General features: G+C 38.5%; 1 protein-coding gene and 2 non-coding genes across 3 annotated transcripts; 1 reads left to right on the top strand and 2 right to left on the bottom strand.

Moving 5' to 3' along the window:
* Nucleotides 1-6306: 6306 nt before the first annotated feature.
* On the bottom strand, nt 6307-7031 carry LOC140177653 (uncharacterized). Its single transcript, XM_072210799.1, has 2 exons — nt 6471-7031; nt 6307-6375 (listed from the first exon to the last, which is right to left on the bottom strand). The coding sequence occupies exons 1-2, from the start codon at nt 7029-7031 to the stop codon at nt 6307-6309; spliced, it is 630 nt and encodes a 209-aa protein (XP_072066900.1).
* Nucleotides 7032-39188: 32157 nt separating this feature from the next.
* Nucleotides 39189-39296, bottom strand: LOC112738848 (small nucleolar RNA R71). The gene has a single exon (XR_003169803.1). It is a non-coding gene; the product is annotated as a small nucleolar RNA R71 (small nucleolar RNA).
* Nucleotides 39297-48587: 9291 nt separating this feature from the next.
* On the top strand, nt 48588-48691 carry LOC112740022 (small nucleolar RNA R71). Its single transcript, XR_003170958.1, has one exon. It is a non-coding gene; the product is annotated as a small nucleolar RNA R71 (small nucleolar RNA).
* Nucleotides 48692-72089: the final 23398 nt, after the last annotated feature.

The raw sequence follows: 72089 nt of genomic DNA, 5'->3' as shown, positions 1-72089 counted from the left end.
AGAAATCAAAAGTTCCAAGGTTCTAAGAACCAATGTTTAGGGACAGTTATGTGCCTGTGATATTTCTGTTTTAAGGATAAACTTGGATAGTAAATCTGAGGGGTACTTTATCACCCAATAACTTGGGACAACTGGACCGAGATTGTCGATTGAAAGTCTGCTTAAGAAGTTGCCTTAAGACAAAACATTAAGAAGTCCAAACAGACTTTGGACATCGATGTTTGGATCAAAACCTTAATTATGTGCTTGTGGTCTGACTATGTCAAGGAGAGGCTTACATAATTAGATCTGAGGAGTGCCTTATCACCCAATACCTTGGGCCAATTAGTTTAGAATTATCGATTGAAAGTTTGTTAAGAGCTGCCTTGTGACAAAAACACTAAGAGTCAAATGCCCGTGAAGATCTTTCCCCTAACCCAAATAAGTAAACTGCCTTCAAGTCATACAAATTCAAAGAATTCTCATAATACAATTCGAATTTTAGTTTTTGAAAATTCCTAAATCCTAAGTATGCAAGATTCATGAAGGATAAGAGAAGTCGAATATAATCACAAGGATTATCATAAATTCTACTTTATGTTTCCAATCTTAAAAGATTTCAAATTCTTTTTCATTAAGATAAACTTTCATTATCTTTCTTTTTGCTTGAAAACAAACAAAGTTTTAAGTTTGGTGTTGTGATGACATGTCATCTTAAGCGATCTTTAAGCTCTTTTATATTTTATTTTCTTAGGTTTTAATCAAATTTATTATGTTTTCTAAAGAAATTTAATAAATAATCAAATATTTGGAGTTGAAATAGTATTTTTATGTTTTCAGGAGTTTTTGGCTAAAAAAATAGCAAGAATGAAAGCTTTTTCACAAAGAAACACAAAGGCAGCAAAAGCGTGGCCCAAGGAACAAAAGCATGCCCTAAGGAAAAGTGGAGCCAAGACACCCTTGCACACCTGGCGTACAAGCCACACGCCAGGCAGCCTCTTCCCATGGCCGACGGACGTCCCTGCATGCCTTCAGCATGCCCGGCGACTCCCACTCCACGCTCGGTGGATTGATGTCCCTGGAAGGTGAATTTTGGACTTTTTACCAAAATTTCTCAAGTACAAGCCCGGATTAAACATAATTATAACTCTCAGGAAGTGACAATTAAGGTCCAAGCTTAATTATCCATATCATTAGAAGTCTTAATCACATCCAAAATATTGAAGACTCTAGAAGATTAGTTATTAATTCTTTCTAGAAACATAAGAAATTTGGTTGTTAGGATTTAATTTGAATTATTGTTTTTGAAATTGAAATTGAAGTCCGTAAGTAGTTATCTTATCTTTAACTCCGAGAGATAAGATTAGGATAGTTTGAATTTGAATTCTAGAATTTAGGATATAAATAAGTGAACTTAGTTCATAGAGAGGACATTCCGTTCCTCAGCATATCTTCTCGTTTTTCTTTCACTTTTCCATGGGTAACTAATCCTCTGCCAAAGGATTAGGAGCTCTATTTATATTTTCTATGGGTTGGGAGCTTTATTTATTTTATTTTAAAGTCTTCCATTAATCTATTTCATAATTAATTTATTTGTTCTTCATTCAGATTTGTGGTATCGGAAAGTATGCTAATCCCTTTTGAATTCTTTTATTATAATTAAAAAATTTGATATTTGAATTATAGCTTGAAAACTCTTTCACATGACTCTTCGAATTCGACTAGGAATAGTGGTTTAATTAGTGTGCGACACATACATGATTTTCAATCACTCTAATTTTGATTAAGTGACATATAATTTGGATTAGAACAACTTTTGAAAATTGTGTTTTTCTTCTAAAGATTTAATCAGAGAGGACTAACTTGAATATGTGACATATAATTCGACCTAAGGACTACTTTTAAATCTTATTAGAAAACTAAATCAGTTTTGTGCTTAATCTCTTGATTAATTAATTGACAACTAATTAATTCTTGAGAAACTGAGGAACCAGAGAATTGAAAATCAGTTACTAAAGATTTGTCGTGAAAGATCTTTGCAAACATTAAGATAAGTAAACAATGTTTGATTTGTCTAAAAGCATAAACATCTCCGAAACCCTTGACTCTCACCATCATTGTCTTCTCTCAATCAACATTCAAGTTTTTCTGTCCGTAAGCATTGAATTGGGTATTTAATTTGATATTTACTTGCTCAATCCTTTAATTCTCGTGGAATGATATCCACTCACTGTAATTTTACTTAAAAAATTCGATGTACTTGCTAGTATTCGTAAGCTTTAATTTTTATTCATCAATATAAACTACAGATAAAAAGTTAAATTTTTTAATTTTATCCTCTTAAGTCTTAACTAATGTATCTATGACTCATTTTAACTAAAACTTTTAAGTTTAGAATTTATATATCAGGAAATATTAATTTATTAAAATTTATGGGTTTTTTTTAATTTTATAACTGTAGTCAGTCTGGAAACATAATGTTAGGGCTTTAATTTTTATTTTATATCTGAAATAGCCTAATCAATTCCAATTTTTTGGAATAAAAGTGTTGTCTTTAACATTTTCTTTTAGAAAAAGAAAATCTTAAGGGAATAACAAATTCTAAGGGTGGAAATAAAAATAATTAGTTGACCGCAGAAATAGAAATAATTTTAAGATTGTGTCTATATTCGTTCTGGATGTGTGGGTGTGTTTTTTACTGGGCTGTTACAGTACGTTGATTGAATATATGGTTTTTTTTTTTAAAATAAATAAACAAAAAACATTTATTTTTCAAAACAAATAAGATGAAGATTATTTTTTAAAATAGTATTTTTTTGGGTTGGAACCAAAATCGGGTAGACCAAATCCGATTTTGGTGAGAATCGGGTGAGGGTTTACGGATCTGTAATAAGAATTGAGGGAGTATGGCCCAATTTTGTGCCACAGCAAAAAAAACTTGATGGGGATCCACCTGATTTTGGTGTGGTCCTCCCACTATAACAAAACGATTCAACTCTAACTTTGCCACATACATCTTTACTCACTCTTTTACTTTCACTCCGTCACCTCCAGTCACTCTCTCCCTTAATAAAATTTACAAAACTATTAATGGTTCCTACTTCCTACTCTAAAGACATGAAGAATATACACAATAATACTTTTTGTAGTAAAATGTGTCATCGGTTTCATCAGATATGTTTAATATTTTTTTCCACTTGTTTTATATGTTGCTGACCAGCAACTTGCAAAATATATTTTTTTAAAGAGTAAATACTCTTTTCGGCCCATGTCCTTTTTGGAAATTGACTACACGTCTCCTAACCTTTTTAAATTACCAAATCGGCTCCTATTCATATACTCCGTGATACCAATTAGCCTTTCCGTTAGTTTCTTCGTTTAAAGTCGTCGAAAAACGCTGAGGTGTAACGTGCAGCCCGTGACATGGCGTTGGATCATCATACGTAGAATACTCTGTGGGCATTGGGACAATTAAGCCCCTGCACACTCAGCAAAGCGACGTCGTTTTGAAAAGAAGCCCTTTGGCTCGTTTATGGTGAAATCTCAGTCTCCCTATTTCTGAACCCTAACACTAGTGCCTCAAGCATGAGCGATCCAGAGCAATCTTCAACCTCTAACACACGCCGTGTCTGGAGGAAGACTATGGTGGGTTCGAGTAGCAATGCATGTGAGGGTATGAAGGCCAAGTTCTAGCACCCTAAATGCAAGTGTGGCACATATGCAGTCATGCAAGAGTCTGGGACAGCCAAGAACCCGGACAGAATCATCCTGGGTTGTTTCTACTATCGCGTAAGTGTGCATCCATCTTCAGTTTATGTAATCAACTTCTTGTGTTGTTTAACAAGTTGTATTTACTATAATGGCGATTGCAGATGGAGCAACATCACTGCAACTATTTTGTTTGGCTGGACAAACTGATTGCTAAACATTTTGGACATGAAGATGACAATGATGTTCAAGGAAGAATGGCTATGCTGGAGAATAGATTGGAGCAACTGGAATTCAAGATTGAGGATGAATATGAAGGAAAATAAAAAAATGTAGTAATACCCATGGTGTATTTGTTATGCTGGCAATGTTAATTCTGTTAACAGCAATTGTGTTTGTAGTGTTTTAGGGTATATTGTGTTGCTGTAAGTGATGCATGGACAAGGTTAAGAGTTAGGTTAATTTGCTCTGTAATTGTATATTCTATATGAATTGAATGTGAATTTTTTTTTGTAAGATTGTAAAGCCTGAACCCATGATAAGTCTGCACAATGTTGTATAAGCTAAAATCATAATGTTTATATTCATACTGCTAAGCACAAAGGCTATTACAAAATCAGCCAAAAAACATGTTCCAGTAGTGTTAACTGTATTACTTCTTACAACTTGACAACCAAAAAACTTGACACTAAAATATTCATAACTATAACTATGATTATGTCATTTCTAAAGTCTTGGTGGCCTAAAACCATATGTTGGCTTGAATCTGTAGGGTGCATTTAGGCCTGGTGTGGGGATAAACGTGAAAGGAGTTGTGGCAGTCCCTGAGCCAGTTGCTCCTTCTTTTGGAAGTTGCTGCTAAGTTGGTGGTTGTGTGGTTTGGGTTGTTGCTTGCTGTAGAGGGGGCTGAATTGTTGGGGTTTTGTCCTGCTGCATAGGTGGCTGAACTGTTGGGGCTGTAGCCTGCTGTTGAGGGTGGTGAACTGTAGGTGCTGGAGGTCTAGTTATTACTTGCTTTGGTCTGAAATTTGGCCCCTGGTTGAGTGTAGTTGGGGTAGTAGGGGTTGAGGGCTCAGTGTTGAAGCTCACACCCTAAACCACATGAAAACAACTCAGCTTAGTGCATTTACTCTTGGGCCAAAAAATTTTATAGTTGCTGGACATGAATCTATAAAATAACATTACCTCTAATGGTGGTGGGCAGACTGTGAAGATTGGATCTCAACTCTTGTCTCTTGTTGGACTGAATTTGGGTTGGAGGTCTTTGGGACTTTTTTCTTTTGCCTTTTTGCTTTAGCCTGTGAAAGACACAAGAGAAGCAAAGTAAACATAGCCATGACAGAAAAAAAAACTCAACTAAGTTTAGGATCTAAGACAGTGGTCTACCACTGGATCAATAGATGTGGCAGTAACATTTTGGGGGACATTTGTTCGAACTCCTTCCCCTGCCTGTGCAAATCAAAAATAACATCTCAACTACTATACTGCTCAATTGAATGGAGGAAATAACAACTACTACAATGAAAAAAAAACATGTAGAACTCCTTTAACCTGTGCTTCCTGCTGATCTAGAGGTGGCTGTGATGATTGGTTTCCATTTTGTTGTTGCCTTGGCTTCTTTCGCTTTGGTTGCCAATTTGGATTTGTAGGAGGGCCTTTGCAAGTCATGTGGTAGTGTCCCTTTTGCCCATATTTACTGCATGTTACTTGGAATGACTTCCTCACCTTGTGACCTTGCTGCTGCATTTGAGACTCAGCCACCACATCAACAGCCCTTTTTTTGGTTGGTATCCTAGGGGGTCTCTTAATGATTGGTGCCTCTGGACGCAGCCTGTTGGTTTCTTCCCAAAACTCCTCAGAGTTCATTGGTTTAATGGAGTCCCCATAAGTAGCCCGAATAGCTTCCATTGTAAGCTATTTGTGGGCAAAATCCTCTGGCCTCAGTTGTTGTTTCCTTAACCTTGATATAGCAGCTACTGCATGCTTGCATGGAAACCATGGTAGGATAGATACATAAATGCAACAGTTACTGAATCAATATTTACTTAAATCACATAACTATTAGCAGCCAAACAATAAGTAGATGATTAAACCTGTTAGTTGCCAAACATTGCAAGCACATGTTTGCCTTTGCAAATTGACAGCCACTCTTGTCTGGTATCTTTGGACTTCAAACAATACCCTTGCTTCATCCCCAACCCACTCTGCTGTCTACTTGTTGCTCTCAGGAATGATGTACTCATCCAGCCTTAGTTGTTGAACTGGAGCCAACTTACCCATGCATTTGCTTAACTTGTGCTTGTGCCCTGCCATTTTTCGCATAATGTAACTTCGAAGCTCCTTGCACATAGTTAAAATTGGCATCTCTCTGTACTCCACGATTTTGGCATTCCAAACTTCTCACATGTTATTGGTGATATTGTCACACTTCGGGCCATGGCTAAAGTAAGCCTTCGTCCATGCACCGGGATCAAACTTCCGTAGATACTCCTAAGCATCCTTGTTCACCTTCTTCACAAGCTCCATGTTGTCTTTGAATTCTCTCATTGTTGTGCTCTTAGCAGCCTTCCAAACTAGCCCTTTTGTGTGCTTGTCCTTAAAGTGCTTGATGAAGTTTTTTCATATATGTAAGACACAATTTCTATGATGGGCTTGTGGCATAACCTCATGCAATGCCTTAGCCAACTCCTGCAATAACAAGTCAGCCAAGAGTTGAATTAACAAGTAAGCACAACACACAAACCATATAACAAAAAGAAACATAAAGAAGGAATTCATGTTACCTTCTGCTGGTCGGACATGAAGTTCCACCCATTGGCAGCCACCGGACCAAGATCATCGTGCAGGATTGAAAGAAACCATTTCCAGGGATCAGTGTTCTCAGCTTCAACTACAGCAAATGCTATTACAAAGAAACTATTATTGGCATCTTGCCCCACAGCTGACAAAAGATGACCACCGAAGTACCCTTTTAAGAAGCATCCATCCAATCCGATCAGAGGGCGACAGCCCGCCTTGAAGCCTTTCTTGCAAGCATCCAGTGAAATGTACAACCTATTGAACAGTGGACGACGCTCCAGTTGAGAAATTACATCAATCATCCCAGTGGAACCTGGATTGCTTCTGTGAATTTCATTTAAGTAGTCATGTAGCTTTCCATATTGTTCTCGCTCCTTTCCAATTGTTTGCACTTTAGCAGCTTTCAAAGCTCTGTATATCATCCTGTAATGTACATTGACATTGTAGTCTTGTTTCATGTGCTCTAGTGCCTCTTTCGGAGTCATTAGAGGTTGAGTTACCAACCTTTTTACCAATTTACTTGTCACCCAAGCTCTATCAGCCATGTTACTGCTCAAATTCTTGCCACAGTTGTGCTCTCCAATGAATGTCTTGATTTGAAAACTTAGACTTTAACTATTATGAGAGAAAAACACCAGCCATGGACAACCCTCCTTAGCACACCTTGCTCTAATCCTCTTGGGTTCATTCTTCAAATACATAAGCTCTTTACCCTCATATACAAAGTAGTCCTTAAGTGCTTGCTTGAACATTGCCATGGTCTCAAAGTGTTGTCCAACCTGAAACTGAACCTCACCATACTCTGCATCCTCATTGAAGTAAGGATATCTTGCCTTATGCTCCTCATCTGAACTAGATATTGGGGAGTTAAATGCCTCAGACTCATATTGATATGGCTTATCTAGGTCTGAGTCCAATTCCTCAGCCACTGGATCTGAATTGGGCTTATCTCTTGCCTCATCATTTGGTTCAACCTCAGCTGGCCCATTACCTTGATCTCCACTAGGCCCAGTATTTGGCACATTGTTTGCTTCTTGTTGGGATAGAACATGTTTTCTTTTTCTTCCAACACACCTTTTTGCCTTCTTCTTCTTAGTCCTAGGAGACATGTCCTTATCATCTATTCTACCAGGTGGCACATTCTTCTTCTTTTTAGGTGTCTGTTGTCTAACACAACTCTTCTTCTTAGTACACTTTTGTCCAGCATCCATTGCCTCTTTCATCCTCACACTAGACTGCTTCTTCCTCACACTCTTCCTCTGTACATTAACTTCCTCATCACTACTACTTCTATCAGATTCGAATCCAGGTGGAGGGGGTCTGTAGGGTTCGTCTTCAGTTGTCTCATATCCGTCATCTGAAGAAGACGAATTTACCTCAACAACATCTGGCCCATATACTGGTTGACTAACATCATGCTCAAAATAAATAACCAGCAAATCTGACTCCACATTCTCCATCTTTTTATCACACATTTCATTGATTTCCTTATCTCCTTTAAGAACATGCAACCCAGACTCTAAATCGGGGGCACTACCATCATACCAATACATCTGTTTGTAGCTTGTATACCCTAAACCCTTGAACATCTCCTCCAAATCCTTGAAATTAAAATAATCTATGTCTAATGGAAGAAATGTCTCAACACTTCCATCGTGGTAGTACAATGCACCATCTTCATCCCATTCAAACCAACCCCCATGATGAAAAACAGGGACTATTTCATATGATATTTATTAGAACAACAATGTGCAATAATTAGAACTTAACTAACTACTTCCATCAGACCTCATTTTAACATTTTAGAACATGTATGGGATGATCACTAATCCAAATCATCATTAACAAAAACCAAGTTCAGGAAAAATATTTTTGAGCAACACAAGCTAACGAAGCTTCAAGATCAGATAGCGACACTAACCTTAGTAGCGCCGTCAGTTCCTCCGTCTGCAGCACCGTCAACGCCTCCGTGTTGGAAGTATCTGTCAGCTTGCTTGGGGGGAAACGTTTCGTTCTCTTAGGGTTTCTTCGTAATTTTGAGTAGAGAACGAGGGTGATGTATGGTAACTGAAGTGTGCACAAGGGGGAGAATGGGATTTCACCCCCAAATGAGCAAAAGAATGCCAAGCAAAACGACGTCGCTTTGCTGAGTGTGCAAGGGCTTAATTGTCCCAATGCCCACAGAGCATTCCACGTATGATGATCCAACACAACGTCATGGGCTGCACGTTACACCTCAGCGTTTTCCGATGACTTTGAACGGAGAAACCAATGGAAAGGCTAATTGGTATCACGGAGTATATGGATAGGGGCCGATTTGGTAATTTATAAAGGTTAGGGGGCGTGTAGTCAATTTTTAAAAAGGACAGGGGCCGAAAAGGGTATTTACTCTTTTTTAAAACTTATTAAACACCGCACATCATATGGATTGTGAACAAATATATAGATTGAACTAATTTAAATGAGATCGGTCCATTTTGATCTCTTAAAATTTTTTCCACTCAACGCTTGCATGTGTGTCCTTTTGGCCTCTGCTCCCCTTTCAACACTTCACCAACATTTCGAATCAGCTTAATCTTTCGAAAATAATTATTTCGACTAACAAATTTCCTCCTAGGATTAATGTGTTTACTTTCGAAGTCATTTCTTGGAAGACGAAACACTTAATCCTAATCCAGTCTTCAATCACTTTAACTGATCATAATTGCCGTTTATCTTCTTCATTAATTCTGACCCGTTTGACACGTCTCTCACGATTCACAATTTCTCTCTCCACCACTTCACCTTCTTCGCAAAGTTACCTCCTTTCTCTTTGAATTCTTTCTGTAACAATGGTCAAACCCCCCTTTAAATTTAAACCTTCCATCTTTGCTTAATTTTCTTGAATTCTCATTTTCTCCACATCTCTTACATTCTTCTTTCTTGTGTTGCTTCTATTTTCTTTCCTTCGTTTTCCTCTGCTCATCAATAGCTGCTACTTCATCTCACGTTGCTGCTCAGGACAAGGGCAAACGTTCTACATTGCAACCATAGGCTCCTCCGGCCTTACACGTGCTAAACCAGGTCATTGATGACCCACAGCTTCAACTTGATGACTGCAGAATCCTTATTCCCTTTACTGTGGGTAAAGATACCCATTGTTTTGTTGGTCCCATTGAGAATTTGGAAAGGGCGAACAGAAAATTCCCTTTCTTCCCCAATGCTCAAGGGGAGAACTTATTGATTAATCAGGACCTTGACATCCTCTTCTTTAACAATCAAAAACCCTTCAGGAATAACCCTAAAATCACCCCTTGTGGAACTGATTTCACAGCCTGGCATGAGCATCTTGCACCGTCGAAGAACGCTGCTTGGGGGGCTCTTGGGATTCAAGACCTTCTGAGACTTTCTCATTTTTCTCCTTCGACACTTCCTTGGATGATTGGAGCCGTAACTTTTTTCTGGAACAGGACTACCAATAATTTTCACCTTCCTTGTGGAATGATTGGTATCTCACTTCTCGATGTAGCTGCCATTACAGGACTCCCGATTAGACCTGTAGATTTTACTTCTGATATGCAGCCTAAGCATCAGTACAACATTGCTCCTATGACTTCCTACAGTGACTTCATTGCTCATCATATGGGCGCAGAGGGTGACCCTATTACAGATGATGAACATGTGGTCTTTTTGTTCTATTGGTTAAACGCAATTATTTTCTGCTCCCAAAGCATTCAAATGCAGAAGCTTTTCCTTCCTCTTGCTGCTTTCCTTCATGAAGGAAATAACCTCAACTTAGCCAAGCTACTTCTAGGGCATATTTTCGAAGAACTTGGCCAGTTTGTCAATTGTCTTCGAAACAATTACTTGATAAGTACGGGAGGCCTTCTTTGGCTTTTCCAACTCTGGCTTAATGCCATTTTCAAAAAAATATATGATAAAGCCTGGAGGTGGTGTTTTAGACAAACAGCATATCGAAGGCTTTCACTTGGCTAATTTCAAACCAAATTTTTTAGAAGCTCAATCGAATGAAGATCGATTTTGGGCTGTTTTTTTCTTTTTTCCACTCCTGTAAAGATTTTCATAATGAGGACCTCAATTTCACCCCTTTTCTGCATCGAAATTGTGGTCCTGCCCGGCTCGAACATCTCTTCGTCCCCAATGAAACCGAAGAGAAGGAACTTCCCAACATAAGTTGGGCAAATCTACTAGCTGTGCAAGTGATTCCAACAGGACTACCTCAACACAAAAAGGAATGCTTCAAAGCCACTCTGTATGCTCCTCACTATACAGCCAGGCAACTAGGCTTCTCACAAGCTATCCCCACTCCACTCCCCAGGAACAGCAAACCCTTTTGCCATGTCACTTTGGCTTCGAAGAAAGAGCTTGATGTTTGCCTCTCAGAGGGTTATAATCATCTTGTTTATGATCGAAGCTCATTCATTACAAAATCTTGCTTCGATTGGTGGACCACTTACTATTCTAAGTACAGTCGTACTTTAGAAGAGATCAAGCGTTTTGTTGTCCGAGTGGTCTCTGCTGCTGAAGGCTCTCCCAAGATACCTCCAAAAAGGAAAGCCGAAGCTACAGCTTTTTCACGACAACCGCCAAAGAAAAGTCGACGAACTCCTTCAAGAGCTTCTAGAAGGGTAATTACTCTTTATTTGTATATATATATTTAAACCGAAATTCTTCGAAAACCACATCCGCTTGCAATCCTCTTGATTTCACCCTTTTTTCAGTTACAGTTGCAACAATCGAGCGAAAGCTCTTCTGATGATAATGAGCCATCCATCCAAAATCTCTTTGCTGCATCCTCGAAGTTGGATGATACAATTGATTCGGATTCAGGCTCTCCTTTGATTTGAAGAAAAAGACCTGTTCCGGTAATATTATATTGTTTTCAAATATATTGATTCAATTAGACTACTTCGACTGATGTTTGTTATATTTTAGCCTGTTACTGCTGCTCAATCAATCACTTCAACTCTTGCACCTGACCAACCACCTCAAAAACATCAACAAGATTTAAGACAGAAAGCATCTCATTCATCAATTCAAACTATTGAATCTGCTGAACCTCGCCAGGTAGCTCCTCCAAATTTAATTGAGACCCAAGTAGTTGATTTAACAGAAGAATGTGTTCACCATTCTCCAACACAGGTTTTAAGTATTGAACATTCTTCTCCACTAAACCAAGTTGTAACCTCTACTGGATTCCAAACGGCTCCTAATTCTGACTCTCCTTCTCGAGTCCCTGAAACTATTGCCACCGATTCAGATTCACCATCCCGAGTTTTGGAAACCATCCCTTCTCCACAAAGAATTTCTAGTCCATTCAAGAATGCTAAACTTCTAACTCCTCCCGGTTTAGGATCTAGAGATCTGGGCATAGTCTCTGAATCCACGGATGCTGACCTGATTACACTAGTTACCATCCTGAATCAGGTTGTTCAGGAGGATAAGGTGCCCATTTCTACCACCGCACTTACAGGTCCTTCTACATCCAAATTCCCACCTAAGCCGAGTGTTAGTTCTCGAGAACAACTTTTGGCCCTTCTCAAGCTTCTGGATTATCCACCTGTTGAATGGACAAATAATGCAACCTTGAACCCAATTCTGTCTGATGTCCTAGGTTCATCTCTTGAACTTCAGGTTCTATCCCAACACTCTGCTATAAATAGAAAATTCATAAAAGTTGCTGACATGTGTATATCTGCTCAAGATAAGCTGCAAGAAGTCAAAGATAAAGTGGCTAAAATTTAGTTTGAATCAAATAGCTATATTGCAGATCTCCAGCCTATAAAAGCTTCCCGTGAAAAATTTTACTTAAGAATCTCCCAAGCCTTTTCCGCTCAAGCTTATTATGACAAGGAAGAAAGAGAACTCGAAACAGAATTTGCTCAAATCAATGAGAAACTTGCCGAAATTTGAAAGAGGAAAGCTGATATAGCAACACCTCTAGCCACTATCCAACACAAGAACCAGAAGCTTGTACAATAAATTCGTTCCATTGAGGCCAAACAAGAAGAATATGAGAAGCAGCTTGGCAAGGATCAATACGAAGAATATGAGCAAATTGAAGCACTTTCGGATCTGGTCAGTGAAAGGATTAAGCTACATTCAGACTTAGCAAAGCTTTTGGCGCCTTACCTTTCTCCTCCTTAAGGTTCAATGCTTGTAATGATTTCCTTTGTTTTTTATCCACAGACTGATGAACGAAATTCTTATGCCGGTATAGAAATTAGCAATGAATCCAATCGTGAGTATAGTCTAACCGACATGCAAATATCACATCAAACAATTCTAAAATCTATGACCGAGAGTATTAGTCCCGGGTCGTCCTCCCTAGGAATTGCCTTAGAATGCACATTATTGATTAGCAAGTATTTTATGGTTTTGAGAGTTGGTGCAAGAATTCAAGCTAACAAAGGTAAACAACAATTGATTAAGATAAAGGTCTTGGCTAAGGGTGAGTATTGGAAGTTCCATCATTGTAGTTTCCTTCAATTGTGATAACAATTGACTATTGCTCCACTTAGTTAACCCCCTAATAATGGAAGAAATTTAAGAGGAAGTAACTAACTTGAGTCACAAGTCCTAGTCTAACCCTAGGGAAGTCTAGCTTTAGTGCACTCCAAGTCAATTAGCAATTCTCAATTCCCAATCAACAATTGACATCCACTACTCAAGTGTCCAATAACTCAATCCCTAAGCCAAGTAAGAGAAATCTACTCCATAGCTAGGGTTGTCATTTTCACAAATAATTGGTGGGTAATCATACGAGACATGATGAAATTGAGATAAAGGAATTGAATTAAACCTATCTAATTCAAGAAATCATCAACAATCAAGTAATTGAATAAAATTCCTCAATTCATTAATCAAAATTCAAAGTAACAAGGTCACAAACCTAAAGTCCAAGTGAATGAATCAAAAGAGCACTAATTGAGAGTAGAAGAAGAGTAGATTTACAACTTGTATCAAAGCAAAAGTGAATTAACAATGGATCTCACCAAGAAATCAAAGGAGAATTGCAATGGAGAGAGTAAAATCCTAGAGAGAAGTTGGAGTTTTGATAAACCCCAATTTTATGGTTTATCTTGTGCTTATTTTGAGGGATTTTATCACCTTTTCTCACATTTATTCAATGAAATAGCATAGTTTTGCAATTCTCCCTTGATTTGTGCTTAAATGTGAAAACATGCTTTTTAGGCCCTAAAATAGCTAAATTTAATTCACTTTAATTCCATTCGATGCCTTGATATGTTTGTTGAGTAATTTCAGGTTCATAAGGCAAGTATTGGATGGAAGAAGTGAGAAGAAAAGCATGCAAGTGGGAGAACTCATGAAGAAATGAGGGAACCGTAAAGCTGTCAAGCCTGACCTCCTGGCACTCAAACGACCATAACTTGAGCTACAGAGATCCAAATAAGATGGTTCTAGTTGCGTTGGGAAGCTAACATCCGGGGCTTCGAAATGATATAAATTTTGCCATATGTTGCTTCGCGTTCAGGGGCGCGCACGCGCACTTTGCGCGCGCGCACCGATGCTGTCCGTGGCCCACTTTAATGAAATCGCCCCCAGCGATTTTGCAGTTCATTTTGGTCCCAATCCAACCCATTTCTGATGCTATTGAACCCAAGGATTGAAGGAGGAATGAACCAAGCAGTCATAGTTTAGTTTTCATCATGTTTTAGAGTAGAATTCTAGAGAGAGAAGCTCTCTCTTCTCTCTAGAATTTAGGGTAGTTTAGGTTTAATTTTCTTAAATCCAACTTTTAATTCTTGTTTTGATTTGGTTTCTCCTTTTAATTTCTTGTTGTTACATCTCTACTCTTCTAGTTTTTACTTGTCCATTTCTTTTATTTTGTTTCTTTTATGTTCATGAACCTTGTTGGATCTTAATTTTCCTTTAATGCAATTTTATGTTTGATGTTATTTTTATTGTTGATTTGAGTTATTGATTTTACTTTTCTTGCTATTGGTAGTTGGTAGATTTTATTATTCTTGCACATTTACTATGCTTTCCATGTATGCCTTCCAAGTGTTTGATAAAATGCTTGGAAGGATGTTAGAGTAGATTTGAGCATTCTTGGCTTGGAAAGAGTAATTGGGCAATCTTGAGTCATGAAAACCCAACTCATGTTGGTGATCTAGAGTTGTTAGCTAATATTGTTTCCATTGACGCTAATCTTTTGCTAATTAAATTAGTGAGTTGATTAGGACTTATGGAATATTATTTCCATTGACGCTAATCTTTTGCTATTTTAATTAGTAAGTCGATTAGGACTTTTGGATTGAGATTAGCTAGTCTCATTAGACTTTCTTCCAATGTTGGAGATGACGTAATGAGATAAATTCTTGTTATTATTGTGGTGTGATTAATTAGTCTTGTTTGACATTCTCCCTATTTGTTGGAGTTAACTAAATAAGATGAATTAATCATTGCATGACTAGGATAGAAAGCCTATGATCTCAACACTTGCCATGAATGTCTCTCTTTATTAATTGCTTTCTTTAATTGCTCTCTTTACTTTTCTTGTCATTTATATTTTATTGCCCTCTCACCAATGAAAACCCCCTTACCCCTTTCATAGCCAATAATTGAGCACTTCATTGCAACTCCTTGTGAGACGACCCGGAGTCTAAATACTCCGGTTAATTCTTATTTGGGGTTTGTACTTGTGACAACTCAAATTTTTGATTGAGAGGATTGTTTGTTGGTGTAGAACTATACTTGCAACGAGATTTCAATTGTGAAATTCTATACCGACATGACAATTCTCTTTAAATCAAAATGGCGCCGTTGCCGGGGAGTTGCAATGGTGTTACATTATTGGCTATTGTGAATATGTGAATATGTTTGCCTTTTGTTTGTTTGTTAGTTTTTGTTAGATTTAGGACTTTGTTGCTTATTTTTGTTAGTTTTTGTTTTTGTTTGCTACTATGAATTCTCATCACTTTGGCTATGAGTTTGTCTCAAATTATGTTGTAGGGAATGGGAACTACAATGAGGATATGCATCAAGGATGGAATAATCAAAGATGGGAGGAGCCTCAAGGGATTGATCAACCTTCTTGGCAACAACAACCTCCGAATTCTTATGGGTATAACTCTCATCCTAATGCATATCAATCTAATGGATGTGGTGACCCTTATTGTGATTGTCAACAACTACCACCACATTCCTATGAACCATCCCCTCAACATGACTTTGAACCACCTTACTCACACGCCCCTTTTCACCAAACACCTCCATATGACCCTAATCCTTATCCATCATACCAACCACCTTATGAACCATATGAACCATACATGGAACCACCACCATTCTAACACAATTACTCTCAAGAACCACTTCAATATACACCATCTCCATACCCTTACCAAGGTGAACCAACTTCCAATCATGAAACCTTCCTCCCAAACAATGAACCTTCTCTTCCACCATCACCTCCCGATGAAGCCCCCACACATGAATTGAGAGATCTTGAATCTCATATCTTAAGGTGACAAGAGGAGGATGAAAAGAAGTTTAAAGAGCTAGGAGCCAAGGTGGCTATCCTAGTGGAAGCCGTTAGCAATATGGCCTCCTCCCAACTAAGTAATCAAGGAACTCCCATTGACGAATGTGGAGAGGCAATTAAGGAGCATAGTGAGGGAGTGAGTTTAGAGCTTTAAGATGAAGAAGAGGAGTTGAAGAAAGAATTGCCACAAGGGGAAGAAGTTGAGATAATTGAGCCGGAAGAAGTGGTTGAAAACCTAGGAGATGTTGGAAGTCCATGGGAATGTAGCATTAGAGAGCCCTCTTTCAAGAAGCTTGATATTGATGTTGAGGAGGGTGTACAACCTCCAAGACATATCATGGTGGAAAACTTTGAAGAGGTTGATCAAGAGATGGATTCAATCATTGAGGAGTTCCTATCTACAATTGGATCCTCTCCCATTGGGTTTGACATGGAGATCAAAGAGGAAGATGCACAACCTCTCATGCCCTTGGTGAGTAATGAAGAAGAGATTGAATTGAAAGCAAGCCACCAAGAGGAAGAGGTTGAAGTTAAGGAAAGTTGTAAAGAGGTGGAGGTAATCAAGGAAGAGTACAAGGGAGTGGAACTTGCAAGATCATTGGAGACATCCCTTCCTAAGTCACCATCCAATACAACATTCAAGTGGGTAAAATTCTTATCCCTAAGCTTCACTTTCTCACTTGAATATGGGTTGATTGAAAATGATGGTCAACTTAGAGCTCTTTGTGGAGTTAAGAGTAAGAGAGAGTTGTGTAGTGGTTGGAAACATTACTCTACGTTCATAATGGTTGCATGCTCAAAGTTGAATGGCAATGGTTGATGTAGAACCAAATTTCATGGGTCTAGGAAGTTGTTTGGAGGCTTCTTTGAGAATTCCAAGGCTAAACCACCCAATTGGAGCTATGATGATCAACTTGAAGATGGGTGCAAAAACAAGATTTGGGATCCGAGAGTATATGAGGATCAATTTGGGAGCTCATATCTTGGAAAGAATCTCACCCAAGCTTGGTGGAAATGGTTGGAAATTCTGACAACCAATTGAGGAGCAAGCATTCTTGGAGGATCAAGGATGAATACAAGCATAAGCCACCATGACAAGGAGCCTCCCAAATGTCCAACTTAAGGACTTAAACTAAAAGTGCTAGGTGGGAGACACCCTACCATGGTAAACCCTTTCCACTCTCTTTTAGATTTGGTTAATAAGTGATTTGAGTTGCCATTATAGGTAGTTTTTGTTATTTTCTATACTCTTATACATTTTTCTTTGATTGATTGGTTGTTTCTTAGTTTGTTTTGATTAGTTTAGATTGTTGTTAAAGTAGGTTGCTTGAGGTACAAGTTTTGTTTGTTTTGTCTTTGAAAATTTTTCAAAAAGTTAAAGATTTTTGTTGAATTTGAATTTTGGTTGCTTTAGAATGTTTATAGGTTAGGAGAGTGTTGAATTCTGTTTTTATGTTTCAAAAAAAAAAAAAAACGAGCATCGGCGCCCAAGCGCGCTGTGCGCTCGCGCGCCGTTGTGGTTTCACAACTCCTAGTACTATAATCCGAGAGTTGTGCCCACTTTATGCCTACTTTGTGCCAGGCGATCCGCGCGTAAGCACGCATGGCGTGCGCGCGCCAATTGTCCCTACCGCATCCGCGCCCAAGCACGCATGGCGCGCGCGCGCGAATTGTCCGTGCTGCATCCGCGCCTGAGCACGCATGGCGCATATGTGCGGATTTGCACTCTGTTTTTCTCCTTTCTCCTTTCTCCTTCTTTCTTCTTTTCTTCTTCTTTCTTTCTATTTTTTTTTCTTTCTTTCTTTTTTCTTCTTCCTCTCTTGGAAAATTTTTTTCTTTCTTTTAAAAATAAAAAAACAAAAAAAATTTTTAAAAAAAATAAAAAAAAATTAAAAAAATATAAATAAAAAAATTTCTCTCTTTTCTTTCATCTTCTTTTATTGCATTTCCTTGTTTTCATTCATTGCATTTTAATTTTATTTTTGTAACTTGTTTTCCATTTTCTTTTCTAAGTTTCTTATTTTAATAAGGGTGTTGGATTCTCTTACTCAATTGTTGAGAATTTCTTGGTTAATCTTGGTGCTTCTTGACTTGTTTGATATTGTTGGGTGATGAAACTTTTAAATCAATGCTTAATCTTGTATGACTCTTATATTCTTTGTGCATTGATATGAACTTGTATGTCTTTCATGACCCACTCTTTCTAGTTGAACTTGATACTTTTGAATGCTCTTCATGCGTTAACTTGTTCTTGCATCAAGTATTAGTTAATATGCCTTTGCTTGAATTGCTTTCTCACTCACATGTTGTAGCTACCATGTATTTGAGAATCATACTTTTATTTGGCATTAGCCCTCGCCTATGTTCTATTTGCTTTGATATCTTTGTTATAGGCGTAATTTTCTTTCTTTTTCTTTCCTTTTAGGTTGGCCACCAAGAAGGAAAGGAATGAGAAAGCTTCTAAATGGGGCAACAAACAAGTCCACCTGCACAACCTTTTGAAGGAACTCATCAATTGTAGAAATCCGTCCACCTTGCTCTTCTTTGCATGCACCGAGGACGGAGCAAATTTTTAAGTGTGGGGAGGTCGTTCGACCGATCTCCATGGGTAACAATTTTCTTTCAACACCAATTCTTGATTTCCTTTGCTAGTTAGTTGTTACATTGCATGATAGGTTGCATGTTAGTTAGAACTTGTACATATTTTTACCACTTCCTTTTTATGTTAGGACTACTTGGTTAGGGTGATGATTTCTTTTCCAAGAAAATAAATTGTTTTTAGGGCACCCTACCAATTTGAAAAAATTTTTCTTGTTGAACTTGCTCAAAGAATTTATTCTGGAACATGATTTTTGAGCTAAGAACACAAGCATGTGAGTTTTGAGCCCTATGGTGTGGTTACATCTTATAACCACTTATTTTCCATTCTTGTGTGCATTATTCTTTTTCTATTATTGTAATCTTTGATTTGTTTGATTCTTTATGTCCATTATTCCATGCATACATGCATTTATATGATTGAGGCCATCACTTCATTTAGCTCACTTATCCAAATAGCCTACCTTTCATCAACTATTGTTAGCCAATTTTGAACCTATTTAATCCCTTTTGTTCTTAATGTTAGCACATCACTACCCTTAACTGAAAAATAATAAATGTCCTTAATTTGGATCTTTGATTAGCTTAGGCTAGTGAGAGTGTGTATCATTTGGGTATGGGAAACTTGGGACATTGGTTGAGGTAAAAGTGTATTTTGTATTTTTGATTGAAAATTTTGGGAATTGGGTACATACTCGTGTATTAATTATGTTTAAACCATATGCATTGATGCTCTTGTATATACTTTATTGAAAAAAGAAAAAAAAATCTACAAAATAAAGAAAAAAATATAGAAAAAAAAAGAGAAGAGAAAAAGAAATAAAAAGGGGACAAAATGCCCCAAATTAAAGTTCAATAAAAATCAATGCATATGGAATGTGAATTAAAAAGAATGCATGGGCATGTGGAAAAGTGGGAATCATGGGTAGCTAGGTACTATATTAGAATTGTATAGGTTGTTATATGTGTTTAGTGAGAGCTTAGGCTAGTCAAAGATTCAAATTCCAAGCTCACTTGACCATATGCATCCCTACCTTGACCCTAGCCCCATTACAACCTATGAATAAGTCCTCATGATGAATGTATGCATGCATTGAATAATTGTTGATTGTTAGATGAAAAACAAATCATAGAAAGCATGATTAGAAGAGAATTGAGTGATCAACCCTATACACTAGAGCGACTAGAGCGGATACACATCCGGTGAGGGTTCGATGCTCAATTCCTTGTTCCCGGCTTTTATGAGCTTTTCTTCTTGCAAGTCTATTTGAACTTCATTTTAATATTTGAATTGGTAGGATTCATGAATCATCATACTACTTAGCTCTATATGTGCATATATGTTCTTGGAGATTGATTTACTTTTAACCAAGTAGGTAGAATCATTTTGCATTTAGTTGCATGCATGTAGATAGGTGCATATAGCTTCTTTGCATTGAATAAATGTTCATACCCTTTTCTTGTCATTCTTTATTCTTAGCATGAGGACATGCTTGGTTTAAGTGTGGGGAGATTGGATAAACCCCAATTTTGTGGTTTATCTTGTGCTTATTTTGAGGGATTTTATCACCTTTTCTCACATTTATTCAATGAAATAGCATGGTTTTGTAATTCTCCCTTGATTTGTGCTTAAATGTGAAAACATGCTTTTTAGGCCCTAAAATAGCTAAATTTAATTCACTTTAATTCCATTCGATGCTTTGATATGTTTGTTGAGTAATTTCAGGTTCATAAGGCAAGTATTGGATGGAAGAAGTGAGAAGAAAAGCATGCAAGTGGGAGAACTCATGAAGAAATGAGGGAACCGTAAAGCTGTCAAGCCTGACATTCTGGCACTCAAACGACCATAACTTGAGTTACAAAGATCCAAATGAGGCGGTTCCAGTTGCGTTGGAAAGATAATTTTGCTATATGATGCTTCGTGTTCAGGGGCGCGCACGCGTACTTTGTGCGCGTGCGCCGATGCTGTCCGTGGCCCACTTTAATGAAATCGTCCCCAGCGATTTTGCAACTCATTTTGGGCCCAATCCAACCCATTTCTGATGCTATTGAACCCAAGGATTGAAGGCGGAATGAACCAAGCAGTCATAGTTTAGTTTTCATCATGTTTTAGGGTAGAATTCTAGAGAGAGAAGCTCTCTCTTCTCTCTAGAATTTAGGGTAGTTTAGGTTTAATTTTCTTAAATCCAACTTTTAATTCTTGTTTTGATTTGGTTTCTCCTTTTAATTTCTTGTTGTTACATCTCTACTCTTCTAGTTTTTACTTGTCCATTTCTTTTATTTTGTTTCTTTTATGTTCATGAACCTTGTTGGATCTTAATTTTCCTTTAATGCAATTTTATGTTTGATGTTATTTTATTGTTGATTTGAGTTATTGATTTTACTTTTCTTGCTATTGGTAGTTAGTAGATTTTATTATTCTTGCACATACTATGCTTTCCATGTATGCCTTCCAAGTGTTTGATAAAATGCTTGGAAGGATGTTAGAGTAGATTTGAGCATTCTTGGCTTGGAAAGAGTAATTGGGCAATCTTGAGTCATGAAAACCCAACTCATGTTGGTGATCTAGAGTTGTTAGCTAATATTGTTTCCATTGACGCTAATCTTTTGCTAATTAAATTAGTGAGTTGATTAGGACTTATAGAATATTGTTTCCATTGACGCTAATCTTTTGCTATGTTAATTAGTAAGTCGATTAGGACTTTTGGATTGAGATTAGCTAGTCTCATTAGACTTTCTTCCAATGTTGGAGATGACGTACTGAGATAAATTCTTGTTATTATTGTGGTGTGATTAATTAGTCTTGTTTGACATTCTCCCTATTTGTTGGAGTTAACTAAATAAGATGAATTAATCATTGCATGACTAGGATAGAAAGCCTATGATCTCAACACTTGCCATGAATGTCTCTCTTTATTAATTGCTTTCTTTAATTGCTCTCTTTACTTTTCTTGTCATTTATATTTTATTGCCCTCTCACCAATGAAAACCCCCTTACCCCTTTCATAGCCAATAATTGAGCACTTCATTGCAACTCCTTGTGAGACGACCCGGAGTCTAAATACTCCGGTTAATTCTTATTTGGGGTTTGTACTTGTGACAACTCAAATTTTTGATTGAGAGGATTGTTTGTTGGTGTAGAGCTATACTTGCAACGAGATTTCAATTGTGAAATTCTATACTGACACGACAATTCTCTTTAAATCAAGTTTCTCTCTCTAAAAGAAAATGTAACTAACTCCTCAAAATATCTAAAAATGTCTAATTATCTCAATCCCCCTATTCCTTGGTCTTCTTATGCTCTTCCCGCCAGAACTCTGCCCCAAAACAGGGTCTGCAACTGCCTGAAATTGCTGGTCACGTTTTCTCCTTAAAAAATCATGTGCGGCTATCGGCGCGTACGCGCACAGCACGGGTACACGTCCCTGGGGCTTTTTGTAATCCATGCGCAGGCGCGCAGTGCGCGCGCGCGTCCAAGGATTTCTGGCCCGGCCATATCAATGCGCCAGCTTCTCGCTTTGGCTCCATCGCGCCGGCTCTGAGGATGTGCATCCACGTGTACGCGTACGGTACGTGTGCGCGTCCATGCCCAAGTTCCAAAACTCTAATTTCTCCATGCTCCTTCCCTTTTATGCATGCTTCCTGGTGTGGAATTTCTAACCATAAACTAACCGGCAAGTGCACCGGGTCGTACTAAGTAATACCTCAGGTGAGTGAGGGTCGATCCCACGAGGATTGATGGATCAAGAAACAATAACTGAGTGATAGGCTTAGTCAAGCAAATAGAAAGTAATGTTTGGGAATTCAAAAGACATTAAACAATATAAAGAATATTGAAGAAAGGCAAGTAAGTAAATTGGGAATAAACTATGGAGAAAACAATTAAGGTTTCAGAGTTATCTAATTGTCCAGATTAACTTTTCTTACTAACTATTTTAATCATGTAGGATTTAATTTATGGCAAACTATATGTGACTAGACCCTAATTCCTTAGACCTTTCTAGTCTCCTCTAAAATTCATCAACAGCCAATTCCTTGGTCAATTAATTCCAATTAGAGGGTGATGATCAAATTCCAGTTTATATGCCACATAAACTCTAATTACCAAAAAATAAAAGGATTATATGTCACGTATCCCGTTAAATCCAGATAATTCAAATTTAGGAGAATATGTTTTCAAGCTGTTGTTCAAGTAAAGAGCTTTTTCAAGTTATACAAGAACTCAAATAGAAAGAGGGTCATACTTCCGTTCCACCCAAATTCATAATATAAAGAGCAAAAAAAATTCTTAAATTATAAATCCATACATGAATTAAAATAGAAAAAGTAATAAAATTAATCCATACAAATAGACAGAGCTCCTAACCTTAACAATGGAGGTTTAGTTGCTCATGGTTCAGAGAAGAAAATAAGGATTCTGATAAAATGTATTTTGGTAGTCTAGAATGGGGATCCCTAAAAGAGAAGTTTCTTTTCCCTTTTATATCAAATCCTCATTAATTTAAAATCTAGTATCTAAAACTAAAATAATATCTTTTCCTAAAAATAATATTTGAATTTAAATTAGAATTAATTAACAAGTCTTCAATTAATGGTGGAGACCACTCGTTTTGTCCATTTTGCAGCTTCTAATATATGTTTTTTGGCCTGAAATTTGAGTCAAAACAGCCCAGAAATCGTTCCCAGCGTTTTTCTATGTTTTCTGCACGTGTCGATGGTCTTCTTCGCGTGTCACGCGCACGCGTCAGTCACGCGTATGCGTCGCTGAGCAAATCTTCAAATCACGCGTACGTGTCAGTCACGCGCACGTGTTGCCATGGAAAGCTCTAAATCACGCGCATGCGTCAATCACGCGTATGCATCGCTCCTCGCTGCCATCTCCTTTGGTTCTTATGCTGCAGAAACTCCATTAAATCCAGTCGAATGCTACCTAAAATAAACAAAATTGCAAAAGACTCAAAGTAGCATCCATATTGGCTAAAAGATAATTAATTCTTTATTAAACTCAACAAATTAGATGCAAATTCACTAGGAAAAGATAGGAAAGATGCTTACGTATCACTTCCATCCTCTCCTCCAAGCCATCTCAGCCCTATAAGCTCTGAATTACTTAACGCACGGATCAGGGCATCGAATGGTAACAGAGGAGGATTAAAATATATCTAGTTCAATGCGAAAGAAGCATGTTTTCATCCATGAGGCAAAATTGCAAGAGGAACACAAAATCATGCATTTTTATATGAATAAGTGTGAGAGATCATTGATAAAACCCTCAAAATCTATACCGGATAAACCCTAAAACGGGGTTTATCAACCTTCCCACACTTAAACTATAGCATGTCCTCATGCTAAAGGAAAGCAAAAGATCAAAGGATTATAAGAGAATGAGATTCATGGGATGCAATCTACTTACGTGAATGCAACTAGGATGTATGCCACTATCTACTTGGTCAAAAGCAATTCAATCTTCCTGGAACATATATACATAGGCACATAGGGCAAGATGATAAGCAATGCATGAACTCTACCAATTCTAATAATCAAAGTGAAGTGTGCACAACTTGCATGAAGAACACTCGCGAGAGTCGGGAACAAGGGATTGAGCTTCGAACCCCTCACCGGAAGTGTTTGCACTCTATTCGCTCGATGTATAGGGTTGATCACTTAATTTCCCTCTACTTCATGCTCTTCCAAAATTTGTTCTTCCTCTAACAATCAACAATTGTTCTATGCATGCATACATATATCATGAGATTTTTCCTTAGGTTATAATAGGGTTAGGGTTAAGGTAGGGTTATATATTTGGCTAAGTGGGCTAAAAATTGAATCCTTTGATTAACTTAAGCTCCCCACCTAGCCTATATAACATCCTATACAATTATGTACTAACCTAACTACCCATTCCTCACTCTTTCACATACTCATGCATTTACTTTTGATCATTATACATATGCATTGATTTGTCTTCAAGTCTTACTTTGGGGTATTTTGTCCCCCTTTTTTTTTCTTTTCTTTTCTTGCTTTGTTTGTTTCTTCTTTTTTCTTTTTTTTCATTATTCCTTTTTCTCCTCTTTTTGTTTTCTTCTTCCCTTTTTTTTTCTTATCAACGCATATGGTTTACACATTTGGTCAACACATGAGTATGTATCCCCTTTCCAATATTTTTAACAAAAACAACAACATGCTCTTACCTCAACCAATGTCCCCCCCTCTCCGGTTTTCCCACACTTGAATGACACACACACACTTTAGCCTAAGCTATTCAAAGATTCAAATCGGGACATTCATGGTTTTCCACTTTTGGCTTGTAATGTGCTAAAATTAAGAATAAGTGGATTAAGCGTAGGCTCAAAGTTGGTTGCAAAGGTTGTTATAAGGTAAGGTCATTTGGGTAAGTGGCTAAGTGAATTGATGGCCTCAATCATGTACATGCATTCATACATATAACAATGGACATATAGAGTCAAACAAATTAAGGATCACAACCATAGAGAGAGAACAACGCACACAAGAAGGAAGGTGGTGCACGAAATTGCGATCATCAACAATGGCTCCCAAAGACTTGGGGCTCTTAAACGTGAATCACACTTTGTCACAACTACGCACAACTAACCAGCAAGTGCACTGGGTCGTCCAAGTAATAAACCTTACGTGAGTAAGGGTCGATCCCACGGAGATTGTCGGCTTGAAGCAAGCTATGGTCACCTTGTAAATCTCAATCAGGTGGATTCAAATAGTTATAGCATTTTGATAATAAAAATATAAATAAAATATAAACTAGGATAGAGATACTTATGTAATTCATTGGTGAGAATTTCAGATAAGCGTATAGAGATGCTTTCGTTCCTCCTGAACCTCTGCTTTTCTGCTGTCTTCATCCAATCATTCCTACTCTCTTCCATGGCAAGCTGTATGTAGGGCATCACCGTTGTCAATGGCTACATCCCATCCTCTCTGTGAAAATGGTCCAATGCGTTGTCACTGCATGGCTAATCATCTGTCGGTTCTCGATCGTACTGGAATAGGATTTACTATCCTTTTGCATCTGTCACTACACCTAGCACTCGCGAGTTTGAAGCTCGTCACAGCCATCCCTTCCCAGAGCCTACTCGGAATACCACAGACAAGGTTTAGACTTTCCGGATCTCAGGAATGGCCGTCCATGGGTTCTAACTTATATCACGAAGACTCTAATATCTCGGACTCGGTTCCCTGTATTAGATATCTAAGAGATACTCATTCTATCTCATCTTCATGTAGAACGGAAGTGGTTGTCAGGCACGCGTTCATAGGTGAGAATGGTGATGAGTGTCACCTAATCATCACATTCATCACGTTCTTGGGTGCGAATGAATATCTTAGAATAGGAATAAGCTTGAATTGAATAGAAAAATAATAGTACTTTGCATTAATTCTCAAGGAACAGCAGAGCTCCACACCTTAATCTATGATGTGTAGAAACTCTACCGTTGAAAATACATAAGAACAAGGTCCAGGCATGGCCGAATGGCCAGCCCCCTAAACATGATCAAAGATGATCCGAAGATTAAAACTAAAGATCAGATGTAAATACAATAGTAAAAAGTCCTATTTATACTAAACTAGTTACTAGAGTTTACAGAAATGAGTAAATGATGCAGAAATCCACTTCTGGGGCCCACTTGGTGTGTGCTTGTGCTGAGCATTGAGCTTTACACATTTAGAGGCTTATTTTGGAGTTGAACGCCAGTTTGTAACCTGTTTCTGGCGTTTAACTCCACTTTGTAACCTGTTTCTGGCGTTTAACTCCAGAATGCAACATGGAACTGGCGTTGAATGCCAGTTTGCATCATCTAAACTCGGGCAAAGTATGGACTATTATATATTTCTGGAAAGCCCTGGATGGCTACTTTCGAACTCAATTGAGAGCGCGCTATTTGGAGTTATGTAGCTCCAAAAAATCTACTTTAAGTGAAGGGAGGTCAGAATCCAACAGCATCTGCAGTCCTTTCTCAACCTCTGAATCTGATTTTTGCTCAAGTCCCTCAATTTTAGCCAGAAAATACCTGAAATCACAGAAAAATACACAAACTCATAGTAAAGTCCAGAAATGTGAATTTTATTTAAAAACTAATAAAATATACTAAAAACTAACTAAATCATACTAAAAACTGTGTAAAAATAATGCCAAAAAGCATATAAATTATCCGCTCATCACAACACCAAACTTAAATTGTTGCTTGTCCCCAAGCAACTGAAAATCAAATAGGATAAAAAGAAGAGAATATACTATAAATTCCAAAATATCAATGAAACTTAGCTCCAATCAGATGAGCGGGACTAGTAGCTTTTTGCCTCTTGAATAGTTTTGGCATCTCACTTTATCCATTGAAATTCAGAATGATTGGCATCTATAGGAACTTAGAATTCAGATAGTGTTATTGATTCTCCTAGTTCAGCATGTTGATTCTTGAACACAGCTACTTTATGAGTCTTGGCCGTGGTCCTAAGCACTTTGTTTTCCAGTATTACCACCGGATACATAAATGCCACAGACACATAACTGGGTGAACCTTTTCAGATTGTGACTCAGCTTTGCTAAAGTCCCCAATTAGAGGTGCCCAAGGTTCTTAAGCACACTCTGTTTTTGCTTTGGACCTTGACTTTAGCTGCTCAGTCTAAAGTTTTCACTTGACACCTTCACGCCACAAGCACATGGTTAGGGACAGCTTGGTTTAGCCGTTTAGGCCAGAATTTTATTCCTTTAGGCTCTCCTATCCACTGATGCTCAAAGCCTTGGATCCTTTTTATTACCCTTGCCTTTTGGTTTTAAGGGCTATTGGCTTTTTGCTCTTGCCTTTTTGGTTTAAAGAGCTCTTGGCTTTTTCTGCTTGCTTTTTCTTTTTCTTTTTCTTTTTTTCCATTTTTTTTCTTTTTTTTTTCGCAAGCTCTTCTCTATTCACTGCTTTTTCTTGCTTCAAGAATCAATTTTATGATTTTTCAGATTATCAAATAACATGTCTCCTTTTTCATCATTCTTCAAGAGCCAACATATTTAACATTCATAAACCACAATATCAAAAGACATATGCACTGTTCAAGCATTCATTCAGAAAACAAAAAGTATTGTCACCACATCAAAATAATTAAACTATTTTCAAGGATGAATTCGAAACCATGTACTTCTTGTTCTTTTGTAATTAAAACAGTTTTCATTTAAGAGAGGTGATAGATTCATAGGACATTCATAACTTTAAGGCATAGACACTTAAATACTAATGATCATGTAATAAGACACAAACATAGACATAAAGCATAGTAAACGAAAAACAGGAAAATAAGAACAAGGAGATTAAGGAATGGGTCCACCTTAGTGAGGGTGACGTCTTCCTCTTCTTGAAGAACCAATGGTGCTCTTGAGCTCCTCTATGTCTCTTCCTTGTCTTTGTTGCTCCTCCCTCATAGCTCTTTGATCTTCTCTAATCTCATGGAGGATGATGGAGTGCTCTTGGTGCTCCATCCTTAGTTGTCCCATGTTGGAGCTTAATTCTCCTAGGAAAGTGTTGATTTGCTCCCAATAGTTTTGTGGAGGGAAGTGCATTCCCTGAGACATCTCAGGGATTTCATGGTGAGGAATTTCCTTATTCCCTTGTTGAGGTCCATGATCTCTTATTTGCTCCATCATTTTCTTAGTGATGGGCTTATCCTCATCAATGAGGATGTCTCCCTCTATGTCAATCCCAGCCGAATTACATAGATGGCAAATGAGGTGAGGAACTAACCTTGCCAAAGTAGAGGACTTGTCAGCCACCTTGTAGAGTTCTTGAGGTATAATCTCATGAACCTCCACTTCCTCCCCAATCATGATACTATGGATCATGATGGGCCGGTCTACAGTAACTTCAGACCGGTTGCTAGTAGGAATGATTGAGCATTGAATGAACTCCAACCATCCTCTAGCTATAGGCTTAAGGTCCAGTCTTCTCAATTGAACCGGCTTGCCTCTTGAGTCAATTTTCCATTGAACTCCTTCCACACATATGTCCATGAGAACTTGGTCCAACCTTTGATCAAAGTTGACCCTTCTAGTGTAGGGGCGTACGTTTTCTTCCATCATTGGTAAGTTGAGCGCCAGCCTTACATTTTCTGGACTAAAATCTAAGTATTTCCCCCGAACCATGGTAAGCCAATGCTTTGGATTCGGGTTCACACTTTGATCATGGTTCCTAGTGATCCATGCGTTTGCATAGAACTCTTGAACCATTAAGATCCCGACTTGTTGAATGGGGTTGGTGAGAACTTCCCAACCTCTTCTTTGGATCTCAAGTCGGATCTCCGGATACTCATTCTTTTTGAGCTTGAAAGGAACCTCAGGGATCACTTTCTTCTTGGCCACAACTTCATAGAAGTGGTCTTGATGGACCTTTGAGATGAATCTCTCCATCTCCCATGACTCAGAGGTGGAAGTAATTGCCTTTCCTTTTCTCTTTCTAGAGATTTCTCTGGCCTTAGGTGTCATAAATGGTTATGGAAAAACAAAAAGAAATGCTTTTACCACACCAAACTTAGAAGGTTTGCTCGTCCTTAAGCAAAAGAAGAAAGAAGTGAGTAAAAGAAGAAGAGAATGGAGGAGATGGAGGTGTGTGAATGGTTCGGCCAAGGGGGTTTTAGGTGGTTATGATGTGTGAAAAGGAAGGAGTGATGGTTTGAATTTGAGTGGGTGGGTGTAGGTGGGTTGTATGATGGTTTTGGAGGAGTGAAAGAACTAGAAGATTGATGGTTTAGAAGTTATAGTAAACTCTCGTTGCAAGTATAGTTACTAAACCAAGCAATCAACCTTTCTTACAAACGTTTTGGTTGTCACAAGTAAGAAATTCCTAAATAAATTGATAACTGAAGTATTTAAACCCCGGGTCGTCTTCTCAAAGAATTGCAGAGAGGTGTTCTTATTATTGGTTATGAGTCTTGTAAATTGGGGGTTTTGAAAGTAAGGAAGCAGTATGACATGTAAAATAAATAAATAACTATAAAATAAAACTCTTGGCAAGGTATAAGAACTGGAAGTCCTATCCTAGTTATCCTTATCAATTGTGATGAGAATTGGATTTTTCTCCCACTTTGTTAACCTCTAACTATGAAGGTAAGTTAAATGGATGAATTAATTTTAATTCCTCAGGTCCTAGTCTTTCCTTGGGAAAGGCTAGAGTTATTAGAACTCGAATTTATTCTTGAAGAATTCCAATTTTCAATCAACAATGAGTTTAATAACTCAAGTGTCTCCAATTATTTAACCAAAGCCAAAAGGGAAAATATCTAAATAAATTTAAAAGCATTCATATAAATAAAGCAAAGCAATCTTAAATCTGAAATACCTCAAATAATATTAATTAAGAAAATCATAACATGAATGTAACATAAGCCAATTAGGCAACATAACTAATACAAGCATTAAAGCATCTGAAAGTAAAAAGAGAAATATAAAATAAAAAGAATATTGAACCTGGGATTGAGAGGCACTCCTAAAACTAAGAGAAATCCTAAATCCTAATCCTAAGAGAGAGGAGAGAACCTCTCTCTCTAAAAAACTACATCTAAGTCCTAAAATTGTGAATATGAAAGCTTCTTTATGAATGGATGCAATCTCTCTACTTTATAGCCTCTAATCTGTGTTTTCTAGGCCAAGAACTGGGTCAGAAACAGCCCAGAATTCGCTGGTTGCGAATTCAAACACGCTGATTTTCGTAACTGCGACGCGTCCGCATGGAGCACGCAGTCGTGTTGCCTAGCGTCAGGGTAAATATGGCATATTATATATCAAATCGAAGCCCCAGACGTTAGCTTTCCAACGCAACTAGAACCGCATCGTTTGGACCTCTGTAGCTCAAGTTATAGCCATTTGAGTGCGAAGAGGTCAGGCTGGACAGCTTAGCAATTTCTCCAACTTCTTGTATTCCTTCCACTTTTGCATGCTTCCTTTCCATCCTCTGAGCCATTCCTGCCCTGTAATCTCTGAAATCACTTAACACACATATCAAGGCATCTAATGGTAATAAGAGAGGATTAATATTAGCAATTGTAAGATCAAAGAAGCATGTTTTCAATCATAGCACATAATTAGGAAGGCAAATGTAAAACCATGCAAATAGTATGAATAAGTGGGTAAAGAGTTGATAAAAACCGCTTAATTGAGCACAAGATAAACCATAAAATAGTGGTTTATCAACCTCCCCACACTTAAACATTAGCATGTCCTCATGCTAAGCTTAAGAGAAGCTATAAAGATGAAGAGGAATGGTAAATTAATATGAAATGCAACCCTATCTATATGAATGTAACTACATGCAAAATGTTTCTACCTACTTGGTTAAAAGTAAACAAATCTTTTAAGAACAAATATGAACTGGATTTCACTAATTCAAATCACAAAAAATAAAGTACAAGTAAACTTGCAAGAAGAAAATAGCTCATGAAAGCCGGGAACAAAGAATCGAGCGTCGAACCTCACCGGAAGTGTATGCACTCTAATCACTCATGTGTTTAAGGTTCGACTCTCTCAATTCTCTACTATCCTTGCTTTCTAAGGCTTGCTCTTCATCTAACAATCAACATAAATTTAATGCACAGATACACATATCAAGAGGTCTTTTAAGGGTTGTAATGGGGTTAGGGTCAATGTAGGATTGTATTTGGCCAAGTGGACTAAAATTTGAATCGGTCACAAGGTCGCGTAACACAGTTTATGCTACTGGCGCGAGGGCAGCCTTGCGCTCGCACAACTCTCTGTTCGAAACTTAGTATTGCCAAAATCCAGGGTGACGCGGTCGCGTGATCGACACGATCGCGTGAGTGGCCATTATGGGGGTATGACGCGGACGCGTGAGCTATGCGTCCGCGTGGTAGGGTTTGTGCGTTCAGCACCTGTCCAGCACCACTCTAGCACAACTTTCGGTCGTGCACCCTTTCTTACGTTGATTTTCAGGTCATGCGGCCGCGTGAGTGACGCGGACGCGTCAGCGATGCTGCCGCGTCGCGTGCGTGCTTTGTTTTTTTTTTTTTTGATGCAGTATGCAGAGTGAAAAATGAGATGGATGTTATGAGTAATTTCAGGTTCAATGAAATAAAATAAAATAAAACTCAAAAACAAACAAAACAGACTAAAATTAAAATTGAAAAAAGGGATGATCATACCATGGTGGGTTGTCTCCCACCTAGCACTTTTAGTTAAAGTCCTTAAGTTGGACATTTGGTGAGCTCCCTGTTATGGTGGCTTGTGCTTGAACTCATCCAGGAATCTCCACCAATGTTTGTAATTCCAATGGCCTCCGGGATCCCAAACTAGGCGCAGAAAGCCTTCAAGCAAGTTAAAGCAAGTGACAAGACCCCAAGAGTGTTGATTTCTAGACTGGATTCCGAGATCCCAAATCTTGCTTTTGCACCTGTCTTCTTGTTGATCATCATGATTCCATCCGGGTAGGAAGTAATCTGAATTCTCACTAAAGCGGCCAAACAACTTCCTAGACCCATTCAATTGAGCTTTACACCAACCTTTGCGTTTAAACTTAAAGCTTCCAACCATAATGAACCTTGCAGGACAATTCTTACCACTGACCATCTTCCTCTTACTCTTAATGCCACAAAGAGCTCTAAGTTGACCATCCGTCTCCAGTAGCCCATATTCAAGTGGGATTAGAAAGCTAAGGGATGTGAATTTTACCCACTTGAATGTTGTGAAAGATGATGGCAACTTAGGGGGATGTATTTCTAACAAATTTGCAAGCTCCACTCCCTTGTGCTCTTCTCTGATAACTTCCACCTCTTTGCAAGTTTCTTCAATATCAACCTCTTCCTCTTGGTAGCTTTCTTCCAATTCAATATCTTCTTCATTGTTCACCAAGGGCATGGGAGGTTGTGCTTCTTCTTCTAGAATCTCCATCTCTTGATCAACCTCTGCCAAGTCTTCAACTATGATATGCCTTGGAGGTTGTACACCCTCCTCAACATCAATTTCAAACGTCTTTGAAGGAGGCTCTATAACTTGAGTTTCCCATGGAGGTTTCGCATCTCCTAAGTCTTCAACCACTTCTTCCTCCTCAATGGCAGGCGTAGCTTCTTCCAATTGTTTCAATATAAAATCGTGCTGCTCACTGTCCACCGGAGTTTCTAATATCTCCTTCATGCTACGTTCTTCATTAGATTTCCCACATGAGGCCATGGGGGTTCCTTGAGTGTCCGAACGTCGGAAAAGTAATCGATTTATCGCTTGATCCAGTTGGCGAAGGGTTGCTTGAAGTTTTGGCACATGTTTCCGTGAGACGATCCCTTGATTCTTGTTGCGCTCGGCTATCATAAGTAGGATCATAGTGCTCTTGGATTGATGGATATAGAGATGGCAAATATTGAGGTGGTGGTTCTTGGGAGTAATTGGGTTGGAATTGGGGTGGTTCTATATATGGTTCATATGGCTCATAAGGTGGTTGGTGTGGTGGATGTGGGTTAGGATCATATGAAGGTGAATGGTGGTAGTTGGCTTGTGAGTGTGGTGGTTCAAAGTTGTGTTGAGGAGGTTCATAGGCATATGATGGGGTCCATCATATCTATCATCTTGATATGCCCCCTGGAATGGCTCTTGACTATAGTAATTTGGTGGATGTTGGTTGTCACGGAAGGGTCCACCATAACTATTGTCTTGGTATGCATCGTGGAATGGTCTTTGTCTATGGTACTGTGGAAGGTGTTGTTGCCGGAAGGGTTGATCAGATCCTCATGGCTCCTTCCATCTCTGATTGTGTTGACCTTGATGCATGTTCCTGTTATAGTTTCCACTCCTTGCAACAACATTAGAACCAAACTCAAAGCGAGAGGGGTGAGAACTCATAGTTAGTTAATAAAAATTTAAAAACAAAAATAAAAGCAAATTTGAAATTCAAATTTTTGAATTTGAAAATTAAAATTTGAATTTTGAATTTTTTTAAATTTGAATTTTGAAGATTAAAATTTGAAATTTTAAAATTTGAATTTTAAATTTTGAAAATTGAATTTTTAAAATTGAAAATTGAAAATTGATTTTTTTAAAAATAAGATAGGATAAGATAAAAATTTTTTAAAATAAAAATCTGAAATTTTTTTTCGAAAAAAAATCAATTTAAAAGTAAATATTTACAATAACTAATAATAAGGCACACGTTTGCAAATCCCCGGCAACGGCACCATTTTGAAAGAACTGGAAGATTGATGGTTTAGAAGTTATAGTAAACTCTCATTGCAAGTACAGTTACTAAACAAAGCAATCAACCTTTCTTACAAACATTTTGGTTGTCACAAGTAACAAACCCCTAAAAAAATTGATAACCGAAGTATTTAAACCTCGGGTTGTCTTCTCAAGGAATTGCAGAGAGGTGTTCTTATTATTGGTTATGAGTCTTGTAAATTGGGGGTTTTGAAAGTAAGGAAGCAATATGACATGTAAAATAAATAAATAATTATAAAATAAAACTCTTGGCAAGGTATAAGAACTGGAAGTCCTATCCTAGTTATCCTTATCAATTGTGATGAGAATTGGATTTTTCTTCCACTTTTTTAACCTCTAACTATGAAGGTAAGTTAAGTGGATGAATTAATTTTAATTTCTCAGGTCCTAGTCTTTCCTTGGGAAAGGCTAGAGTTATTGGAACTCGAATTTATTCTTGAAGAATTCCAATTTTCAATCAACAATGAGTTTGATAACTCAAGTGTCTCCAATTATTTAACCAAAGCCAAAAGGAGAAATATCTAAATAAATTTAAAAGCATTCATATAAATAAAGCAAAGCAATCTTAAATCTGAAATACCTCAAATAATATTAATTAAGAAAATCATAACATGAATGTAGCATAAGCCAATTAGGCAACATAACTAATACAAGCATTAAAGCATCTGAAAGTAAAAAGAGAAATATAAAATAAAAAGAATATTGAACCTGGGATTGAGAGGCACTCCTAAAACTAAGAGAAATCCTAAATCCTAATCCTAAGAGAGAGGAGAGAACCTCTCTCTCTAAAAAACTATATCTAAATCTGAAAATTGTGAATATGAAAGCTTCTTTATGAATGGATGCAATCCCTCTAATTTATAGCCTCTAATCTATATTTTCTGGGTCGAGAACTGGGTCAGAAACAGCCCAGAATTCGCTGGTTGCGAATTCAAACACACTGATTTTCGTCACTGCGATGCGTCCCATGGAGCACGCGGTTGCGTTGCCTAGCGTCAGGGTAACTATGACATATTATATATCAAATCGAAGCCCCAGATGTTAGCTTTCCAACATAACTAGAACCGCGTCATTTGGACCTTTGTAGCTCAAGTTATAGCCATTTGAGTGCGAAGAGGTCAGGCTGGACAGCTTAGCAATTTCTCCAACTTCTTGTATTCCTTCCACTTTTGCATGCTTTCTTTCCATCCTCTGAGCCATTCCTGCCCTGTAATCTCTGAAATCACTTAACACACATATCAAGGCATCTAATGGTAATAAGAGAGGATTAATATTAGCAATTGTAAGATCAAAGAAGCATGTTTTCAATCATAGCATATAATTAGGAAGGCAAATGTAAAACCATGCAAATAGTATGAATAAGTGGGTAAAGAGTTGATAAAAACCACTCAATTGAGCACAAGTGATGAGCGGATAATTTATACGCTTTTTGGCATTGTTTTTAGTATGTTTTTAGTAGAATCTGGTTACTTTTAGGGATGTTTTTAATAGATTTTGTGTTAAATTCACATTTCTGGACTTTACTATGAGTTTGTGTGTTTTTCTGTGATTTCAGGTATTTTCTGGCTGAAATTGAGGGACTTGAGCAGAAATCAGATTCAGAGGTTGAAAAAGGACTGCTGATGCTGTTGGATTCTGACCTCCCTGCACTCAAAGTGGATTTTTTGGAGCTACAGAACTCGAAATGGCGCGCTTCTAATTGCGTTGGAAAGTAGACATCCAGGGCTTTCCATCAATATATAATAGTCCATACTTTGGCTAAGAATTGATAACGTAAACTGGCGTTCAACGCCAGCCTTCTGCCCAAATCTGGCGTCCAGCGCCAGAAAAGGATCCAAAACCAGAGTTGAACGCCCAAACTGGCACAGAAACTGGCGTTCAACTCCACAAATGGCCTCTGCACGTGCAACACTTAAGCTCAGCCCAAACACACACCAAGTGGGCCCCGGAAGTGGATTTATACATCAAATACTTACTCATGTAAACCCTAGTAGCTAATTTATTATAAATAGGACCTCTTACTATTGTATTAGGCATCCTGGATTGTATTCTGATCATGTGATCTCGTTTAGGGGGCTGGCCATCTCGGCCATGCCTGGACCTTCACTTATGTATTTTCATACGGTAGAGTTTCTACACTCCATAGATTAAGGTGTGGAGCTCTGCTGTTCCTTAAAGATTAATGCAAGTACTACTGTTTTCTATTCAATTCTTCTTATTTCGCTTCTAAGATATCCATTCGCACCCAAGAACGTGATGAAGGTGATGATTATGTGTGACGCTCATCATCCTTCCCCCTTATGAACGCGTGCCTGACAAACACTTCTGTTCTACATGAATTAAGCTAGAATGAATATCTCTTAGATCTCCTAACCAGAATCTTCGTGGCGTACGCTAGAATGATGGCGGCATTCAAGAGAATCCGGAAGGTCTAAACCTTGTCTGTGGTATTCTGAGTAGGATTCAATGATTGAATGACTGTGACGAGCTTCAAACTCGCGATTGTTGGGCGTTAGTGACAGACGCAAAAGGAGGGTGAATCCTATTCCAGCATGATCGAGAACCGACAGATGAATAGTCGTGCCGTGACAGGGTGCGTGAGCATATGATTCACTGAGAGCAGGGGATGTAGCCACTGAAAACGGTGATGCCCTTGCATACAGCTAGCCATGGAAAGGAGTAAGACTGATTGGATGAAGATAGCAGGAAAGCAGAGGTTCAGAGGAACGAAAAGCATCTCCATTCGCTTATCTGAAATTCCTGCCAATGAATCTACATAAGTATCTCTATCCCTTTTATTGTTTATTTTAATCTAATAAAGTATCATGTTTAAATCCGCCTGACTGAGATTTGCAAGGTGACCATAGCTTGCTTCAAGCCAACAATCTCTGTGGGATCGACCCTTACTCACGTAAGGTTTATTACTTGGACGACCCAGTACACTTGCTGGTTAGTTGAACGGAGTTGTGTCCACACATAGTAAAGAGCCATAATAATGATTCCATACAATAACAAAGAGTACTACATTAATGTGATCACAACTTCGTCCACCAAGTTTTTGGCGCCGTTGCCGGGGACTGTTCGAGTATGGACAACTGACGGTTCATCTTGTTGCTCAGATTAGGTAACTTTCTTTTTGTTTTCTTTTCAAAAATTTTTCAAAAATATTTCTAAAATTTTCTCATCTGTTTTCAAAAAAAAAAAAAAAAAATTTGTTTTCAAAAATAAATTATTCTATGGCTTCAGAATTTTTAAGAATGAATTCTAGCGTTTCATGAAGCATGTTGAAGCCTGGCTGGCTGTAAAGCCATGTCTCAATCCTTATACCCAAGAGAAGAGCTTCTTTATCTTTCTTAGCCAATTGGCTGTTGAATGTAAGGAATGTCAGGTGTGTCATGTCTGAGTTATATACTAAAGCTTGGCTGGCTATTAAGCCATGCCTGACCCTTTGATTGGAGCTTTAGAGCATAAGATACCTGGAATTCATATTGAAAATTTTGGAATCCTTATTTTTCTTTTCCAAAATAGTTTTTCGAAAAATATAAAATAAAAATCCAAAAAAAAATTAGAAAATCAAAAAAATCAAAAATATTTTGTGTTTCTTGTTTGAGTCTTGAGTCATATCATAAGTTTGGTGTCACTTGCATATGCATCTTGCATTTTTTCGAAAATATCATGCATTCATAGTGTTCTTCATGATCTTCAAGTTGTTCTTGGTAAGTCTTCTTGTTTGATCTTGATGATTTTTTGTTTTGTTTCTTTTCATGTTTTTCATATGCATTCTTGAATTCTTAGTGTCTAAGCATTAAAGAATTCTAAGTTTGGTGTCTTGCATGTTTTCTTTGCATTAAAAATTTTTCAAAAATGTGTTCTTGATGTTCATCATGATCTTCAAAGTATTCTTGGTGTTCATCTTGACATTCATAGCATTCTTGCATACATCACATGTTTTGATCTAAAAATTTCATGCATTGCATAATTTTCATATTTTTCATAAAAATTTCAAAAATAAAAAAAATATCTTTCCCTTTTTCTCTCATCAAATTCGAAAATTTGAGTTGACTTTTTCAAAAAATTTTAAAATCAAGTTGTTTCTTATGAGTCAAATCAAATTTTCAATTTGAAAATCTTATCTTTTTCAAAATCTTTTTCAAAAATCAAATCTTTTTCAAAATTCTTAGTTATTTTCGAAAATTCCAAAAATATTTTTCAAAAATCTTTTTCTTATTTTTTTTTCAAATTTTCGAAAATAACAAACAATTAATGTTTTGATTCAAAAAATTTCAAGTTTGTTACTTGCTTGTTAAGAAAGATTCAAACTTTAAGTTCTAGAATCATATCTTGTGATTTCTTGTGAATCAAGCCATTAATTGAGATTTTAAAAATCAAATCTTTTGCAAAATTAGTTTCTAAAAATATCTTCCTATCTTATCTTTTTCAAAAATATCTTTTCAAAATATCTTTTCTAACTTCCTAACTTCTTATCTTTTCAAAATTTGTTTCAACTAACTAACTAACTTTTTATTTGTTTCTTAACTTTTTCAAAACTACCTAACTAACTCTCTCTCTCTCATTTTCGAAAATATCTTCCCCCTTTTTCAAAATTTCTTTTTAATTTATTAATTATTTTAATTTTTAAATCTTAATTTTCGAAAATTACTAACATTTTTCAAAAACTATTTTCAAAAATCACTAACTCTTTTTCAAAAATTATTTTCGAAAATTCTCTTCTCTCTCATCTCCTTCTATTTTTTTTATTCATCTACTAACATCTCTCCCTCATTCAAAAAAAAAAAAAAAAAGAAAAAAAAAGGGGATCTCTATTATTATTATTTTTCTGTGCCTTCTTCTTTGTCATATGAGCAGGAGCAAGGACAAGAATATTCTTGTTGAAGCAGATCCAGAACCTAAAAGGACTCTGAATTACAACTAACCAGTAAGCACCTGTTAGGAATTTTCAAACAAGAAGAGGAGATGGCAGCCGAAAATAATAATAATGCAAGGAGGATGCTTGGTGACTTTACTGCACCTAATTCCAACTTACATGGAAGAAGCATCTCCATTCCTGCCATTGGAGCAAACAAATTTGAGCTGAAACCTCAATTAGTTTCTCTGATGCAGCAGAACTGCAAGTTTCATGGACTTCCATCTGAAGATCCTTTTCAGTTCTTAACTGAATTCTTGCAGATATGTGATACTGTTAAGACTAATGGAGTAGATCCTGAAGTCTACAGGCTCATGCTTTTTCCTTTTGCTGTAAGAGACAGAGCTAGATTATGGTTGGATTCTCAACCCAAAGACAGCCTGAACTCTTGGGATAAGCTGGTCACGGCTTTCTTAGCCAAGTACTTTCCTCCTCAAAAGCTGAGCAAGCTTAGAGCTGATGTTCAAACCTTCAGACAGAAAGAAGGTGAATCCCTCTATGAAGCTTGGGAAAGATACAAACAGTTGACCAAAAAGTGTCCTTCTGACATGCTTTCAGAATGGACCATCCTGGATATATTCTATGATGGTTTATCTGAGCTATCAAAGATGTCACTGGACACCTCTGCAGGTGGATCCATTCATCTAAAGAAAACGCCTGCAGAAGCTCAAGAACTCATTGACATGGTTGCTAATAACCAGTTCATGTACACTTCTGAAAGGAATCCTGTGACTAATGGGACGCCTATGAAGAAGGGAGTTCTTGAGGTTGATACTCTGAATGCCATATTGGCTCAGAATAAAATATTGACTCAGCAAGTCAATATGATCTCTCAGAGTCGGCATGAAATGCAAGCTGCATCCAACAGTACTCAAGAGGCATCTTCTGAAGAAGAAGCCTATGATCCTGAGAACCCTGCAATAGCAGAGGTAAATTACTTAGGTGAACCTTATGGAAACACCTATAACTCAACATGGAGAAATCATCCAAATTTCTCATGGAAGGATCAAAAGCCCCAACAAGGCTTTAACAATGGTGGAAGAAACAGGTTTAACAATAATAAACCTTTTCCATCATCCACTCAGCAACAGACAGAGAACTCTGAACAAAATACTTCTAATTTAGCAAATCTAGTCTCTGATCTATCTAAAGCCACTGTAAGTTTCATGAATGAAACAAGGTCTTCCATTAGAAATCTGGAAGCACAAGTGGGCCAGCTGAGTAAAAGGATCACTGAAATCCCTCCTAGTACTCTCCCAAGCAATACAGAAGAGAATCCAAAAGGAGAGTGCAAGGCCATTGACATAAGCGCCATGGCCGAACCTGTGAGGAGAGGAGAGGACGTGAATCCCAAGGAGGAAGACCTCCTGGGACGTCCAGTGGTCAATAAGGAGCTTCCCTCTGGGGAACCAAAGGACTCTGAGGCTCATCTAGAGATCATAGAGATTCCATTGAACCTCCTTATACCCTTCATGAGCTCTGATGAGTATTCCTCTTCAGAAGAGAATGAGGATGTTACTGAAGAGCAAACTGCCAAGTTTCTTGGTGCAATCATGAAACTGAATGCCAAATTATTTGGCATTGATACTTGGGAAGTTGATCCTCCCTTGTTCATCAATGAACTAAGTGATCTGGATCAACTGACATTGCCTCAGAAGAGACAGGATCCTGGAAAGTTCATAATACCCTGTACCATAGGCACTATGATCTTTAAGGCCCTATGTGACCTTGGTTCAGGAATAAACCTCATGCCCCTCTCTGTAATAGAGAAACTGGGAATCTATGGGGTGCAAGCTGCTAAAATCTCACTGGAGATGGCAGACAGCTCAAGAAAATAGGCTTATGGACAAGTAGAAGATGTATTAATAAAGGTTGAGGGCCTTTACATACCTACTGATTTCATAGTCCTGGATACTGGAAAGGAAGAGGATGAATCCATCATCCTAGGAAGACCTTTTCTAGCCACAGCAAGAGCTGTGATTGATGTTGACAGAGGTGAAATATTCCTTCAATGGAATGAGAACTCCCTTGTGTTTAAAACTCAAGGATCTCCCTCTGCAACCATGGAGAGGAAGCTTGAAAAGCTTCTCTCAAAGCAGAGTCAACCAGAGCCCCCATAGTCAAACTCTAAGTTTGGTGTTGGGAGGCCACAACCAAACTCTAAGTTTGGTGTTGAACTCCCATATCCAAACTATAAGTTTGGTGTTGGAGAGTTTCAACAAAGCTCTGCACATCTGTGAGGCTCCATGAGAGCCCACTGTCAAGCTATTGACATTAAAGAAGCGCTTGTTGGGAGGCAACCCAATGTTTATCTAATTCTTATTTTTATTGTTTTTCATGTTTTCTTAGGTTCATGATCATGTGGAGTCACAAAATAAATAGAAAAATTGAAAACGGAATCAAAAACAGCAGAAGAAAAAGCACACCCTGGAGGAGCATCTGTCTGGCGTTCAAACGCCAGAACAGAGCATAGTTCTGACGCTGAACGCCCAGAATGGGAGCATCCTGGCGCTGAACGCCCAGAACAAGCATGGTTTTGGCGTTCAACACCAGAAATGGCAGCAAAGGGGCGTTGAACGCCCAAAATGGGCACCAACCTGGTGCTGAACGCCCAGAGTTGTGTGCAAGGGCATTTTGCATGCCTAAATTGGTGCAGGGATGTAAATGCCTTGACACCTCAAGATCTGTGGACCTCACAGGATCACCTCAGGATCTGTGGACCCCACAGGATCCCCACCTACCTTCACTCACTCTCTTCTCTCTTCTCAATCATCCTCTATTCCCAATAAACACTCATCCCTTCTGTCTTCCATTTACCACTCACACCCATACAACCACTACCTTCAATCTCACCCTTATGGCCGAACACACACTCCCATCCATCTCCTCCATATCTTCTTCTTATTCTTCAGTCTTTCTTCTTTTGCTCGAGGGCGAGCAACATTCTAAGTTTGGTGTGGTAAAAGCATAGCTTTTTGTTTTTTCCATAACCATTGATGGCACCTAAGGCTAGAGAAACCTCTAGAAAGAGGAAAGGGAAGACAAAAGCTTCCATCAAGGGTCTATAGCTCAGTGGTAGAACATTTGACTGCAAATCAAGAGATCCCTGAGATACCTCAGGGGATACATTTTCTTCCACACAATTATTGGAAGCAACTAAGGGTGGAACATCAAGAGCACTCCATCATCCTTCATGAAATCAGAGAAGATCTAAAAACAATGAAGGAGGAGCAGCAAAGACAAGGAAGAGACATAGAAGAGCTCAAAGGACATCACCAAGGTGGACTCATTCCTTGTTCTTACTTTCTCTGTTTTTTTCGTTTTCTATGTGCTTATCTGTGTTTGTGTCTTCATTACATGATCATTAGTAGTCAGTAACTATGTCTTAAAGTTATAAATGTCCTATGAATCTATCACCTCTCTTAAATGAAAAATGTTTTAATTCAAAAGAACAAGAAATACATGAGTTTCGAATTTATCCTTGAACTTAGTTTAATTATATTGATGTGGTGACAATGCTTCTTGTTTTCTGAATGTATGCTTGAACAGTGCATATATCTTTTGAAGTTGTTGTTTAAGAATGTTAAATATGTTGGCTCTTGAAAGAATGATGACTATGAGACATGTTATTTGATAATCTGAAAAATCATAAAAATGATTCTTGAAGCAAGAAAAAGCAGCAAAGAACAAAGCTTGCAGAAAAAAAAAAAAAAATAGGCGAAAAAAAAAAAGAAAAAGAAAAAAGCAAGCAGAAAAAGCCAATAACCCTTAAAACCAAAAGGCAAGGGCAAATAAAAAGGATCCCAAGGCTTTGAGCATCAGTTGATAGGAGGGCCTAAAGGAATAAAATCCTGGTCTAAGCGGCTAAACCAAGCTGTCCCTAATCATGTGCTTGTGGCGTGTAGGTGTCAAGTGAAAACTTGAGACTGAGCGGTTAAAGTCAAGGTCCAAAGCAAAAACAAAGAGTGTGCTTAAGAACCATGGACACCTCTAATTGGGGACTTTAGCAAAGCTGAGTCACAATCTGAAAAGGTTCACCCAATTATGTGTCTGTGGCATTTATGTATCCGGTGGTAATACTGGAAAACAAAGTGCTTAGGGCCACGGCCAAGACTCATAAAGAAGCTGTGTTCAAGAATCATCATACTGAACTAGGAGAATCAATAACACTATCTGAACTCTGAGTTCTTATAGATGCCAATCATTCTGAACCTCAATGGATAAAGTGAGATGCCAAAACTATTCAAGAGGCAAAAAGCTATAAGTCCCGCTCATTTGATTGGAGCTATGTTTCATTGATAGTTTGGAATTTATAGTATATTCTATTCTTTTTATCCTATTTTGATTCTCAGTTGCTTGGGGACAAGCAACAATTTAAGTTTGGTGTTGTGATGAGCGGATAATTTATACGCTTTTTGGCATTGTTTTTAGTATGTTTTTAGTAGAATCTGGTTACTTTTAGGGATGTTTTTAATAGATTTTGTGTTAAATTCACATTTCTGGACTTTACTATGAGTTTGTGTGTTTTTCTGTGATTTCAGGTATTTTCTGGCTGAAATTGAGGGACTTGAGCAGAAATCAGATTCAGAGGTTGAAAAAGGACTGCTGATGCTGTTGGATTCTGACCTCCCTGCACTCAAAGTGGATTTTCTGGAGCTACAGAACTCGAAATGGCGCGCTTCCAATTGCGTTGGAAAGTAGACATCCAGGGCTTTCCATCAATATATAATAGTCTATACTTTGGCCAAGAATTAATGACGTAAACTGGCGTTCAACGCCAGCCTTCTGCCCAAATCTGGCGTCCAGCGCCAGAAAAGGATCCAAAACCAGAGTTGAACGCCTAAACTGGCACAGAAACTGGCGTTCAACTCCACAAATGGCCTCTGCACGTGCAACACTTAAGCTCAGCCCAAACACACACCAAGTGGGCCCCGGAAGTGGATTTATACATCAAATACTTACTCATGTAAACCCTAGTAGCTAATTTATTATAAATAGGACCTCTTACTATTGTATTAGGCATCCTGGATTGTATTCTGATCCTGTGATCTCGTTTAGGGGGCTGGCCATCTCGGCCATGCCTGGACCTTCACTTATGTATTTTCATACGGTAGAGTTTCTACACTCCATAGATTAAGGTGTGGAGCTCTGCTGTTCCTCAAAGATTAATGCAAGTACTACTGTTTTCTATTCAATTCTTCTTATTTCGCTTCTAAGATATCCATTCGCACCCAAGAATGTGATGAAGGTGATGATTATGTGTGACGCTCATCATCTTTCCCCCTTATGAACGCGTGCTGATGCCAAAGCATCTTAGGCTAGTTTCACTAGTATTTTTCTGTTAGTTTTAGTGGTTTTATGCATTTTCTTGAGCTTAAAGTAACCAAGAATGGTTAAAAGAAGAACAAAGCAATGAACCATCCAAACAGTATGATTTTGATGCAAATTCCATGAGTTTTTAGTTATATTACTTGAATACTATGAATGGAAGATTTCTCATGAAATTTTGCAAGACTTTGATGCAATTGTTTGGATGATTTCAGGGAAGAAGAGGCTAAGCAAGGAAGCAACAAAATCAATAAAGGAAGCTTGAATATCACATGTGGAGTTTAAGTTCCAGTTTAAGCCTAAACTGGAGCTTAAACGCCAGAATCATGAAGGCTAAGAAATGCTGGAATTGAAGTTTAACCTCCAGTTTAACCTTAAACTGGAGGTTAAACGCCAGAAGTGAGAAGGATACCAAGGGGGGCAGTTCCACGTTTAACCTCCAGTTTAACCTTAAACTGGAGGTTAAACGCCAGAAGTGGGAAGTGCACCAGGGAGCCATTCCACGTTTAAGCTCCAGTTTGACCTTAAACTAGAGCTTAAACGTGTTCGACCAAGAACTCTCCTCCAGGGCTGCCTTTCCCCCCTTCCACGTTTAAGCTCCAGTTTAACCTTAAACTGGAGCTTAAACGTGTTCGACACCTCCAGGGCTACCTTTCTCAGCTTCCACGTTTAAGCTCCAGTTTAACCTTAAACTGGAGCTTAAACGTGTTCGACCTCCAGGATGGCTTCCTCCTCTTCCACGTTTAAGCTCCAGTTTAACCTTAAACTTAATACTTGCTTGTCCCTAAGCAAGTCCTGAGTTATTTGAGAAGAAAGTATGAAACAGAAAGCAATTACATTGGCTATATTAGCAAGCATTTGAAGTTCATCAGAAGGGTTTTATGCAGAAAGTTGCAGCATCACTTTTTCATACTTATCAGGTAAGATTATCACTTTTTCATTGCATCTATCAAACACTGCTATGGCCTCTTGTTATTCTTATGTCCTTGGCACTTTCCTCTTCTTTGTTTTTCTTTTCTTTTTCTTAGAGCTTCTTTGCTCCTTGTTTGCTTAGTGTCATGTGTTGCACAAGCCTTTGGCATTTTCTTTTTCTTATCAGTGCACTACACATATCCACTTCAAGCATTTTAGTTCACATTTCTTCTTGAGACATTGGTGCCCAGCACCTCTTTGTGTGACTAAATGTTTTGTATTTAGGTTGCTCTTGATAATGGACTTTTGGTTGATAATCCCGGATTAGTTAACCCAAGTTACCAAGTGTTGAAACACTCCTCAGAACCTATTCATCCAAGCATATCCTTAATACATAAACACCACAGGCATTTGTCTCAGAAGTTCAAACCATTGGTGCCTAGCTTATTTTCTCAATTTTTTTTGCTTTTTGGTTGCCTTTTTTCAGTGGCTTTTTCTTCTTCTTTTTCTTTCTTTTTCATGGCCAAAGACATTTATTCATCAAGATCCATAGACAGTTTTCAATTTCTACATAAAAAATGATAATTCTACACTCTATGTCCAGTGATCTGACTTAAACAATCAAGCATGCATACCACCACTTAATTCTACTTGAATTGTCACTAATTGAGCCAAGTTACTTTTGTTCAAACTTTTCTTTTATTTTTGGAAACAGAACAAGCATGGCAAGCACTTGTTTAAGAAGGTGAAGTTATATCCAAACATCTAGGCATTCACTTTATTCAAAGCAATAAACAGACACTCATACTAAAAACTTCTCATTCCAGAAAGATTCAACATTCACAGTTTAAACCAGAACAAGCATGCTTTTGTTTGCCCTTTTTAAAGAATTATCACGGAACAATACCACCTTGTGAAATTCCTTGTTTTCTCTTTGTTGCCAAGAAACAATTTGCTTTCTCCTTCTTTTCCTAATTGTTGCTTCATGCTTTAAGATCCTTGTTTCCTTTCCTACAAAGAGTGATGAAGTTGCTTGCTTCTCAAGCACTTGAGTGGTTAGCTCAACTATGTGTGGGTACGTATCTGAGTCTTAAGTTGGTGTGTGAACACCAAACTTAGTCTCCCACTTACTTCTCTGTTCTTTGGATCCTTGAGTTCTCTTTGGAATGAAGTTGCTGCTAAGGGTTTTAAGCATTTCTGTGACTTCTTAGAATTGTTGTTTCTTTCACATAATTCAAAGGTTGTTGTGTTCAGTTGATCTTTATGGTGGAACACCAAACTTAGAGTCACACATTCCCCTTTGAATTATTGATCTACGAATCCATTGTTTGGTGTGAAACACCAAACTTATTTCTTTGCAATGCACAGAACTACTTCACCCTTTTTATTGAAACAAATAAAAGAAACAGCAAAAGGTATTACCTCAGGTTGGGTTGCCTCCCAACAAGCGCTTCTTTAACGTCACTAGCTTGACGGTTGTCCCTTGTTAGGGTGGATTGTAGTGCTTGACGTCTTCTCCTCTCACTATGAAAACGTCCCCACTTGATTCATTCATGACCTCTAAATGTTCCATAGAAAGAACTTTCCTGATTGTGAACACTTGAGGGAGCTGGGAAGGAATGGTTTTGAGGCCAGGTGGGATTGGCAGATAATGACTTGATATCACGTTATCTCCCGGAGAAAACCCTTCAGTGGGAATTTTCCTGTTTCTCCACCCTCTTGGCAATCTCCCTATCACTCTTCCCTTTCTCTTGAGGATTTCTTCATTGACCCTTATGTCAGGAGGATCCTTCTGATCTGTTTCCATTGATTCTTGTGGCTTTAACTCTTGCAACTCTTGTTTGCCTTCCAAGGACTGTTTTAGAGTTTCAGCTGCTGGATTACTTTCCTCCAAACACAGATGGCTACTATCATCCTTAGGCTTTTCAGGTTTTGGTTCAGGCTCAGATGCAGGTTTGAAAACTTTGAAAATGAGCTGTTCATCATGTATTCTCAGAATTAGCTCTCCTTGTTCTACATCTATGAGCGCTCTAGTAGTGGCTAGAAATGGTCTGCCCAGAATGATAGGGTGTAAGTAGCTTTCCTCCATGTCCACAATGACAAAGTCTGTGGGGAAGTAATAATCCCCCACTTTCACCAGCACATTTTCAACTACCCCTTCAGCTTGCTTCTGAGTTTTGTCAGCCAGTTGTATGATTACATCAGTGGATCTCACCTCATTCAGTTGTAGCCTCTTCATAAGAGTTAGAGGCATCACATTTATGCTAGCTCCTAGATCACAGAATCCTCTGTCAATTTTTGTTTCCCCTATGATGCAAGGGATATGAAAACTTCCTGGGTCCGTTTTCTTAGAGAGTGTGTCCTTCTTGATGAGAGCACTGCATTCTTTGTTCATTGTTACCGTTTGTCCTCCCTTCAAAACTCTTTTCTTGCTTAACAATTCCTTTAAATACTTGATGTGTGTAGGCATTTGATGGAGAATCTCAAGAAAGGGAATATTGACATGGAGAGAGTTAAATGTCTCTAAAAACCTTGAATAGGTTTTCCCTTTTTCACCTCCTCCTAACCTCTGAGGAAATGGTGCTTTTGGTTGGTATATTTCCAGCATGCCTTTTTGCAGTTCCTTGGCTTGCTCAGTTCCACTTTCCTGCTTAACTTCTTCCACACCTTCCTTCAAGATTTCTGGCTCCTGCTCTGAGGGCCTGATTCCTTCTTCTTCTGAAACTTCCTTCAATATGGTGATGGCCTTGCATTCTTCCCATCTCACTCTCTTTTGTTCCCCTTTAGGATTCTTTTCTGTGTCACTAGGGAACACTGCAGTTGATTTGACGGCCTGTTGAGATAGCTCTCCTACTTGAGACTCCATCCTCTTGAGTTTTTCACCATGGTTTCTTAAGGTAGCTCTCACATCATCCCTGAAGCTTTTCAATTCGGTTATGTCTTGACTCATGGTTGCCATCATTCCTTCTATCCGGTTTAATTGATCTTGAAATTGTTGGTTCGGATTAAGTTGGGTAGGTTGATTATTTTGGCTATGATATGATGGTTGGGGGTAAGTGTTTTGTGTGGCTTGGTATGATCTTTGGTTGGAGTTTTGGTATGTGGAATTGTTATGTTGGTTGTGGTTGTAAGGTTTGTGGTTTTGTGGTTGGGTTTGTTGGTTCCCCCACCCAAAGTTTGGGTGATTTTTCCATCCTGGGTTGTAAGTGTTGGAGTGTGGATCATATGATTGCCTTTGTTGGTTTCCCACATAGTTGGCCTCTTCCCAATCACCTCCTTCAATGCTTACTTCCTCTTGATCTTGTGTGTGTATTGCAGCCACTTGCTTTGTTTCTAATTGCCTGGTAAGCTCTGCTAGTTGCTTGGCAAACACCTTGTTTTGGGCTAGAATTGTATCAACATGGTTCAGCTCCATGACTCCCTTAGTGTTGTGCCTTTCTGATGCATAGTAGTACTCATTCTCAGCCACTGTCTCAATCACTTCAATGGCCTCTTCCACAGTCTTTTTCCTGTTCAATGAACCTCCTGATGAATGGTCTACAGCCTTCCTTGATTCATAAGAGAGTCCATCATAGAAAATATGCAATTGCACCCAATCATGGAACATGTCTGGTGGGCATTTCCTTGTCAAATCCTTGAATCTCTCCCATGCCTCGTAGAGAGTTTCACCATCTTGTTGTCTAAAAGTTTGAACCTCAGATCGAAGCCTATTGACCTTTTGTGGGGGGTAGAAACGTGCCAGAAACTTGCTTTCCACCTCATCCCATGTTGTTAGACTCCCCCTTGGGAATGATTCCAGCCACTTAGCTGCTTTGTCCCTAAGTGAGAATGGGAACAAAAGCAGTTTATAGGCATCTTCCTGGACTCCATTGGACTTCACAGTGTCACAAATTCTCAGGAATTTTGTGAGATGTTGGTTGGGATCTTCATTAGCACTTCCACCAAATGAACAATGATTCTCCACAAGTGATATTAGCTGTGGTTTGAGCTCGAAATTGTTGGCCTGAATGGGTGGTTTCTGGATGCTGCTACCACAATTCCCAGAGGTTGGGTTTATGTATGAACTAAGAACCCTCCTCTCAGGAATGGCATTGTTTCCATCAGCTCTCTCATGGTTGTGAACTTTTCTATCCATGTTGAGATCTAAAGCTTCCTCAAAATTGTCCTCAGATTCTCCTTCAGATTCCTCTTCTCCCACTACTCTCTTCCCTCTTGCTTCCCTTCTAAGTCTATGAAGGGTCCTCTCTGGTTCGGTATATGGAGGAGTTGATGTCTCTCCTCTCCTACCTGTCATACAAGAACACAGCACAGGCAACAAACAAGTGAAATACTCTTGGTTAATGGAAGAGTATGGTTAGAGCAATTGAGGAATTAATTCGAACAGTTAGTGAGTCAGTGAGTTAGTTGCTTGAATTTAAAGGCATAAAGAAAGAAAGCATGTAACCGAGTGCAGAAATTAAAATTCAACAAATAACTTGTACTGAATTATTCAAAACAGAAAAAAAATGCTCAATCTAGTTAACTTCCAATTTGAGAATTGTCAATCGAAAACTAAATCCCCGGCAACGGCGCCATAAACTTGACGCGCATAAACTAGTTATGCTACGATTTAGGAAATTGCACGATCGGCAAAATTCCTTCCGGCAAGTGCACCGGTTATCGTCAAGTAAAAACTCACAATAGAGTGAGGTCGAATCCCACAAGGATTGGTTGAGTGAGCAATTCGGATTAGAAGTGTGTTCTAGTTGAGCGGAATCAAGATTGAGATGAGAATTGCGGAATGTAAAATTGGCGGGAAAAGTAAATGACAAGAAATTGAAATGGCGGAATCTTAAATTGCATGAATTAAAGAGCAGAAACTAAATTGCTGAAATTAAAAGGGAATGGGGGTGATTGCATGAATTGAGTTGCAGAATGTAAAGAGAAGATGGAAATCAGAATTGGGGGATTCATTGGGTTATAGGAGATATTGAGATCTCCGAATCAAAACATGTTTATCTCTTCCTCAAGCAATGCGTTCATTGAATTTTGCTTGGCAATCTTATATGATTGGATCCCAATCCCTTGGCTCACCAATTCTCTCTAAAAATGAACAAATTCCCAATCCCTTGGTTTAAATGTTCATAAGAAGAGATGATGCTCGATCACTGATTATACCACACAGTTTCATGAACCACAATTTGGTAGGATTACATGTCACAATATCCATCCAAACCCCAATCCAATTCACTGTGAGAAAGCTTCTCTAGCATGAATCCTCCATTCCTTTCCCAAGGTTCCGAAGGATTCCAATTATGGGTAGTTTCTTTCCCAAGACAACTACCCAATGGAATTAGATCGAGAAGCTTTCTAACAAAATTCAAGAGAAAAGATTGAAGAAGAAGATAAACTATTATTGATTCATTGAATTACAATAGAGCTCCCTAACCCAATGAAAGGGGGTTTAGTGAGTCATAGCTCTGAATTCAATTACAAAGATATGAAAACTAGCTAAAAGTGAAGGTAAAAGTCCTGGCTAACTTAAATTCTATCCTATTTATACACTTTCTATATTGAGCTTCTGTTGTGTTTCTTGGGCTTTGAGGCCTCTCCCTGCTTTCCTTTTGCTTTGGATTTATGATCCATAATCTTGATGAGGCTGCTGATCCAAATTCTGTAACATTCATTGAGCCATCTTAGTGATAATCAAATAATAATACATGACTCAACAAATTGAAATTTCAGACTCATCAATTCTTCAAGCCCAATCCCATAAACCATGATATTCAATTGGGTTTCATGCCAGAGTAAGTTTAAGTTAATGTTTGTGCTCAATGACTAACTTAAACCGCAATATTTTTGGCCCAGAAACCTTTTCCAAGAGTGGCGTTTAAGTTGCAGTTTAAGCTTAAACTGCAGCTTAAACGCCAGACACTTCCAGTGAAGCCTTTTGTAGAAGCACGTTTAAGCTTCAGTTTAAGGTTAAACTGAAGCTTAAACGTGGAAATGGAAGAAGGCAGCCCTGGAGAGTCATGTAGTCGAACACGTTTAAGCTTCAGTTTAAGGTTAAACTGAAGCTTAAACGTGGAGATAGGAAGGGCAGCCCTGGAGGTCGAACACGTTTAAGCTCCAGTTTAAGGTTAAACTGGAGCTTAAACGTGGAAGAGGAGGAAGCCATCCTAGAGCTTAAACGTGTTCGACCTCCAGGATGGCTTCCTCCTCTTCCACGTTTAAGCTCCAGTTTAACCTTAAACTGGAGCTTAAACGTGTTCGACCTCCAGGGCTGCCCTTCCTATCTCCACGTTTAAGCTTCAGTTTAACCTTAAACTGAAGCTTAAATGTGTTCGACTACATGACTCTCCAGGGCTGCCTTCTTCCATTTCCACGTTTAAGCTTCAGTTTAACCTTAAACTGAAGCTTAAACGTGCTTCTACAAAAGGCTTCACTGGAAGTGTCTGGCGTTTAAGCTGCAGTTTAAGCTTAAACTGCAACTTAAACGCCACTCTTGGAAAAGGTTTCTGGGCCAAAAATATTGCGGTTTAAGTTAGTCATTGAGCACAAACATTAACTTAAACTTACTCTGGCATGAAACCCAATTGAATATCATGGTTTATGGGATTGGGCCTGAAGAATTGATGAGTCTGAAATTTCAATTTGTTGAGTCATGTATTATTATTTGATTATCACTAAGATGGCTCAATGAATGTTACAGAATTTGGATCAGCAGCCTCATCAAGATTATGGATCATAAACCCAAAGCAAAAGGAAAGCAGGGAGAGGCCTCAAAGCCCAAGAAACACAACAGAAGCTCAATATAGAAAGTGTATAAATAGGATAGAATTTAAGTTAGCCAGGACTTTTACCTTCACTTTTAGCTAGTTTTCATATCTTTGTAATTGAATTCAGAGCTATGACTCACTAAACCCCCTTTCATTGGGTTAGGGAGCTCTATTGTAATTCAATGAATCAATAATAATTTATCTTCTTCTTCAATCTTTTCTCTTGAATTTTGTTAGAAAGCTTCTCGATCTAATTCCATTGGGTAGTTGTCTTGGGAAAGAAACTACCCATAATTGGAATCCTTCGGAACCTTGGAAGGAATGGAGGATTCATGCTAGAGAAGCTTTCTCACAGTGAATTGGATTGGGGTTTGGATGGATATTGTGACATGTAATCCTACCAAATTGTGGTTCATGAAACTGTGTGGTATAATCAGTGATCGAGCATCATCTCTTCTTATGAACATTTAAACCAAGGGATTAGGAATTTGTTCATTTTTAGAGAGAATTGGTGAGCCAAGGGATTGGGATCCAATCATATAAGATTGCCAAGCAAAATTCAATGAACACATTGCTTGAGGAAGAGATAAACATGTTTTGATTCGGAGATCTCAATATCTCCTATAACCCAATGAATCCCCCAATTCTGATTTCCATCTTCTCTTTACATTCTGCAACTCAATTCATGCAATCACCCCCATTCCCTTTTAATTTCAGCAATTTAGTTTCTGCTCTTTAATTCATGCAATTTAAGATTCCGCCATTTCAATTTCTTGTCATTTACTTTTCCCGCCAATTTTACATTCCGCAATTCTCATCTCAATCTTGATTCCGCTCAACTAGAACACACTTCTAATCCGAATTGCTCACTCAACCAATCCTTGTGGGATTCGACCTCACTCTATTGTGAGTTTTTACTTGACGATAACCGGTGCACTTGCCGGAAGGAATTTTGCCGATCGTGCAATTTCCTAAATCGTAGCATAACTAGTTTATGCGCATCACGTGCCTGACAAACACTTCTGTTCTACATGAATTAAGCTAGAATGAATATCTCTTAGATCTCCTAACCAGAATCTTCGTGGCGTACGCTAGAATGATGGCGGCATTCAAGAGAATCCGGAAGGTCTAAACCTTGTCTGTGGTATTCTGAGTAGGATTCAATGATTGAATGACTGTGACGAGCTTCAAACTCGCGATTGTTGGGCGTTAGTGACAGACGCAAAAGGAGGGTGAATCCTATTCCAGCATGATCGAGAACCGACAGATGAATAGCCGTGCCGTGACAGGGTGCGTGAGCATATGATTCACTGAGAGTAGGGGATGTACCCACTGACAACGGTGATGCCCTTGCATACAGCTAGCCATGGAAAGGAGTAAGACTGATTGGATGAAGATAGCAGGAAAGCAGAGGTTCAGAGGAACGAAAAGCATCTCCATTCGCTTATCTGAAATTCCTGCCAATGAATCTACATAAGTATCTCTATCCCTTTTATTGTTTATTTTAATCTAATAAAGTATCATGTTTAAATCCGCCTGACTGAGATTTGCAAGGTGACCATAGCTTGCTTCAAGCCAACAATCTCTGTGGGATCGACCCTTACTCACGTAAGGTTTATTACTTGGACGACCCAGTACACTTGCTGGTTAGTTGAACGGAGTTGTGTCCACACATAGTAAAGAGCCATAATAATGATTCCATACAATAACAAAGAGTACTACATTAATGTGATCACAACTTCGTCCACCAACAAGATAAACCATAAAATAGTGGTTTATCAAGGAGTAATGGAGGTGGTTGGTGGAGGTTATTTGGGGAAGAGAGTTATGAAAATGTGTGAAGAGGAGAGAAGAAGTGGTGGGGATCCTATGGGGTCCACAGATCCTGTGGGCCAAGGACTTAACATCCCTGCTCCAATTAAGTGTGTAAAACGCCCTTGCTGTACAATCATGGCGTTTAACACCAGACTGCTGCTTGTTTCTGGGGTTAAATGCCTAAATGTAGCCTGTTTCTGGCGTTTAACGCCAGGTAGATGCTTGTTTCTGGCGTTTAAACGCCAGAATGCTCCTCCTCCAGGGTGTGCTATTTTTAATGCTGTTTTTCGTTCTGTTTTTGATTTTTCAGTAGTTTTTGTGACTCCACATGATCATCAACCTAATAAAACATGAAATAATAAAAAAATATAAAATAGATATAATTAAATAACATTGGGTTGCCTCCCAACAAGCGCTTCTTTAATGTCAGTAGCTTGACAGTGAGCTCTCATGGAGTCTCACATATGTTCAGAGCATTGTTGGGACCTCCCAACACCAAACTTAGAGTTTGACTGTGGGGGCTTTGGTTGACTCTGCAGTGAGAGAAGCTTTTCATGCTTTCTCTCCATGGTTACAGAAGGAGATCCTTGAGTTTTAAACACAAGGTTGTCCTCATTCAGTTGAAGGACTAACTCTCCTCTGTCCACATCAATCACAGCTCTTGCTGTGGCTAGGAAAGGTCTTCCAAGGATGATGGATTTATCCTCATCCTTCCCAGTGTCTAGGATTATGAAATCAGCAGGGATGTAAAGGCCTTCAACCTTTACTAACACGTCCATAAGCCTGTTTTCTTGAGTTTTCTGCCATCTCTAATGAGATTCTGGCAGCTTGCACCTCAAAGATCCCAAGTTTCTCCATTACAGAGAGTGGCATTAAGTTTATTCCTGACCCCAGTGAAAGAACTGTAGATTGATGGTTTAGAAGTTATAGTAAACTCTCGTTGCAAGTATAGTTACTAAACTAAGCAATCAACCTTTCTTACAAACGTTTTGGTTGTCACAAGTAACAAACCCCTAAATAAATTGATAACTGAAGTATTTAAACCTCGGGTCGTCTTCTCAAGGAACTGCAGGGAAGTATGTTCTTATTATTGGTTATGAAGATTGTAAATTGGGGTTTTTAAGATGAGGAACAAGTAATTTAAATTGCAATTGAAATAAGTAAAAGACTGTAAAGTAAATAAATAACTGTGAAATAAACTTTTGGCAAGGTATGAGAAATTAGAAGTCCTATCCTAGTTATCCTTATCAATGATGATGAAGATTGAATCTTAATTCCACTCAGTTAGTCTTTACTTAAAGTAAAGAAAGGTCAAGTGACTAATTAGTTTGATCTTCAAATCCTAGTTAATCCTTAAGGAAAGATTGGGATTATTGAAGTCCAATTCAATTAACAAAGATAACAATTATCAATCATGTTAAGTTTGATAACTCCTGAGTTACTGATTTCTTAACCAAGACCAAAAGGGAAAAAGTAAATCTACTGGAATAAAAATGTTTTCAGATTGGAAGCAACAGTAATAAAAGAAAGCAATAATAAACTGAAATACCTCAAATAACATGAATTCAAAGAATAATCTGTAACATAGATGAATTCATAGACTAAATTGAGAAGATAAATAAAAAGGAATGTTGAACCTGATAAAAGAGATAATCCTGAAAGCGAATAAAATCCTAAATCTAAATCCTAATCCTAAAGAGAGAGGAGAGAACCTCTCCCTCAAAACTACATCTAAATCATCAATAGTGACTAATTGGAGACTCTCCTCTGAATGGATGCATTCCCCCACTTCATAACCTTTGATCTGTGCCTTCTGGACTTGGATTTGGGCCAAAAAGGGCTTCAGAAATTGCTGGGGGCATTTTCTATAATTTCTGGTGCATGGCCTCTGTCACGCGCCCGCGTGGGTCACGCGGTCGCGTCAATTGGAGTTTTTCTTGTCACGCGGTCACTTCAGTCAGGCGTCCGCGTCATATGTGTTTCACTTAAGGCGCGCGGTCGCGTTGATGCGGGGAAAACTTGTCTCTCAACAAATCTTCCTTCGGCAAGTGTACCGAAGTTGTCGTCAAGTAAAAACTCACAATAGAGTGAGGTCGAATCCCACAGGGATTGATTGATCAAGCAACTTTAATTAGAAGAATGTTCTAGTTAAGCGAATCCAGAAATTGGGTTGAGAGTTGCAGAAAATAAAATGGCGGGAATGTAAATAACAGAAAAGAAAATGCTAGAATTAAATGAATGGAAGTATATGACTGAAAATAAATTGCAGAGTTATAAATGGGAATGGGGGATTTGCTCATAAAAGTAAATCGCAGAAATTAAAGAGAATGGGTAAGATTAGAGATGGGGAGTTCATTGGGCTTAGGAGATGTTGCAATTCTCCGGATCAAGTTCATTTTCTTCTCTTCCTCAATCAATGCACTCATTGATCTCCTTGGCAATCTTAAGTGATTGAATTACAATTCCTTGCAATTCAATCTCTCAAATCTTGATCAATAGCCAATTCCTTGGTCAATTGCTCATGAGAAGAGATGAAGTATGGTCACTGATTATACCACATGCATTTCCCAAACCAAGTATTGAGAGGGTTACAGTCACATACCCATCCAAACCCAATTTGGTCCAGCATGAGAAAGCATTTCTAGCTTGATCTCTTCATTCCTTTTTGATGAGCGGATATTTTATACGCTTTTTGGGGATAATTTCATATAGTTTTTAGGATGTTTTAGTTAGTTTTTAGTCTATTCCTAGTAGTTTTTAGGAAAAATTCATATTTCTGGACTTTACTATGAGTTGTGTGTTTTTCTGTAATTTCAGGTATTTTTCTGGCTGAAATTGAAGGAGCTGAGCAAAAATCTGATTCAGGCTGAAAAAGGACTGCTGATGCTGTTGGATTCTGACCTCCCTGCACTCAAAGTGGATTTTCTGGAGCTACAGAACTCGAAATGGCGCGCTTCCAATTGCGTTGGAAAGTAGACATCCAGGGCTTTCCAGAAATATATAATAGTCCATACTTTGCACAAGAATAGACGACGTAAACTGGCGTTCAACGCCAGTCCTCTGCCCAATTCTGGCGTCCAGCGCCAGAAAAGGATAAAAAACTGGAGTTGAACGCCCAAACTGGCACAAAAACTGGCGTTCAACTCCACAAATGGCCTCTGCACGTGAATTGCTTAAAGTCTCAGCCCCAGCACACACCAAGTGGGCCCCAGCACACCAAATGGGCCCCAGAAGTGGATCTCTGCATCATCTATCATAGTCCACTCATATTTTGTAACCCTAGGCTACTGGTTTAGTATTTAAACAACTTTTAGAGACTTATTTTGTATCTCATGACATTTCAGATCTAAATTTTGTATTCTCTGACGGCATGAGTCTCTAAACCCCATTGTTGGGGGTGAGGAGCTCTGCTGTGTCTCAATGAATTAATGCAAGTATTTCTGTCTTTCTATTCAAACACGCTTGTTCCCATCTAAGATGTTCATTCGCGCTTAATTGTGATGATGGTGATGAGCTGTGACACTCATCACCTTCCTCAACCCATGAACACGTGCCTGACAACCACCTCCGTTCTATATCCGATTGAATGAGTGTCTCTTAGATTCCTTAATCAGAATCTCCGTGGTATAAGCTAGAACTGATGGCGGCATTCATGAGAATCCGGAAAGTCTAAGCCTTGTCTGTGGCATTCCGAGTAGGATTCAAGGATTGAATGACTGTGACGAGCTTCAAACTCCTGAAGGCTGGGCGTTAGTGACAGACGCAAAAGGATAGTAAATCCTATTCCAACCGGATCGAGAACCAACCGGTGATTAGCCGTGCTGTGACAGAGCGCGTGAGCATAGTTTCACTGGAAGGACGGAAGGTAGCCATTGACAACGGTGATCCACCAACACACAGCTTGCCATAGGGGGACGTGCGTGCGTGAACAAGAAGACAGAGGAAAGCAGAGATTCAGAAGACAAAGCATCTCCAAAACTCCAACATATTCTCCATTACTGCACAACAAGTAAATTTTAATTTATGCTCTACTGGTTATTCACAATTCAATTGATAAACAAAATTGACTTCCTGACTAAGATTTACAAGATAACCATAGATTGCTTCAAACCAACAATCTCCGTGGGATTCGACCCTTACTCACGTAAGGTATTACTTGGACGACCCAGTGCACTTGCTGGTTAGTGGTACGAGTTGTGAAAAGTGTGATTCGCAATTTGTGCTACCAAGTTTTTGGCGCCGTTGCCGGGGATTGTTCGTGTTTGAACAACTGACGGATTATTTTGTTGCTTAGATTAGGAAAAATCATCTCTTTTTTGGTTTAGAGTCTTTTATTATTTATCCCTTGTTAAAACACTTTAAATTTATAGCTCAGTTAATTAGAACGTGGTGTTTATATTCATGGTAATTGGCTATCATATTTTTTAAAAAAAAAACCTTTTTCAAAAATAATTTTTCTATTAATAAGGTCCCATAACTCATTTGGCTAGAACATTAATTTGATTGGGTTAGAATCTTTTATACTCTTTTTAAAAACCTTCTTTTTCAAAAATAATTTTTCTATTAAATCCTGTGCCAAACTTTAAGTTTGGTGTTTTCTTGTTGATTCCCCTTTGATTTTCGAAAATTTTGGTTTGGTTTTCTAAAAATTTTAAGTTTGGTGTTCTTCCTTCATGTTCTTGTGTTCTTGTGAGTCTTCAAAGTGTTCTTGAGTTTTCTTGTGTCTTGATCTTAAAATTTTTAAGATTGGTGTTCCTTGGTGTTTTCCCTCCAAAATTTTCAAAAACAAGGAGCATTAGATCTAAAAATTTTAAATCTTGTACTATCTTATTGTTTTTCTCTCTCCTCACTAAATTCAAAAATATCTTTTCAAAATATCTTTTCTAACTTCCTATCTTTTCAAAATTTGTTTCAACTAACTAACCAACTTTTTGTTTGTTTCTTAACTTTTTCAAAACTACCTAACTAACTCTCTCTCTCAAAATTTTCGAAAATATCTCCCCTCTTTTTCAAAAATTTCTGTTTTTTTAACTAATTATTTTTAATTTTTTTACGAAAAAAAATTTTTTTTTCAAAATTCAAATTCTTTTTAGTTATTTTATTTTATTTAAGTATTTACTTCTTATAAAATAAAATAAATAAAAAAGATAAATCAGTCCAAGTTATATCCATAGATCCATCATGGACATAAGTGGAAATGAACAGTCCAGGAGGACTCTGGGGTCATATTCTAACCCCTCTACTGCTTCATATGGGAGTAGCATATGCATACCCTCCATTGGAGTTAGTAGCTTTGAGTTGAATTCTCAGCTCATTATCATGGTGCAGCAAAGTTGCCAGTATTCCGGTCTTCCACAGGAAGAACCTACAGAGTTTCTGGCACAATTTTTACAAATTGCTGACACAGTACATGATAAGGAAATAGATCAGGATGTCTACAGACTATTACTGTTTCCATTTGCTGTAAAAGATCAAGCCAAGAGGTGGTTAAATAACCAACCTAAGGCCAGCATAAGAACATGGAAACAGCTGACAGAAAAATTCCTGAATCAATATTTCCCTCCAAAAAGGATGACACAGCTAAGGCTGGACATCCAAGGCTTTAAACAAGGAGATAATGAATCTCTTTATGATGCCTGGGAGAGATAAAGAGAGATGCTACGAAAATGCCCCTCTGAAATGTTTTCAGAGTGGGTTCAGTTAGACATCTTCTACTATGGGCTTGCAGAAGGAGCTCAGATGTCTTTAGATTACTCAGCTGGTGGATCTATCCATATGAGAAAGACAATTGAAGAAGCTCAAGAGCTCATTGATACAGTTGCCAGGAATCAGCATCTGTATCTAAGCAGCAACCTTTCCATGAATGAAGAGGTTAAAACAGTAACTGCTGAATTCAGTACTGTAAAACAAGTTGCTGAATTCAATCAGCAATTAGATTTTCTAACAAAGCAGCTAGCTGAATTCAAAGACAGGTTACAGGAGACAAGGATAGCTAATATACATATGGAAGAACAGTTTAAGCAAACAAAGCAGCAGCTATCAAAGCAAATAGCAGAAGAATGCCAAGCAGTTCAATTAAGAAGTGGGAAAACATTAAATACCCCACCTCAAGGCATCAAAAATTCAAGAAATAAGCAACCCACCAAAGATTCCCCTGAGGACAGTAAGAGCCCAGGGAAAAATAATTCTGGCACTAAAACGCCAGAAAATGGGTGGAAGGCTGGCGCTGAACGCCCAGACCATGCCCAAAACTGGCGTTCAGCGCCAGAAACAAGGCAGGATTGGCGTTCAACGCCAGAAATGGGCAAGAATCTGGCGTTGAACGCCCAACAGGGGCACATTTCTGGCGTTCAGGCGCCAGGAAATGACAGTGAGCTGGCGTCTAACGTCACTCCAGCTTCTGACTCTGGCATTCAATTGCCAGTGAGGGATCAGACACACACAAGTGCTGACAACAACCCCTCTAAAAGGGCTTCTTTAACCACTAAGGTTGAGGAATATAAAGCCAAGATACCTTATCCTCAAAAACTCCGGAAAGAGGAGCAGGATAAGCAATTTGCTCGCTTTGTAGATTATCTAAGGACTCTTGAAATAAAGATTCCATTTGCAGAGGCACTTGAGCAAATACCTTCTTATGCCAAGTTCATGAAAGAGATCTTGAGTCATAAAAAGGAGTGGAGAGAAACAGAAAGAGTTCTCCTCACTGAAGAATGCAGTGCAGTCATTCTGAAAAGCTTTCCTGAAAAGCTTAAAGACCCTGGGAGTTTTCTGATACCATGCATATTAGAAGGTGATTGCACCAAGACAGCTTTATGCGATCTTGGGGCAAGCATCAACCTGATACCTGCATCCACTATCAGGAAGCTTGGATTAACTGAAGAAGTTAAACCAACCCGGATATGTCTCCAACTTGCTGATGGTTCCACTAAATACCCATCAGGCGTGATTGAGGACATGATTGTCAGAGTTGGGCCATTCGCCTTTCCCACTGACTTTGTTGTGCTGGAAATGGAGGAGCACAAGAGTGCTACTCTCATTCTAGGAAGACCCTTCCTAGCAACTGGACGATCCCTCATTGACGTCCAGCAGGGGGAAATAACCCTGAGAGTCAACGATGACGAGTTCAAATTGAACGCTGTCAAAGCCATGCAGCATCCAGACACATCAACAGACTGCATGAAAGTTGACCTTATTGACTCTTTGGTAGAAGAGATCAACATGGCTGAGAGTCTCGAATCAGAGTTGGAAAACATCTTTAAAGATGTTCAGCCTGATTTGGAGGATTCAGGGGACATGAAAGAGCCTCTGAACTTTCTTCTGAAAGAGGAAAAACCTCCTAAACCAGAGCTCAAGCCACTGCCACCATCCTTGAAATATGCATTTCTAGGAGAAGGTGACACTTTTCCAGTGATCATAAGCTCTGCTTTAAATTCACAGGAAGAGGAAGCACTTATTCAAGTGCTAAGGACACACAAGACAGCTCTTGGGTGGTCCATAGGTGATCTTAAGGGCATAAGCCCAGCTAGATGCATGCACAAAATCCTATTGGAGGATAATGCCAAACCAGTGGTTCAACCACAGAGGCGGCTAAATCCAGCCATGAAGGAAGTGGTGCAGAAAGAGGTCACCAAATTACTGGAGGCTAGGATTATTTATCCTATTTCTGACAGCCCCTGGGTGAGCCCTGTTCAAGTCGTCCCAAAAAAGGGAGGCATGACAGTGATTCATAATGAAAAAAATGAACTGGTTCCCACAAGAACAGTTACAGGGTGGCGCATGTGTATTGACTACAGAAGGCTCAATACAGCCACCAGAAAGGATCATTTTCCTTTACCATTCATAGACCAGATGCTAGAGAGACTAGCAGGTCATGATTATTACTGCTTTTTGGATGGCTACTCAGGCTATAACCAGATTGCAGTAGATCCCCAGGATCAAGAGAAAACAGCATTCACATGTCCATCCGGAGTGTTTGCTTATAGAAGGATGCCCTTTGGGCTATGCAATGCACCTGCAACCTTCCAGAGATGCATGCTCTCTATTTTCTCTGATATGGTGGAAAAATTTCTGGAAGTCTTCATGGATGACTTCTCAGTATATGGAGACTCATTCAGCTCCTGTCTTGATCACCTGAAACTTGTTCTGAAAAGATGCCAAGAAACCAACCTAGTTTTAAACTGGGAAAAGTGTCACTTCATGGTGACTGAAGGAATTGTTCTTGGGCATAAAATCTCAAACAAGGGAATAGAGGTAGATCAAGCAAAAATAGAGGTAATTGAAAAATTACCACCACTTGCCAATGTTAAGGCAATCAGAAGCTTTCTGGGGCATGCAGGATTCTATAGGAGGTTTATAAAGGATTTTTCAAAAATCGCAAAACCCCTAAGCAATCTGCTAGCTGCTGACACGCCATTTGTGTTTGACACAGCATGCCTACAGGCGTTTGAAACGCTGAAAGCTAAGCTGGTCATAGCACCAGTCATTTCTGCACCAGACTGGACATTGCCATTTGAGTTAATGTGTGATGCCAGTGATCATGCCATTAGTGCAGTATTGGGACAGAGGCATGACAAGCTTCTGCATGTCATTTATTATGCCAGTCGCATTTTAAATGATGCCCAGAAAAATTACACAACCACAGAAAAGGAATTACTTGCAGTGGTTTACGCCATTGACAAGTTCAGATCCTACTTAGTAGGATCAAAGGTGATTGTGTACACTGACCATGCTGCTCTTAAGTATCTACTCACAAAGCAGGATTCAAAACCCAGGCTCATCAGATGGGTATTGCTTCTGCAAGAGTTTGATATAGAAATAAGAGACAGAAAAGGGACAGAGAACCAAGTAGCTGATCATCTGTCCTGGATAGAGCCAGTGGAAGGGACGTCCCTCCCCTTCCTTGAGATCTCTGAGACATTCCCTGATGAGCATCTATTTGCCATTCAGGAAGCACCATGGTTTGCCGATATTGCAAACTATAAAGCTGCAAGGTTCATACCCAAGGAGTACAATAGAATACAAAAAAAAACTAATTACTGATGTAAAGTACTACTTGTGGGATGAGCCCTATCTCTTTAAGAGATGTGCAGACGGAATTATCCGTAGGTGTGTCCCCAGAGAGGAAGCACAGAGAATTTTATGGCATTGCCATGGATCTCAATATGGAGGTCATTTCGGAGGTGAGTGAACAGCCACCAAGGTCCTCCAATGTGGCTTCTATTGGCCCACACTCTATAAAGATTCCCGAGAGTTTGTACGTAATTGTGACAGTTGCCAAAGAGCTGGTAATCTGCCTCATGGTTACGCCATGCCTCAACAAGGAATCTTGGAAATTGAGTTGTTTGACGTATGGGGAATTGACTTCATGGGACCTTTCCCACCATCATACTCAAACACTTATATTCTGGTGGCAGTTGACTATGTATCAAAATGGGTTGAGGCTATTGCCACACCCACCAATGATACTAAAACAGTGCTGAAGTTCCTCCAGAAACATATCTTTAGCAGGTTTGGTGTCCCTAGAGTGTTAATCAGTGATGGGGGCACTCACTTCTGCAATAAACAGCTTTACTCTGCCATGGTTCGGTATGGAATTCGCCACAAGGTGGCCACTCCATATCATCCACAAACCAATGGGCATGCTGAAGTCTCGAACAGAGAATTAAAGAGAATCCTGGAACGGACAGTAAATACCCGTAGAAAGGATTGGGCAAGGAGCTTGGATGATGCTCTGTGGGCTTACAGAACAGCATTCAAGACCCCTATAGGGACCTCTCCATACCAACTCGTGTATGGCAAGGCATGCCACTTGCCCGTGGAACTGGAACATAAGGCCTACTGGGCAACCAGATTCCTAAACTTAGATGCCAAATTAGCAGGAGAAAAACGATTGCTCCAGCTAAATGAGCTAGAGGAATTCAGATTCACAGCTTTCGAAAATGCCAAGCTTTATAAAGAAAAATAAAAAAAATGGCATGACAGAAAGCTGTCATCTAGAATCTTTGAACCAGGACAGAAGGTCCTGTTGTTTAACTCTAGACTCAGGCTATTCCCCGGGAAACTGAAATCCCGGTGGAGGGGACCATACGTGATTATAAGTGTGTCACCATATGGCTTTGTGGAGCTTCAAGATATTGATTCTGATAAGAAGTTCATTGTCAATGGACAGAGAATCAAGCATTATCTTGAAGGCAACACTGAGCAAGAATGCTAAAGGCTGAAGCTAGATTAAAAGCTCAGCAAGGTCCAGCTAAAGACAATAAAGAAGCGCTTGCTGGGAGGCAACCCAGCCATGGGGCAACAATCCTCTAAGCATTTTGCCCTATTTTTATTTTTATTTGTTTATATAAAGTTCACTGACACTAAGGTAAAAAATCATTTGCATAAGTTTACAGGGTTACAGAAGGAATCTACACACAAAACAGAGATAGGGAGCTTACTGGCAAGAAAACGCCAGTAAGGATAGCTATCTGGCGTTCAACGCCAGAAAAGGGCAACAACTGGGCGTTGAACGCCCATGATAGCAGCATTTGGGTGTTGAACGCCCAAAACAGGCAGTGTTTAGGCGTTCAAACGCCAGGATGGTGGGGAGGAGCTCTCTTTCTACCCATCTCCTTCTTTTTCTTTTGCTTGAGGACAAGCAAAGCTCTAAGTTTGGTGTGCTTATCCGTGATCACTAAGATCACGGCCCCTAAAGGAAAAACAACCCACTCCAAGAGGAGCAAGGGCGTGATTTAAAGGAACTGAAGCGTCAGAAATTCTCTCTTGAAGGACCAAGCACCTCACAGACTAGAGGAACATCCACTTCCAAACCTCAAGGTTGTTGAGTTCTAATCTTAGGCTTAACTCTGTGATAACTGTTCTTATTTTAATTTTACCTTAGGAGTCATATAGTAGTAATTAGTATCTATTTTGATTTTATCTCCAATTAAGCTATAGTTTATTTTTCTCATCATCAGCAAACATGAATAAAGTAGTAGATCTTTTGAATAAGAAGCAATAAAATTTCGAGTTTTAATAAGAGAAATTCTAATTAGTTAAATATGGTGGCAATGCTTTCTGTCTTCTGAATGAATGCTTGAACAGTGCATATATCTTTTGAATTTGTTGTTTAAGACTGTTAAATATGTTGGCTCTTGAAAGAATAATGAACATGAAACATGTTATTAATAATCTGAAAAATCAAAAAAATGATTCTTGAAGCAAGAAAAAGCAGCAAAGAACAAAGCTTGCAGAAAAAAAAAAAAGGCAACCAGAAAAAGCCAATAACCCTTAAAACCAAAAGGCAAGGGCAATTAAAAAGGATCCCAAGGCTTTGAGCATCAGTGGATAGGAGGGCCTAAAGGACTGAAATCCTGGTCTAAGCGGCTAAACCAAGCTGTCCCTAACCATGTGCTTGTGGCGTGCAGGTGTCAAGTGAAAACTTGAGACTGAGCGGTTAAAGTCAAGGTCCAAAGCAAAAAAAGAAGAGTGTGCTTAAGAACTCTGGACACCTCTAATTGGGGACTTTAGCAAAGCTGAGTCACAATCTGAAAAGGTTCACCCAGTTATGTGTCTGTGGCATTTATGTATCCGGTAGTAATACTGGAAAACAAAGTGCTTAGGGCCACGGCCAAGACTCATAAAGAAGCTGTGTTCAAGAATCATCACACTGAACTAAGAGAATTAATAACACTATCTGAATTCTGAGTTCCTATAGATGCCAATCACTCTGAGCTTCAATGGATAAAGTGAGATGCCAAAACTGTTCAGAAGCAAAAAGCTACTAGTCCCGCTCATCTAATTAGAATCTGAGCTTCAATCAAAAACTCTGAGATATTATTGCTTCTCAACCTATTAGTCTTCTATTTTATTTGTCTAGTTGCTTGAGGACAAGCAACAGTTTAAGTTTGGTGTTGTGATGAGCGGATATTTTATACGCTTTTTGGGGATAATTTCATATAGTTTTTAGGATGTTTTAGTTAGTTTTTAGTCTATTCCTAGTAGTTTTTAGGAAAAATTCATATTTCTGGACTTTACTATGAGTTGTGTGTTTTTCTGTAATTTCAGGTATTTTTCTGGCTGAAATTGAAGGAGCTGAGCAAAAATCTGATTCAGGCTGAAAAAGGACTGCTGATGCTGTTGGATTCTAACCTCCCTGCACTCAAAGTGGATTTTCTGGAGCTAAAGAACTCGAAATGGCGCGCTTCCAATTGCGTTGGAAAGTAGACATCCAGGGCTTTCCAGCAATATATAATAGTCTATACTTTGCACAAGAATAGACGACGTAAACTGGCGTTCAACGCCAGTCCTCTGCCCAATTCTGGCGTCCAGCGCCAGAAAAGGATAAAAAACTGGAGTTGAACGCCCAAACTGGCACAAAAACTGGCGTTCAACTCCACAAATGGCCTCTGCACATGAAATGCCTAAATGTAGCTTGTTTCTGGGGTTAAATGCCTAAATGTAGCCTAAATGTTTCTGGGGTTAAATGCCTAAATGTAGCCTGTTTCTGGCGTTTAACGCCAGGTAGATGCTTGTTTCTGGCGTTTAAACGCCAGAATGCTCCTCCTCCAGGGTGTGCTATTTTTAATGCTGTTTTTCGTTCTGTTTTTGATTTTTCAGTAGTTTTTGTGACTCCACATGATCATCAACCTAATAAAACATGAAATAATAAAAAAATATAAAATAGATATAATTAAATAACATTGGGTTGCCTCCCAACAAGCGCTTCTTTAATGTCAGTAGCTTGACAGTGAGCTCTCATGGAGTCTCACATATGTTCAGAGCATTGTTGGGACCTCCCAACACCAAACTTAGAGTTTGACTGTGGGGGCTTTGGTTGACTCTGCAGTGAGAGAAGCTTTTCATGCTTCCTCTCCATGGTTACAGAAGGAGATCCTTGAGTTTTAAACACAAGGTTGTCCTCATTCAGTTGAAGGACTAACTCTCCTCTGTCCACATCAATCACAGCTCTTGCTGTGGCTAGGAAAGGTCTTCCAAGGATGATGGATTTATCCTCATCCTTCCCAGTGTCTAGGATTATGAAATCAGCAGGGATGTAAAGGCCTTCAACCTTTACTAACACGTCCATAAGCCTGTTTTCTTGAGTTTTCTGCCATCTCTAATGAGATTCTGGCAGCTTGCACCTCAAAGATCCCAAGTTTCTCCATTACAGAGAGTGGCATTAAGTTTATTCCTGACCCCAGTGAAAGAACTGTAGATTGATGGTTTAGAAGTTATAGTAAACTCTCGTTGCAAGTATAGTTACTAAACTAAGCAATCAACCTTTCTTACAAACGTTTTGGTTGTCACAAGTAACAAACCCCTAAATAAATTGATAACTGAAGTATTTAAACCTCGGGTCGTCTTCTCAAGGAACTGCAGGGAAGTATGTTCTTATTATTGGTTATGAAGATTGTAAATTGGGGTTTTTAAGATGAGGAACAAGTAATTTAAATTGCAATTGAAATAAGTAAAAGACTGTAAAGTAAATAAATAACTGTGAAATAAACTTTTGGCAAGGTATGAGAAATTAGAAGTCCTATCCTAGTTATCCTTATCAATGATGATGAAGATTGAATCTTAATTCCACTCAGTTAGTCTTTACTTAAAGTAAAGAAAGGTCAAGTGACTAATTAGTTTGATCTTCAAATCCTAGTTAATCCTTAAGGAAAGATTGGGATTATTGAAGTCCAATTCAATTAACAAAGATAACAATTATCAATCATGTTAAGTTTGATAACTCCTGAGTTACTAATTTCTTAACCAAGACCAAAAGGGAAAAAGTAAATCTACTGGAATAAAAATGTTTTCAGATTGGAAGCAACAGTAATAAAAGAAAGCAATAATAAACTGAAATACCTCAAATAACATGAATTCAAAGAATAATCTGTAACATAGATGAATTCATAGACTAAATTGAGAAGATAAATAAAAAGGAATGTTGAACCTGATAAAAGAGATAATCCTGAAAGCGAATAAAATCCTAAATCTAAATCCTAATCCTAAAGAGAGAGGAGAGAACCTCTCCCTCAAAACTACATCTAAATCATCAAAAGTGACTAATTGGAGACTCTCCTCTGAATGGATGCATTCCCCCACTTCATAACCTTTGATCTGTGCCTTCTGGACTTGGATTTGGGCCAAAAAGGGCTTCAGAAATCGCTGGGGGCATTTTCTATAATTTCTGGTGCATGGCCTCTGTCACGCGCCCGCGTGGGTCACGCGGTCGCGTCAATTGGAGTTTTTCTTGTCACGCGGTCACTTCAGTCAGGCGTCCGCGTCATATGTGTTTCACTTAAGGCGCGCGGTCGTGTTGATGCGGGGAAAACTTGTCTCTCAACAAATCTTCCTTCGGCAAGTGTACCGAAGTTGTCGTCAAGTAAAAACTCACAATAGAGTGAGGTCGAATCCCACAGGGATTGATTGATCAAGCAACTTTAATTAGAAGAATGTTCTAGTTAAGCGAATCCAGAAATTGGGTTGAGAGTTGCAGAAAATAAAATGGCGGGAATGTAAATAACAGAAAAGAAAATGCTAGAATTAAATGAATGGAAGTATATGACTGAAAATAAATTGCAGAGTTATAAATGGGAATGGGGGATTTGCTCATAAAAGTAAATCGCAGAAATTAAAGAGAATGGGTAAGATTAGAGATGGGGAGTTCATTGGGCTTAGGAGATGTTGCAATTCTCCGGATCAAGTTCATTTTCTTCTCTTCCTTAATCAATGCACTCATTGATCTCCTTGGCAATCTTAAGTGATTGAATTACAATTCCTTGCAATTCAATCTCTCAAATCTTGATCAATAGCCAATTCCTTGGTCAATTGCTCATGAGAAGAGATGAAGTATGGTCACTGATTATACCACATGCATTTCCCAAACCAAGTATTGAGAGGGTTACAGTCACATACCCATCCAAACCCAATTTGGTCCAGCATGAGAAAGCATTTCTAGCTTGATCTCTTCATTCCTTTTTGATGAGCGGATATTTTATACGCTTTTTGGGGATAATTTCATATAGTTTTTAGGATGTTTTAGTTAGTTTTTAGTCTATTCCTAGTAGTTTTTAGGAAAAATTCATATTTCTGGACTTTACTATGAGTTGTGTGTTTTTCTGTAATTTCAGGTATTTTTCTGGCTGAAATTGAAGGAGCTGAGCAAAAATCTGATTCAGGCTGAAAAAGGACTGCTGATGCTGTTGGATTCTGACCTCCCTGCACTCAAAGTGGATTTTCTGGAGCTACAGAACTCGAAATGGCGCGCTTCGAATTGCGTTGGAAAGTAGACATCCAGGGCTTTCCAGCAATATATAATAGTCCATACTTTGCACAAGAATAGACGACGTAAACTGGCGTTCAACGCCAGTCCTCTGCCCAATTCTGGCGTCCAGCGCCAGAAAAGGATAAAAAACTGGAGTTGAACGCCCAAACTGGCACAAAAACTGGCGTTCAACTCCACAAATGGCCTCTGCACGTGAATTGCTTAAAGTCTCAGCCCCAGCACACACCAAGTGGGCCCCAGCACACCAAATGGGCCCCAGAAGTGGATCTCTGCATCATCTATCATAGTCCACTCATATTTTGTAACCCTAGGCTACTGGTTTAGTATTTAAACAACTTTTAGAGACTTATTTTGTATCTCATGACATTTCAGATCTAAATTTTGTATTCTCTGATAGCATGAGTCTCTAAACCCCATTGTTGGGGGTGAGGAGCTCTGCTGTGTCTCAATGAATTAATGCAAGTATTTCTGTCTTTCTATTCAAACACGCTTGTTCCTATCTAAGATGTTCATTCGCACTTAATTGTGATGATGGTGATGAGCTGTGACACTCATCACCTTCCTCAACCCATGAACACGTGCCTGACAACCACCTCCGTTCTATATCCGATTGAATGAGTGTCTCTTAGATTCCTTAATCAGAATCTCCGTGGTATAAGCTAGAACTGATGGCGGCATTCATGAGAATCCGGAAAGTCTAAGCCTTGTCTGTGGCATTCCGAGTAGGATTCAAGGATTGAATGACTGTGACGAGCTTCAAACTCCTGAAGGCTGGGCGTTAGTGACAGACGCAAAAGGATAGTAAATCCTATTCCAACCGGATCGAGAACCAACCGGTGATTAGCCGTGCTGTGACAGAGCGCGTGAGCATAGTTTCACTGGAAGGACGGAAGGTAGCCATTGACAACGGTGATCCACCAACACACAGCTTGCCATAGGGGGACGTGCGTGCGTGAACAAGAAGACAGAGGAAAGCAGAGATTCAGAAGACAAAGCATCTCCAAAACTCCAACATATTCTCCATTACTGCACAACAAGTAAATTTTAATTTATGCTCTACTGGTTATTCACAATTCAATTGATAAACAAAATTGACTTCCTGACTAAGATTTACAAGATAACCATAGATTGCTTCAAACCAACAATCTCCGTGGGATTCGACCCTTACTCACGTAAGGTATTACTTGGACGACCCAGTGCACTTGCTGGTTAGTGGTACGAGTTGTGAAAAGTGTGATTCGCAATTTGTGCTACCAAGTTTTTGGCGCCGTTGCCGGGGATTGTTCGTGTTTGAACAACTGACGGATTATTTTGTTGCTTAGATTAGGAAAAATCATCTCTTTTTTGGTTTAGAGTCTTTTATTATTTATCCCTTGTTAAAACACTTTAAATTTATAGCTCAGTTAATTAGAACGTGGTGTTTATATTCATGGTAATTGGCTATCATATTTTTTAAAAAAAAAACCTTTTTCAAAAATAATTTTTCTATTAATAAGGTCCCATAACTCATTTGGCTAGAACATTAATTTGATTGGGTTAGAATCTTTTATACTCTTTTTAAAAACCTTCTTTTTCAAAAATAATTTTTCTATTAAATCCTGTGCCAAACTTTAAGTTTGGTGTTTTCTTGTTGATTCCCCTTTGATTTTCGAAAATTTTGGTTTGGTTTTCTAAAAATTTTAAGTTTGGTGTTCTTCCTTCATGTTCTTGTGTTCTTGTGAGTCTTCAAAGTGTTCTTGAGTTTTCTTGTGTCTTGATCTTAAAATTTTTAAGATTGGTGTTCCTTGGTGTTTTCCCTCCAAAATTTTCAAAAACAAGGAGCATTAGATCTAAAAATTTTAAATCTTGTACTATCTTATTGTTTTTCTCTCTCCTCACTAAATTCAAAAATATCTTTTCAAAATATCTTTTCTAACTTCCTATCTTTTCAAAATTTGTTTCAACTAACTAACCAACTTTTTGTTTGTTTCTTAACTTTTTCAAAACTACCTAACTAACTCTCTCTCTCAAAATTTTCGAAAATATCTCCCCTCTTTTTCAAAAATTTCTGTTTTTTTAACTAATTATTTTTAATTTTTTTACGAAAAAAAATTTTTTTTTCAAAATTCAAATTCTTTTTAGTTATTTTATTTTATTTAAGTATTTACTTCTTATAAAATAAAATAAATAAAAAAGATAAATCAGTCCAAGTTATATCCATAGATCCATCATGGACATAAGTGGAAATGAACAGTCCAGGAGGACTCTGGGGTCATATTCTAACCCCTCTACTGCTTCATATGGGAGTAGCATATGCATACCCTCCATTGGAGTTAGTAGCTTTGAGTTGAATCCTCAGCTCATTATCATGGTGCAGCAAAGTTGCCAGTATTCCGGTCTTCCACAGGAAGAACCTACAGAGTTTCTGGCACAATTTTTACAAATTGCTGACACAGTACATGATAAGGAAATAGATCAGGATGTCTACAGACTATTACTGTTTCCATTTGCTGTAAAAGATCAAGCCAAGAGGTGGTTAAATAACCAACCTAAGGCCAGCATAAGAACATGGAAACAGCTGACAGAAAAATTCCTGAATCAATATTTCCCTCCAAAAAGGATGACACAGCTAAGGCTGGACATCCAAGGCTTTAAACAAGGAGATAATGAATCTCTTTATGATGCCTGGGAGAGATAAAGAGAGATGCTACGAAAATGCCCCTCTGAAATGTTTTCAGAGTGGGTTCAGTTAGACATCTTCTACTATGGGCTTGCAGAAGGAGCTCAGATGTCTTTAGATTACTCAGCTGGTGGATCTATCCATATGAGAAAGACAATTGAAGAAGCTCAAGAGCTCATTGATACAGTTGCCAGGAATCAGCATCTGTATCTAAGCAGCAACCTTTCCATGAATGAAGAGGTTAAAACAGTAACTGCTGAATTCAGTACTGTAAAACAAGCTGCTGAATTCAATCAGCAATTAGATTTTCTAACAAAGCAGCTAGCTGAATTCAAAGACAGGTTACAGGAGACAAGGATAGCTAATATACATATGGAAGAACAGTTTAAGCAAACAAAGCAGCAGCTATCAAAGCAAATAGCAGAAGAATGCCAAGCAGTTCAATTAAGAAGTGGGAAAACATTAAATACCCCACCTCAAGGCATCAAAAATTCAAGAAATAAGCAACCCACCAAAGATTCCCCTGAGGACAGTAAGAGCCCAGGGAAAAATAATTCTGGCACTAAAACGCCAGAAAATGGGTGGAAGGCTGGCGCTGAACGCCCAGACCATG

This window comes from Arachis hypogaea, chromosome 13 (assembly GCF_003086295.3).
Source record: "Arachis hypogaea cultivar Tifrunner chromosome 13, arahy.Tifrunner.gnm2.J5K5, whole genome shotgun sequence".
NCBI lineage: Eukaryota > Viridiplantae > Streptophyta > Magnoliopsida > Fabales > Fabaceae > Arachis > Arachis hypogaea.
This window is presented reverse-complemented; position numbering and strand designations above follow the sequence as displayed.

Coding starts and splice junctions, on each gene's coding strand:
- LOC140177653 (XM_072210799.1), bottom strand. CDS start 7,031: ATGGCTGATAGAGCTTGGGTGACAAGTAAATTGGTAAAAAGGTTGGTA. Junction 6,376..6,470: donor TCATGTCCGACCAGCAGAAG/GTAACATGAATT, acceptor TTGTTATTGCAG/GAGTTGGCTAAGGCATTGCA.